Source organism: Sarcophilus harrisii, chromosome 2, assembly GCF_902635505.1.
Source record: "Sarcophilus harrisii chromosome 2, mSarHar1.11, whole genome shotgun sequence".
Classification (NCBI taxonomy): Eukaryota; Metazoa; Chordata; class Mammalia; order Dasyuromorphia; family Dasyuridae; genus Sarcophilus; species Sarcophilus harrisii.
In genome coordinates, this window is record NC_045427.1 from 515,537,436 (window position 1) to 515,597,985 (window position 60,550).

The 60,550-nt window shown below is 35.7% G+C and overlaps 3 protein-coding genes across 8 annotated transcripts; 1 reads left to right on the plus strand and 2 right to left on the minus strand.

Moving 5' to 3' along the window:
- The first annotated feature begins 3,773 nt into the window (after nt 1-3,773).
- LOC100926602 (60S acidic ribosomal protein P1) lies at nt 3,774-6,024 on the plus strand. The gene is made up of 4 exons (XM_003755689.4): nt 3,774-3,994; nt 5,062-5,136; nt 5,498-5,615; nt 5,905-6,024. Exons 1-4 carry the CDS (start codon nt 3,923-3,925, stop codon nt 5,982-5,984), a joined length of 345 nt encoding a protein of 114 aa, XP_003755737.1. The 5' UTR covers nt 3,774-3,922; the 3' UTR covers nt 5,985-6,024.
- Nucleotides 6,025-9,577: 3,553 nt separating this feature from the next.
- Nucleotides 9,578-12,784, minus strand: LOC100926338 (60S acidic ribosomal protein P1). The gene is made up of 4 exons (XM_031955303.1): nt 12,542-12,784; nt 10,631-10,705; nt 10,080-10,200; nt 9,578-9,701 (listed from the first exon to the last, which is right to left on the minus strand). Exons 1-4 carry the CDS (start codon nt 12,608-12,610, stop codon nt 9,619-9,621), a joined length of 348 nt encoding a protein of 115 aa, XP_031811163.1. The 5' UTR covers nt 12,611-12,784; the 3' UTR covers nt 9,578-9,618.
- A 2,794-nt stretch (nt 12,785-15,578) lies between these two features.
- Nucleotides 15,579-45,835, minus strand: KIF23 (kinesin family member 23). 6 transcript variants are annotated; one of them, XR_002769620.2, is made up of 25 exons: nt 45,632-45,835; nt 41,672-41,741; nt 38,330-38,458; nt 35,026-35,131; nt 34,447-34,583; nt 34,098-34,207; nt 33,695-33,865; nt 31,209-31,250; nt 30,524-30,636; nt 30,252-30,373; nt 29,601-29,703; nt 28,792-28,871; nt 28,576-28,695; nt 28,255-28,414; nt 27,756-27,914; nt 27,028-27,185; nt 25,697-25,870; nt 25,245-25,424; nt 24,192-24,503; nt 20,881-21,111; nt 19,859-19,941; nt 19,599-19,677; nt 18,665-18,735; nt 18,047-18,123; nt 15,579-16,349 (listed from the first exon to the last, which is right to left on the minus strand). XR_002769620.2 is itself a non-coding variant. In XM_023498349.2 (24 exons), exons 1-24 carry the CDS (start codon nt 45,640-45,642, stop codon nt 16,334-16,336), a joined length of 2,937 nt encoding a protein of 978 aa, XP_023354117.1. In that variant the 5' UTR covers nt 45,643-45,835; the 3' UTR covers nt 15,579-16,333. The 6 variants fall into 6 exon arrangements, 5 of the variants coding, with proteins under 5 accessions (XP_023354117.1, XP_012399064.1, XP_031811165.1 ...); XM_023498349.2 differs by lacking the exon at nt 18,047-18,123; XM_031955304.1 differs by lacking the exon at nt 15,579-16,349 and having other exon boundaries at nt 18,046-18,123.
- Nucleotides 45,836-60,550: the final 14,715 nt, after the last annotated feature.

The window sequence follows — 60,550 nt, forward strand, 5'->3', positions numbered from 1 at the left end:
AAATTGGGAGAGGACGGATGAATGAAATGGTATTTTAGCTTCATTCCAGCTCTAGATAAATGATCTCTGATAAATATTATCTCTAGTGCACCTTCAAAGAAGGAGAGCACAGTACCTCCAAAGATATGGCCATTATCCAGAGATTCTTTACTGCTCTTGTACCATGGACCCCTTTGGCAGTCTGGTAAAGTCTATGGACCCCTTCTCAGACTAATATTTTTAAAGGCATAAAATAAAATACATATAATCATGAAGGAAACAAATTATATTGAAATATAGTTGTCAAAATACTTATAAAAACAAGTTCATAAGACCTCAGGTTAAGAATATTTTTGTTAGGAAGTTTTCCCTGCATGTAGTTTAAACTTACCTCTCAGAGATTCCCCCTGTCCCCTTTCTCCTAATTCTGTCTCCTAGCAGCAAGCAGTTTTAATGAATTTCTCAACATAAAAGTGGCTTTAAAATTCCCATTATGAAATTCCCATTCTAAAAAAATAAAAATAAAATTCTCTTCCCTAATAGAAATTTTTTATTGCTGCTCTAGGTCCTCTGAAAATTCATGATAAAAATTTTCTTTCATTTAATACTTTTAAAAAGCTTTTAGTATATCATACAGTTTGAAGGAAACCATAAGGAAACTGCATGGTTTGTGTTAGACTTGTCTTAAGGTTTTTAAAATTTTCTTACCAAAGAGCTTCCAAGACGGAATTCAAAGGCTAACTTCATTGGGCTTTAGGGTTTTGAGTTAGATGATTTTTTTTTTAATTCTGAATTTAACAAACAATAAAATAAGCATTCCCATATATAAAATAGGATGAGAATAAAACCATGAATTTTAAATATGTATAGCTTGATTTTTTTCTCAGTATATAACAAATTCAAAATGTTACTTTCAAACCTACCATGCTTATGTCTATTTCTCTCTGAACTTCCTTCTATTTATTTCAGTTCATTTTAAATCTTTTTTAATAATGATAGTTAATGCTTTTCCCCAGCTCTTCCTACAAAGTGATAAACTGGTATATACACAAAAACCAGCTCATGTAATAAATATGCAATCAAGCAAAACAGATATATTTCATGATCAGACATTTTATTGATCAAATTTTTAAATGTCAAAGTTATTTCTCCTTACAATAATGTATCTTATAAATAGTTGTCATGATTCTTCTCACTTTCCTCTGTATCAAATAATTTTTTTTTATCTTAATATGTATGGTTTAATGTTTACCTTATAATGTTTATAGTTTAATGTTTTCCTTCCTAATTGATTTTCATTTAAGTATTTGGATTTTATGTCATTTGTTACATATGAGTTGATAATTATTTGTGGTGACACAATATTCTATCTTTGCTGACTAACATAATGTAGCTTCTCTGATTATCTCTTCAGAACATGTTTATTTTTATTGTTACTTTCTCTGAGATTGAAGAGGGGACCCCAAAACTCTGAAAATCCTTAAAGGAGAAAATTTCCTTTAACTCTGCCTCAGTGAGGGACCCCACCCTGAAGGACAAACAGTTCATCTTTGTTATCTGGGTGAGGTCAGCTCAGTCCTGAAACTCATTGAATTCAATTCAAATTCTAGCTCTAGCCAACGTGGGACTCCACCCATGGGCCCCCTTTAGCTGAAGCTCTCATTATAAAAAGAGCCAAACTAAAACTCTCTCTTTGCAGAGGTTCCACACATGCCAGCTATGCCATGCTTGGCATCCCAAGGAGCTTCTGTCCACTGTCCAGTGCTATCCTCTCTTTACCTTCACCTATTTCCCTAAACAGACTTTAACCTTACTTCCAGTCCCCATAATCTTTTATCAATCTAGGTTTTCGAGTCTGTAAACTCCTTTACAGAGGGCCTCCGCGCTGCTAGAAGGGAGTTGCCCAGAACTCCCTACCCGTGCACCAAATCCTAAGGGGTTGCAGGGGAGACAAGCCCCTCCATTCGATTCCCTGAACCCCGAATCTGCCACTAGACCTCATTTAACTCCCTGACCACCAGAAACCCTAATTTCATTTGGGTTCCCCAAATCTAAACCTCATCGATTACTACCTCTATTTGTTTGAGTTCACCTGAAGAATAATTTCTAACCCAGCCCATTATTTTAATTTTGGGAATCATGTTCCAAAAATGTTTCTCATAAACACCATATTGTGGGATTCTATTTTCTAATCCATTCTGCTATCCCATTCCATTTTATAGACAAATTCATCTCATTCACATTTATAATTAGGACCAAACATTTTCCTGTGGGGCCGGTCTAGTCTGTGGTCTTAAAAGAAGAATCTGTAGACTTCTTAGCTATTCTCCTAGGATTCCTCATTTTTAGGATTCTTTAAGTTCTATTTATAAATATATATATATATATATATATACATATATATATGTATGTATATACTTATATAAGAAATGAAATAGGGACTAAATCCATCGTATAATTGACAAAGGAACTCCCTTGATGAGGACACTCCCTCCATCAATGCTGGTCTGCACTTTCTCTGCAATTTGTTATCTTTTGTTCCCGAAGAGGACCATGACTTCAGGAAGCTGATGCTGGATTTGTGAGGGGGGCTGGGCAAGGCCCCCCTCCTCACTTTCTCCTCCGGAACCATCTGGGTCCAATGGCAAGACACAGATCGGGATGGTTGTCGACGGTCTTCTCTAACGTTTATAATCTTTGAGGCTTCTCGAGAGCACGTAGAGAGCTCCAAGTGGCTTGCGCAGCGTTAGGAATTAATTGTTAGTGAGGAATTGCCAGAAGCTAGGAGTCGCAAAGTAACCTCCCAGAAAATGATTCCAGCCCGGAGCCTGGCTGTGTGGCATTTACTCGGGCCGGGCGGGGCCTCGGCCGATTTCCCAAAGCCTCAGCCCCGAGAAAGCCTGGGGAGTTTCCTTTTGCACCTATCGGCCGCCCCACTCCAGCCCTTACAGCCGTGCCGCTTGCAGACAGTCACGGCGTGGCGGATCTTCCGAGCCCGCCTCGTACAGGTCCTTCCTTTTACAAAGAGACAGTGCGAGCGGGGGAAGGCGGGGGACGCGTCCCGAATGAGAGTAAGGGACCGGCCCGCGTTCGCCCGGGGGACAACTGCCAGGAGGAGTGTCCGAAGGCGGGCCTTCCGGTTCCAGATCTACACTACGCGGCGCAGCACCGCCCTTTGTGTGTGCCTATGTCAGTCTTTCCTCCCCCTCTCCTTTTGCTTCTGCCGCGATTTCCTCGTGCTACCCACAGGCCCCAAAGCTGGAGATTGGGGAGGTGACTGAAAAGTGACGGCAGCAGAGGAAGAGAGAGTCAGGGAGCTCCAGAGCTGGGCTCTGGGGAACTGGACAGGGCATTGCTAGCCCCTGGTGGGAAACGGGATTCTGGCTCGGGGGTCCCTGAAAGCTTCTCACCGAGGAGGAAGGCGATACCCGCCCGTTCTAGCTATGATTCTGTAACAGATTACACACGGACGGCGGACAGATAGCTGGACAAGGAGACTGTATGTCTGTCAGACGCGTACGACAGACAGGCAGAGAGATGAAGAGTTTTTCCAAAGGACCCCAACTAGTTGGGAAGACCGTCTACAGCAGAGGGAACCGCGCAGAGCAGGAAACGCTGGAGAACAGGGCCTCCTGGCGGCCGCACATGCGCAGTGCGAGACGAAGGTCGGCCGCTAAGACGGCGGCTTTCCGGCCTCGGAGCGCCTGGAGCCCTCGGGCGGCCCCGGTACCGCCCTTTCCGCCCGGGGCTGGGCGCTGATTGGCCGCGGGGCCAGCGACGCTGCCCTCTCGGCGGCGCCTCCGCGCAGGCGCCGCGCCGCTTCGCCCCGCCTCGCCGTTTGCCTGTAAGGTGCTGGGTCCTTCCCGGGAAGCCAAGGCTGCGTTGGGGTGAGACTCAGGCTCACTCCAGCCGGCGGCTAGCACCAGGCCAGGCAGCGCAGGAAATGGCCTCCGTCTCCGAGCTCGCCTGCATCTACTCGGCCCTCATCCTGCACGACGATGAGGTCACGGTCACGGTGAGCCGCGGGGTCGGGCCGGCCCTGAGCAGCCTCGGGGGGTGGGACGCCCTTCTCGCCCTCTGCCGACAAGGTCGCTGTAGGAGCGGGATGCAGCGCTTGAGACCCAAAGATTCGAATTCAAATTCTGACTGGTGCCCTCCAGCCCACCGTGACCCAGGACAGGTCACCTGCTTGGGCGCGTTTCCTTCGCTGTACGGGGGGAGGGGGCCCGGTGACCTCCAAATCCCAGGCTCTGGCTTTCGTTTGGGGTGACGCAGCACGGAAGAGTGCCGGCCCCGGGAACGGCGGGCAGAAAGGGTGGGGAAGCTCCTGCTGCCCGGGGGGCTTGCCTGCTGGCTCAGGTTTCCGGAGCAAACGCTCCCGTGGCCTCAGCGCGGCTTTCTTCAGCTAATGGAGGAACAATACAGCAGCGCTAGCGTTTATTTTTATGGCACCTAGTAGCCAAGGTTTTACCAGAGCCGCCATCGGCATCCTCATTGTTCCCATTTTACAGATGAGGAAACTTAAGCTTGGAATCCCACAGTCACTGTGTGGCCAGACTTGATTCCACAAGAGGAGTGAGGACCAAAGGGGATTCCAGATTACAAAGTTACTACAGGCAGCGGGCTAGTTGTAAAGTGTAGAGAATGCAACTCAAAAAAAAAAAAAAAAAACCCGAGTATAAGTCCAGCTTTTGTTTCTACTAGAAAAGTAAACTTAAGGCAAAGTCACCATGGATAAAGAAATGGCACCCATTTCACACGGTTGTGAAGATCCAACGAGTTTTTGCAGTCGATTGTTGACACCATATGAACACTAGCTATCATCAGATCCTTTGATTCCTGATCTTTCTTCTATAGCATGTGTTGGGGGCAAGGGCACTTATTAGTTTGGAGTTCCCCCAGCACCTAGCAGTTGTTATTAATCAATGACTAATACTTGCATTGCAGTGTGCTGCTCAGCTGGGAAATATTTTTTGAATGCTATTGTTTAACAGCATCTTTGGACCCAGTGGACACATACAAATTTTTATAGTACTGTAGTATAGTGCAACTTTTAAAAAGCATTTTATTGCTTTGTTACAGGAGGATAAAATCAATGCCCTCATTAAAGCAGCAGGTGTAAATGTTGAACCTTTCTGGCCTGGCTTATTTGCAAAGGTAAGAGCCTTAGTCTGGTAGATTATATAACAAATATCAACTCATACTACAATACTACATAGCACAATTCCAGTACTGCATATTGAAAAACAAACTTTTAAATGGCTCTCTGAATGTTCTGCATAAGTAAAACCAAGCAGGTAGACAATGTTGAAATTATTCTCCTTTCTAAGGAAGCTCTCACACTCAACACAGTATTTCACCCATCTTCTCTTTACCCTGTTTCTAGAACTCTTTTCTAGAAATCTTTTGAACTGTTTTGTCCTCCAAAATGAAGCGAGCTGACCTAAACAGCCCATAAAATAAATAATTCAAAATTAGCTGAAGAGCCAATATTTAAATGCTGGTTGTGTGGTTATAGGCCCTGGCCAACATTGACATCGGAAGTCTCATATGCAACATAGGAGTTGGTGGAGCCCCCCCGCCAGCTGGTGCTGCTCCTACAGGGGGTGCTGCCCCTGCTGCTGGTGCTGCTCCTGGTAAGCATCTTTGCTTTTATAAACTAAACCATAATGTACTTGCTTGCTTTGTTGAAGATCACAAGAATGTACAGATCACTCCTGAGATTGAGTGGATTATGTTATACCTAATCCTAAGTGATACTATTTTATTAGTGTAGGATAGAATAAGGCATAAGCAAAGACATTACTTTCACTGTGTGCCACAATGAATATTTGGAGATTTTAAAATATTTGAAATAGGATTCAAGAAAAATTGCCAAATTTAGTTCAACTCAAATATTCATACACCTATCTTGTTCCTTTCCAGCTGAAGAGAAGAAAGAGGAAGTTAAGAAAGAAGAATCTGAGGAATCAGATGATGACATGGGCTTTGGTCTCTTTGACTAGTTATCTCTTGTAATACAGCAAATAAATAGTTGAACTCTGACATGGTTGATCTGATAGCTCTTAATATTGCTCGAATGAAATCTTTTGAGGTTAAGTGACTTGCCTAGAGTCACAGAACCAGATAAGTATTAAGTGAGGCTGGGTTTGAATTCAGATCCTGACCAGTGCCAATATTCACCAGTCACCAATACATCTACTCACCATCTAGCTGCCCCATGAATTTTTTAAAAGCCTAACTTTACCAATCAACTGACTCCCAGTTAGTGGTATATTCAATGTATGCTTCACTCAACTCTACAGGTGAGTTCCATAAATATCTGTATTATTCTCTTTTGGAGTTGCCTGGGGGCCCACACAACTGGTAGCCAGGATTAAAACATCTGACAGGTCTAAATAGTTTTAAATCTTAAGTGGTTCCCATTGGTTTTTAGGGTAAGAAAAAATAGCACACAGGTATCTAGCTGGATTGTCCAGTAAAGCAGTAATAAAATACTATTTCCTGATGTGAACATTCCATGGCTCTCCACATCTGCTCATGCCTGTAATGTCTTTTCCCTCTTCCTCCAGCCCCCTTAGAAATCCCAGACTTCTTCAAGATAATACAACAGATGCCACCTGCTTTGCGAAGCCTTTCCTTCTCCTCCTGGCCTTACCGATTTCTTCCTTAAACCCTAATGTACCCTCACCACTACAGCTGTGACCAATAGGAGCTCCTTGAGAGGGATGACTTAAATCCTTATGTATGAATTACAAATTATCTCCGGACTACAAATAGGCATCCTGAATTTTTAAATTGGGATCAAAGTCAAACAAAAGCAAACATACATTGGGTTATTCTCCTTCCTTTTGGATCATAAATATATAAATGTAGGGGACCTCAGGAGTGATGTTTAAGCAAAACTGAAAGCTACTGCTTTTTCCTTGCACTAGGGAATTTATGCTTTATCTTTTCCCCTGAAAACAAAACTTAAAATACAGGCAAGGTTACCTGGTCCACAATCCTGATGTTTTCCAAATATTTCCTCAAAACTCTTATTCCTTATTTAAATCCTGGAAGAGAATGTTAGTTTATGCCAGTGGATACACATCTGTAATGTAGAAGGGAGCAAGATACATATTTATTATATACACACATTTTTTTCATTTGTTAAGATGTTGAAGATTTCTGCAATATCAATTCCCTCAGTTATCAACCAATTCTGACTTGCTTTATGTCTCATAACTATCCTAAGTCCTGTTCATTAGGTACTCACCAGTATTCATTTTAAACTGCTGCTTAGCTTCCTTTAAACTGCTAATGGGTCGAAGGTTGGTGTCCAAAGGATATTTTCTACTCTTCCCTAATGCTAACCAAGGTTTCTCCTTATACAGCAATGTCATTCCCAACTCTCAGCTATCTTGATGGCAAGCAAGAGCAGGTAGAAGGGATTCTTTTATTGCAGGCCATGTACCAGAAGAGTTCAAATTTATCCTAAGCTAAGGTGTTCGTGAGTTTGCTGAATTTGTTCTTACTACTTGTAATGAGAAAACTCACTTGTAATGAGAAAACTCATATTCTATCATTCCTAAACCCAGGTTCTCTGCTTATTTTTTCCTATATACATTTATGTATTATTTTGTGAACAATTCCCTAGCACAAGTTTAAAAAATTACATTGATATGACTACTTAACTTCTTAAAGATCTTTAAGTATAGCACATACAAATGCAGAAGTAAAATAAGGCACAAAAAGCAAATGAACAGATAATGTCCAATTAAGTTCCATTTCCTGACTTCATTTCTATTCACTAAACACTCAAAAGCACTCATTCAAACAAATCTGCACCTTGGGTGGGGTGGGAACCAACAAGAGACTTGAAACAGAAGCAGTTAAATTACAATAATCCAGTAAAAGGGATAAAAGTTCTGAACAAGGATAATGGGAGTTGAGTGGAGAAAGCAATCATTTTCATAAGTATTTTGAGATCTTAACAATCACTCAAGCAGTTGATTCAGTAATATCCAGCAATATAAAAGCAATATCCAACAGAAAGTTGGATTTAAAAGGGGAGATTATTGAAATTTAACATCAAATGGGGAAGATATAGGACACCCTGAGGGAATGATGGTGTAAAATGTTTGAGCAGAAAATGATGTTTATAAACCTATACTCAGATGAGTAAGTAGGCATAAGATTGAGAAATTGCCAATGAAACAAATCTTGAAAGACAAAAATCAAGCACACAAGCAGACTGATTACTTTGCTAAGAAAGCAACTAATCAAATATCAACCCCCCCAAAAAAAATTGGATACTGAGAAAATAAGAGACAAGTATAAGTAATTTCTGAAACGCTTATAAGTGATAGTAAGAGGAAGACCCAAGTAAATAGATAAAATATAGCAACTTTCGGAATTCAACTATACAACTAAAAATACTTATATATTTAAAGCTCACTTATTTGGATCACACAAAAGGGACAATGTCCAAGAACATTCCACAAGAACAAATTTTTTTTTAGTTGGTCTTTTTTGGGGGGAAGTTAGGTGGTTAGCCCAGAAAGGTTTTAATGCTGTTTTTTATGTATAATTACACTGTACATTGCGGATCCATTAAATATAAAATTATGTACACAGTGAAAGAGCGAAAATTCCTTTGCTCCTAAGCAACAGGAGGCTAGTGCTTGCATACTCCAGTATCCTGATAATAACTTCATTACCCAATACCCACCAAACCCTAGAATGTAACTGAGTAACAGTTTATGGTGATAACTGAAAATGATCATCATAAACTTATTGCAGCAGCAGCTGAAATTCTACTTTTCACTTATTTACTTCTGAAAGTTTTCCAAGCCGATTCAGTTTCCTTTCCCTTTCTAAGCTAGTCTCTCCAGGATAAAAGAATAAAGACACACAATTATCATTTAAGTTTAACAAGCAAGCCAATCCTTTGAATAGTACACTAGAGGCAAAGTCAAAGGTCACAATCATATATAGACAAAAATATCATTTACACAATAGAGGTTTTTGAATTTTGAAAAGCATTTTTTATATTGACTCAATTGATCTTCACATAACAATCTGTTGAGTTCAATTAACCTTACTATAATGTAATTACAGTACAATTAACCTTACCTCAGGAAGGGTCAGAACCAGTAAATAATTATCTGATGGGACTTGAACACAAATCTTCCCGACTCTCAAGTTCAGCTTTTATGTATAACTACTCTGACTCCACAAGGAAAATCTCCAGCCCAGTCCCATTCCCCAATCACTGTCCAGAAAAGCAAGCTATCCTGGGGAAAGCAAAGAATTCTCAAGTCTGAGAATCACATATCAGGTAAGCTATAATATTGAAATCGCCTCCCCTTAGATAACAATCCTGATGGTCAAGTCCAGGACACTCTGTGCCCAAAGAAAAGCAGCTACTAAAGGCCCAGAAAAACAAGTTCTTAGCAAAGCCATTTTCAAAGGTTCAAACAGAACTAAATATTTTAATCAATGGTAATGTATATACTTAAATAAATAAATGCTTTTTCACTCAGTGCTGTCTACCTTTCAAAAGCACTTGTGTGCTCATTGCTAAGGCCACTTAAAAATTGGTAAAATAACTGCATTTTAGTTGACAAACTTTTTATTTAATGTTACAAAAAATATTTAGTCAAACAGACCAAAGCCCATATCATCATCAGACTCCTCGGATTCTTCTTTTTTTGCTTCTTCTTTCTTCTTCTCCTCAGCTAAAAAGGAACAAGAGTCAAAATCATACACTTGAAAACTCAAATGACTTCAACTAGGGAAAAAACTAATTATAAGAATTTCTAAACACAGAAAAAACCCAACCTCAAAGAACAAGTCTATTATAATGATGCTCAATTAAATTATTTCTATTTTGCTCTTGATGTATATGATCCAATGGTTTTGCCCATTTACCAAAGTATGCCATAATAATCCTGAAGTAGACTATATCTTAGGGCAAAATATTCCACAAAGGTTAACAGGAACATTTCCTTTGAGCTAATGAAAGCAACAGTTTGTTGAATAGATTCCATGAACAAATCTAAAGTGGACCAAAAATATGACCTAACCCATTTTTTCAAACATGAAAGAATACTTACCTGGGGCAGCTGTGCTAGCAGGAGCAGCACCACCAGCAGGGGCAGCACCACCAGCTGCTGGGGCAGGTCCACCAACTCCTACATTGCAGATGAGACTTCCAATGTTTACATTATTCAGGGCCTGAAACCAATATTCAAATGCTCAATCAGTTAAATTTTCACTCTAATCCAATTCAAGTCAGAAGCAACATACCACGTAGAGATGGTAAATGAACAATTTGCACCAACTTGTTTGGTATTAAATGTCATATTGAAACCCAGTCTTGAATCCTGAGAAATCAGAAAGTTTACTTATAAGATCTAAGATTCGTTTCACTGGGATTTGGGACTGGAAGGTATTTAAAGTCCATCTAGTCTAAGCCTCCTCAAAATAACTCCTACAAAATAACTATGGCAAGTTATCCAGAGATCCAGTGACTTGCTCATGATCACACAAATAGTACTGATGACAGTGTTCAAACTCTGGTCTTGTCAGGCATCTGAACTCCTTCAGATACTGCTTCTGTGCAAAGGTTTTCAATGTTCATTAGAGACATGCCCAGTTTTCTTACCTTTGCAAATAATCCTGGCCAGAATGGTTCAACATTTACGCCTGCTGCTTTAATGAGGGCATTAATTTTATCCTCCTGAAAAATAGAAAAAAAATATTGATATCATCTTACAATGAAGATACATAAATTTCACATAGACTGCCCCAAAGCCTTGCTGGATAGGACTAGTTTTATACATATACTATTTTCATTCTTATTCCGATACCAATGGATTTGATTTCAAATATTAACTGCTGCCCTCTCAAATTTTCAGTAAGGGGAAATAAATCTACAAAGGATTTAAAAAATTTCAACTGATCATTATGAATTGGAGCTTATATCCAGAATAGATTATATCACAGCCTGAACTCTTCTACTTATCCATATCCACCACCCTTCTCCAAATATTGTTTGGTAGTACCCCCTTTGCTGTTAAACTAATCGCACCTTCAATATGACAATTTAATAGAGTTGTCCACTATTCCTGATAGTCTCTAATTCTAATTCAGGTTTTCATGAGAATATTCTCTTGGGGGATCTCACACATCTGATTAATTTGTGGACTTTTGGAACTTCTGACTTCCACCCATTCCCACAAAATTCATTAATAGGAAAATTTGTTCAGCAAATCCCATCAACCTGGGCACTCCACTTTTCATAACTTAGTCCCTCTTTGATTTAAAGGTGGAGTCAAATTTCCAAACCTCTATTTAAGGAGCTCAATTAACAAAGATCCCATTTCTCACTTAACTGGTTGAATGATCTCATCTTCCTACCCTCCCACACCCACCCCTAGCTTCCTTGTGTAGTTTCCCATTAGATGGATTAGCCCGAAGGGTTTAATTATCTCAATGAAGAGATCAGCCGTTCTTTTTTGGGATTTCTCAGAAGTTCAGTCCTAATGTTTTTTTATAAAGTATCTTTGAAAGCTCAATGATTAAATTTGTTTTTATAACAATTTTCTTTATAACAACTTTTATTTTAACAAGATGTAATGGCCTGTACACAGGCTATGCTGTACACAGAACAGTAGTCCACTTTTATCTACCTCAATTACTCTAATGGGGACTAGACAAATTTAGCACCAAAATCCCTGAATGATCTATATAAAAGCAATCCTTTTAGTCGCTAAGCAAAAGCTAATTCAAATTTTGAGCAAGCCTAAAAGTAGATCATAGATCACAATGATCTACAATAAGTATTTCAAAACTTTAATTAGCTTTAAACACGTTGTCTGTAAACTTGTTGCATTTAAATTTCTTTGGTTTTTAAAGCACTCCTTAATTTCTCGATTTTAAACGCGATGTCTTAAGAGACAATTCAACATTCTAAAACAAGTATTTCCACCTAGCCTTATCATCTTAACAATTTCTGTAATCCCTCCATTGTCCCCAACGCTCCACTTTGGCTATAAAAACCTCAGTTCCAAATGTTACTATTTCTACCTCTCCCGTTCCCATTTGGCTATTACTGCTAGGCAATCCAATGTAAAGGACATTAAATAAAGTGATTCGTATTTTGCATCTAGTCTTCTGGTACCGCTTCTTTTAAAAGTGGGAGGGAAAGGCACCTCGGGAGGCCGGCCACGTAACTCATAAACCTGTTGGCAATCCAACCGACGCTCCAAGTTCCGAAACACGGGCAGAATCCCCAGCTGGCGGGCGGGCGAGTGAAGGACCGACGGCTGCCACGTGCTGGAAGTTCTCCTCCCCCCCGTGCCCGGAGGCCGGAAACTGAGGCCTGCCGCGTGCTCCAGCCCCGGTTGGACCCGTGCGTCAGGCCGAATGGCAATTAGCCGCCTTCAGGCCGAGTCACTCTAGACCGAGACGGCCGAAAACGTGGCCTGGCCCTGCCATGGGCTTCGGCGGTGCAGCGCTGAGCATACAGTGCTACCCCTCCCTTAAAGGCTACTCCCGCACGCCCGGCACTCACCGTGACTGTAACCTCATCGTCGTGAAGGATGAGGGCAGAGTAGATGCAAGCAAGCTCGGAGACGGCCATTTTCCAGGAGATAATGGAGGAGAAACTTGTTTGTAGTGGTGCTAGCTGCCGGCTGAAGTGACGGTTCACCCCAACGCGGCCTTAGCTTCCGAAGAAGAACCGAGCACCTTCCAGACAAGTGAAGAGAAAGAGCCCAGGGCCCGCGCGGCGCTTTATATGTACGCCTCTTAGCCAATCCGCGTGTACGCTGAGCGGAAGCAGATGGACGGGGCTTTGACAGCATTAGAAATGTCTCATGATAGGGCGTTTCACTTCCGGTTCGTGCTTTGCGCGCATGACTAAACTCACTATTCGCTAGGGACTTTATTAGAACTTTGGGAAAAGTAGTTTGAGCTGCCAGTCGGGCGCGTACGGGAAACATTACGGCGAGGCGGTGTGTGAACGCAGCAATAGAGTCACGAATAGGATGGGCTGCTTGGAGATATCCCACCCTGGCCAGTGCAGCCGCTCGTTCTCCCGGGAGTCTAGGAGCCCTGCCCTCGTCCGCTTCGGAATGGCCCCTTCCCCCAAAGCCCAGTGCAAGATCCCCGCCCCGCCCCGTCTCAGCCACTGCCCATCCCTCCTGCAGTACGCGTCCCGCTCCCTGACTCGTTGAATCTTTGATTTGCGTGCCTATACTGACTCCGTTTCCTTCGTTAGAATATAAAACTCCTTAAGGGCAGTTTTTCACATAAAGGTGAATGGAAAAAACGCAGGATCTGGAGTCTGACGAGTTAAATCCTAGTTCTATGTGACTTCGGACAAATCAATCAACTAGGGAGCTTTTTCCTTCCGTTATATCTACGTTTAGATTAGATCTCGTGTACCCTAGCAGAGAACGCTGCTACAATCATGCCATATGCCTCTGAAAAACTGCATGCTCCTTAAGGGTAAAGACTACCCCTGGGACCGGAGGCACCCTGCTTGACAATTTTGAAGGAGATATGAGATTTTATGCACAAGATCGTCCCCTGAGCAAACTTCCTCTAAAATGCAGATCATTTTATCGTTCTGCACGTCACAAAGCTGCTATGAACACCAAAAGATTAAGTGACTTGCCTTCCATTATATGGTGCCGTCAAAGAGAGACAAACTTTAAAGCTTTCAAAAGCAATTTTTAGTTTAACTGATTAAAATGCAAAGCTCAAAGACCAATAGTTAAGGCATAAGTGGAGAAAATGTTACTAACTCAGGATGCAAAACTGAGGCAGTTTAACCTTATCCCAACCAAATTTTGTTTTGCTTCCTTTGCTGTGTTACTTTCAATAAATGCCCTCATTTTCTGAGAAAGCTAGTTTATTTGATTTAAGAAATTATTATGCACACTGTATTACAAGTGCTTGGATTATCCACGTCAAAACCATTACTAATGTAATAGCCACTTATTTCATAGTTCTAGTCACTTTCCTGTCTTCTAACCAGGTTTAATTTAAAACTTATTTGCATTCTTTTATCATCAGCCTGGAACAAACAAGAAAAAGGCAGAAATAAGACTTCTGGATTATGAATCCCACAACTTTTCTTGGATAGTATCATTAACTCTAAGAGCTGGTTCTAATATTTGTCAGATGATAACAACTAAAACATAATTCATGATGAGGACATTCAACTGCCAATTACAACTCCAAGTTTCAGCTTTGTTTAGAAAATGGCAAAACTTGCACTACTGCTTTTTTAACTGATATACCTACAACACAGAAAAACCAAAAACATTACTCTTCACAGATGAATAATGACTTTTTGACTTACACACACACACACACACACACACACAAACACATCATGTTAAATCCTTTGTTGCCCTTGGAGGATTATCATCCAGCAGTACTTCCCTGGCTTCTTACCCATAAGAGAAATATAGCCTGCTTTTCCTGAGACTTTTACACAGACACAAAAAGGCTACTCTTGGTATATAATTCAAGAGGCATAATAAAAAAAATTAGACAAGCAGTCAGACCCAGATCCTAGTATCAGGTCTAATTTGCTATAGCATTAAAGTCAATCTTTTCTAAACTTTAAATTCATCTGTAAAAATGAGCCCAAGGCCTATGGTCTTTTTTATAATAACACCATTAAGAATCTGCATAACAAAAGTTATCAAAGCCCAAACACAATTCAAGAGGACAAAATTCTTTTATAACACATTTATCAAAGCATGATTTCATTTAATCTTCAGGTCAATATAACAAAAAATTTCTTCATACTGAGGACTATCCAAAAATAAAATGGGCTACTTCATAGGGCAGTAAATTCCCTGTGACAAAGTCTTCAAGAGAGATCAAGCTGTAAATGATTTTGCTATTCTTGCTGAGTAGTACAAAGACTACTCTGAAGGACTTATGATGAAAAATTCTATCCATACCCAGAAAAGGAACTGACTGTGTCTGAACACAGATTGAAGTATTCTCTTTCTTCTTGACTAAATTTTTCTTGAGGGTTTTTATTTTTATTAGGGTGGGAGATCTTATGTTTTCTTTCATAGAAATGTTTTGCATAACTGAGGATAAGGGAGAGAACCTACAACTCAAAAATCTTAAAAACAAATGTTAAAAAATTTGTTTTGAATGTAAATGGAAGAAAATATTAATTTTTTTTTTTTTAAAGAGCAGTCAGATGACCACTCAAAGATTGTAGAAGGAATTCCAGTTCTAATATGCAGGCAAGATTAGCTAAAATTATAAACTCAATTCTGAGGTTGGGAGGGAATAAATAAGATTTTATATGTTTTTATATTTACATAACTTCCTATGTGCCATGCACTGTACTAAAAACACTACAAATATTATCTCACTTGCGGCCAAGAAATGTATTCTCATGTACTTACTTATATATATGCTAAAAATCATTTTTAAAAGAAATTCAAATTTATGGAAAGTAAATAGGGTCTGTTGTTATTAAGATTTGGAAAGACAAAGTGATACAAATATACTACAAATGTTTGCTAGTTATATTTTTTAAATTGTTCACAAAGATACATCATATACATCTATGTATGTTTATTAACGGGTAGTTCCACTTAATAAAATTCCCTACAATTTTTTCTAATTTGCATAATACAGTTGCGATATAAAACAAAAAATGTGTTTTCATATTATACACTTCATATTTTTAGTGCTTTTTATTCTAGGTCATTTGTCATAGTCAGATGCCAGAAAACTGATACATATATAGAACATGAAATTCAACATACACAATTCACTTTCCAACATGAATTCTGATAAGACAATGGCTGAATTCACTGTGTTGGGAAAGTTTGTATTGTCAATAAAATGTGTCTAAAGTGCATTTTTGTAGCTAAATAAATAGCAGCATGTGTTTTATTTTCAATCTAAAAATCATGAGACTCAAGGTGGAAAAAGTTACACTCTAAGTGAACACATGAGCCAAATACACCACCCTCTTTCCCCAAGGCAAAGCCTTGCATGATTATCTATGAGTATACACAAAATATACACAAAATAGCATAATCAAAAGTTAATATACAAATAAGGAAAGAGTTCTCTTTCTGAAATTCATAATAAGTATAGCAAGATTTATGGAGAATTTGAATAGATGTCTTTGGAGATAAGGGGGGGAAGTGCTGTTCTCTTTGCCAGTGTATAGCATAGCTAATGCTATGAGGTATGCAATGTTAAATAAAGCAAGTTTTTTGTTTTTTGTTTTTACAAAATAGCACTGCCGTTTGATTCAAAAGAAATCAATAACCAAAAAAAAAAAATTCCTTTATCACAAGAGAAGCTCAATTCATGGCTTTCTGCGCCTGAAAAATAAGAGCAACATTAGTTTGAATGTAATTATACAATATGCACGATTAAGTTTTAAAAATAAAAAAAATTCACTGACATACCCATATCAATATATTTAGATAAAAGGGAATTTTAATATCTCTTTCTATCATATCATACCAGAACTTTTACACATGTTGAAGTACATGATATTTATAACTATGCCAACTCCATTACTGTACTAAGAAAGAAATGCTTCCCCAATGTTTATTCTAAGGTAGTTTCAAAACTGGCCACAACAGACTGTCAAGAGGAGGAAGGGAAGTGGAGATGAAATTTTGAAATACTGTTCAATTACAATAATAGAAAAAGAAGCATAAAAAGGAAACTCTAGTAGGAGGAAAGAGTCTCAGATTAGATGTATAATATCTGAAGTTTCATGAGTTAATAAGGGTAAAAATACCTGGAGAGGAATGTACTTAGGACTACTTTCTGTATATTTGAATAACTGGCCAACTCCAATTTGTAACACATTGCTAATATATATTTCGAGCACTGCTATTTCTCAACATGTTGGTTGAAAAACACTGTAACAAAGTACTTATCTATATCAAGAATTAGAAGACGGGGAAAAAAAGAAAAAGCAATTACAACTTTTTTTTGTCTAATATGCCCTAAATAATATGCTATCATTGCATTAGCATCGCATTTAGGGTTAAATTACTGTTTCAGGAGAGAGACAGACAGAGACAGAAAGAGAAACAGACAGTCAAAGAAAGAGAGACAGAGGGACAGACACAGTCGGACGGACAAAAACAGATGAAGAGAGAGAGAAGGGAGAGGGGAAAGAGAAGAGAGCATTCAATATATATAAATATATATTCTCAATTTAGATATAACTATATAGCTTTATCTCAATCTAGATAAGCAAGAAATGTATATAAACACACATCATGTCACAAATCCATCCACAAATAATACTAAATTTTGGCACACTAAAATAGAAGTCCAAATCTTAGGATTAAAGGTTATTAGGATAAAATTTTTAATGCTGCAATTAAATTATATAGTGGAAGCCTGATGAAGTGGAAAGACCACTGAACTAGAAATGCTACAGAACCCTAGCTTCTAATCCAAAGTAATGACTACTGACTGACTTTAGCCATGAAACTTAATTTGAGTCTGTTTCCTTCAAGGTAAAACAGGAATAATGATTCCTAATCTATCTAGCTGACAGATTCTCATGAAAATTACTTGCCAAATTCAACACTGATCATTCCCATATCATCCTTCCTTATAGATATACTCTTCTGAGCTTTCCTGAGACCATATTCAATTCTCTGCTGACTTCCCTGTCATTACTCAGATTCGTTTTGACATTTCATGCTCTTGGTGCCCTCTTCACATAGGCATCACTAACGAGTCTAGATTTTGTCCTTTCCTCTTTCTCAATTCTCTCTTCATGACCGTATTCATCCCAGTAACTTCAATTATTACCATTACACCAGAAATCATTATTTCTGGTCTTCTTCGGGGACCTCTGTTCAGAGTTCCACATCAAAAACTAGAACTCAGAGCCTGAAATTCCTAACATAGTGCTCTTTCCACCAGCCCATAATTTTGGGGGAATTTTAGTACAACATTCACAAATTCACTTCTAAGCCAAAGAAATAAGTATCATAACAGTCTTAACCTTCATTACATGAAACAATATTTAGCTTATTTCACTCACAATTACATACTATGCAGGGTGTCCCATATAAACGAAAGCATTTTTATTCTTGAATATTTCTATTCTTTCAATAAATCCTGAAATAAAAAATATGTATATGTATATTATTTATTTCATGTGATTTTATTTATATAGGACACCTTACATTTTAACAATTATTAAGTTTCCCTAACTAACATAGTATTGTTGAGATAACTAACATTTTTGGACAAAATCTCATTATAATATTGTAAAATCTTGCTATAATATTATTCAACTGACTGACCATTAGTAATTTGTTCAGTCATATCTTATTCTCTGTGACCTCATTTGGCATTTTCTTGACAAAGACACTCTGGAATGGTTTGCCATTTCCTTTTCCAGTATATTTGACAAGAGAGGAAACTGAGGCAAAGAGGGTAAAGTGACTTGCCTGGGGCCACACAGCTAGATGTTTGAGGCCAGATTTGAACTCAGATAAATCTTCCTGACTCCAGGACTGGCACTCCATTTACTACACCACCTATAGAACCTCCCTATAGAACCAAACAACCCTAAAACATAATTTTACCTAAAATTGTGCTTTTGAAAAACTAATCAAGTCAGGGAGTTTGTCAATTAAATTGTAAAATAACTTACTTAGGTTGTGCATGATGCTGATATCCAGGTCCAAGTTGAGACCCTGCTCTCATTTCCACAGCTACAGAACACTAATATGAAAAATAAAAATAAGCGTTCAAAAACCTCAAAAGTTTCCACTAGTCACAGATATCACAAATAAGTATGCAATATACTTTTATGTAAATAGCAGAATCAGGCACATTGCTTCTTGGTCCCTTCCAAGCAATAAGATGACATTTAGTTAAGAGGCTGTCACAAAAGAAATCTTTGCAATTACTTCTGATACAAGTCATAAAATTTAAAAACAGTAAAGAAACAGATCTTAAAGATCAAGATTCTCATTTTACCACCAAAAAAAAAAAAAAAAAAAAAAAAAAAAACCTGAGATCTAAAGAAGTTAAAAGCAGTTTGCCTAAGGCAAATAGAAGTAGAACTAAAACATAGGCTCCTCACCACCATGTGTAGCACTTCTACCACATGCTGCCAAAAGCTCATTTACAAATCCTCTTGGGTTATATTGGGAAAAACTATCATTTTTCTTTAGATTCCCCTCATTTCAGAATGACTTTTTTATATTCCCAATTCTGGAAGCCCATCCTAGCATCCTGTGCACAGAATATAGGATCTATACAAGGTCTGATGGGATACATTAAGATCAGAAGGTAGAAATATAAAATATTCTTTTTAAGTTTGAATATAACATCTATTTCGTATAAACTACACAAGTAGGACATGAGATTATCACATTTCAAATTAATTAGAACATATATCAACATATAACAGACAGCAGGTTTACATACAATTAGAACATCAAGAAAGTAAAGATCAGAAGCTTCTAATTACATTTATTTATTCTTTTCTTATTAAGTAACTCTTTTACTGCTATCTTTTTATTTACAATACCCAAATTATTATTAAAATATTTCAGTATTGGTTATTTCTTAAAGCTTACCCGAGTTTCCACATCTGTCCACTCAGACTCTGTAGCAACTTCTTGTGTTGGGACACTGGTGGAAGACCTTCGTTTCCGACTGCAAAGGAAAAATGTAGAATAAAAATGTAGAATCACTGTAAATATCTCAAAATAACATGTTAGAGTATAAAAGTCACCAAAATTTCACAAATTATTTGACATTGTGCCCCATCCTTATAAAGTAATGCTACAAAAAGAACACTTCTTCTAAATAGCATCTCTGGTGATCATTCACTCACCCAGTTGGTGATTCTTGCTTTAAAGTCTCAATATCTGTGAACTGTACAGATTGCCCACCACCTCTTGTTTTAAAAACATCACCCTGAAACAAAGGAAAAAACATAACTATTACACAAACTAATCAATGGAATCGGAAAATTCACATTTGCTACATTTCCAATCACCTATTTTCATGTTGTCCAATTTCATTCAAATTCATTTCCACAAAACAAAAATCATACTCAGAGTACCCATGAATCCAAAGATTTGAAGCTATTTGAAAAACTATTTAAGGTACTTCAAACTAAGATGCTAAACTTATTTCTCACAATTTTTCCCTCAAACCCTGTCGTACTCTGATGCTGAAGTCTGCTTAACCTGCAATTAATTCAGAAGCTAAGCAGTGCTAAGGATCAGCAAAACTTTTTAGGGTTTCAGATCTAAAATACATTTTACTTTATTCTTTATTATGTGATCACCATATTAAATTATAGTATAATCTGAGTTTATAGTTGTAACTAATGTGAATCATCCTACTAGTTAACCCTATTTTCTTTCTTCATTGATTACTTATCTTTCTTCAACAACCAAAGAAAAACTCTTTCAAAATTATAGAAACATTTTGGACCTTAAGACTCAAAAAGACCCAAAATAGCAACCAAAAGAAATCTCAAATATTTTAAATTTTTTATTGTGCCTTTTAACTTAAATTTGCAGAGAAGGAAACAGGCAAGTTTTTTCTATTGTGATTCCCCCCCCCCCCTTAAAAATAGAAACTAAAAGCAGCAATTAAAGTAGAAATTAAAACAACATTCCAGATTTGAGTAAGGATTGATTGACTAAGTGGAAAACCTAGTGAAAAACAGCAGACCTTAGTCCTTACTTGCAATCTACACAGCTAGGTCAGTATTTTTACTTGGACACCTTGTGTTTAGATCACACTGTGTTATATGTGTCAAAGCAACAGTAGGAAAAAGTGGGGGGGGAAGGGGGTTATAGACATTTTTAAATCATTTTTCCCCTGTGTAAATTCATTCTTTACCTTAATTAGTTTAGTTTCAATCTCCCCATCGGAGGCTAGTTCCTGGTGGGTCAGCATGTACTTCTCACACTTAGCTAGTGCTTTTTCATTTGCAACAGCTACTGTGATGGCATGGGGGACATGTGGCTGCATGACTGTTTCAGTTAGCACATTAGAGGCAGGCTTATGATCTACCCATCTGTCCCCTGCAGAGCGTGATCGTCTATGTCGGAGACGAATTGGTGGTACATTCTGATCAGATTGAAAGAGGAATCAAGAAACAATCATAACCCAGAATTAATTTCATTAAGGGTATTATTAGAAGTGCAGCAGTCTAGGTTATAGTAACTGAAGATACAATGTGAAAATTAAAGTTCAAAATCATTTGAAAGCCACAAGTGATATTAAACTAATTTTAAATGTTTTCTTTGCATTTAAATAAAATAACTACACAAATTATTATAAGACCTTTTCTATCAGTGAACTTAAATTTCACAACCAGACAAGAGAAAGAATTCTGAGTAATATTGCTAAGGTTCTCTTCATTTCAAAGGACTTATTTTCTATTTTGATACTGGCTTTTATCCCATATACTAGCACACTTCAAGTCATACACAAAAGACACTAATTTATAAAAGACTATCCTCAAAGCAAAAGGGGCAGAGAAATTATACAAAAGCCCTAAAATTCAAGAATTGTAAAAAAAAAAAAAAAAAGAATAATTGATGTAAAAACTACTTTACTCAAACTGAATGTAACAAGTTTGAATAGTTTTAGTCAAAGATCACATTTCAAAACAAAAAAATAAGATAAAATGTTGTGGCTAGACAAACTAAATAACTTTTGTTTGTTCAACAATCCATTTATTCCACAAACTAAATATGAAAATGGCACGCACGCGCGCACACACACACACACCACACACACATTCAACTTGCATACTTCCTATGATCTCACCTCTGAACTCTGAAGTTATTCAATCTAGCAAGAACTTTTTAAGTATATTCCTTAAAGAAAGAATGTAATTTATGTTTTAGGAGTTTAAATGTTTTCATTTTAAGTTCACTTGTGTCCAATTCAGTCCACAATATTATATAGATCTGAAAACTTCTAGATAATACATCCTAATGTCATCTGACTCAATACAATTCTCTCACTGGGCAGGTAGGTGGTGTGCCACTGATTAGAGTGTGTCAGGCCTGGAGTCAGGAAGACTCTTCTTTTTGAGGTCAAATACGACCTCAGACACTTCCTAGCTTGTGACCCTGTGCAAGTCACTTAACCCTTTTTGTCTCAATTTCTTCTTCTGTAAGATGAGCTGAAGAAAAAAATGGCAAACCATTTCAATATCTTTGTGAAGAAAACACTAAATGGGGTTCAAAAGAATCAGAAATGACTGGAACAACAATAATTCACCTTAACATGGTTCCCAAATTAGAAAAAATAGTTTTGTCATACTTGCAGGATTTTACTTCTATAGATTCAGAAAAATGCCACAACAAAAGCTAAACCTAAAGGTCATTTCTACCAGCAAGAAAATGATTCATCATCTACTGAGTGACAAACTTGTCTCTGAATGGCTGTTTCTTAGATGAGTCACCAGAAACCACCTAAAAAAGTTACATACTTCTCAAAAAATTAACCTGGAGAATTTTAAAGATTGTCCCTTTATATTTCCAGCTATAACAGAAAGAAAAAAAACCAAGTCCTGAGTAAACTATAATCGACAGGCAAGCTAGAACTTCTGGCTTCACTTTCCCTTTCTCAGAGCTTGAGGAAAGTTACTGGGAGACAAGCACCCAATATTTAGTTAAAAAAAAAAAAAACCCATCCATGAAGAAATATTATAAAGGATGTATTATGTAGTAATGTAATGAATGTTCTGATTATCTGGGAAAATAGGGGCAAAATGTATCCAGAAATTCAGCAAATGAATATATTCCTAAATAGCCTTTGCAGACAATAGCCTTTACAATCTACTTTATTTATATTAAGCAGCTACAAAATGAATGTGCTTTCTCTTCACAATTCAAATATAAATTCATTCAACTTAAAGATGTAAAACCTGTCTAAAAAACCCTGAACCACATAACGGCTTTTTATTAACTGTTTTTAACTATTCTGCTGCACTTCTAAGTCTTTAAAATTCTGGTTTTAGTAAGGAAAATATAAAAATTTTTCACATCCTCTTAAATGTCTCTCAGTCAAGTAGAATTTCAATAGATTAAAAATTATTTATAAATATTGAAAAGCCATAATTTCAGGCCTTGCAAATAGCTTTAGGGTTTTAACAGTTGATTAGAAAGAGACTATACACCAACTTTGCTACAAAAAAGGATTAAGATAAAATTTTTAAAAGCAAATGTTCTCAACGCTAAAAAATCAATTATTTTAAATACATGAGATTTGTTTTTAAAAGAACAAAAAGCTAAAATGTCTACCCTTTATTAATGCTGGGGAATTCAGAATAATTACTGAATAAGCTAAATTTTACTAATTTTAAATAAATAACAAGTAAATATAGAATTCATTTCAATTAAAAAGAAAGTTATTTACCTTAATCCTTCTTATGAGCAAAAAGTATGAAAAAATTTGCACCACTCTCATGCACACAATTTTTAAGTAAATTTTTTAGGACAAAACATAATATTGAATTAGCAGTCAAAATTATAATGCCAACCAACACAATCCTGTAATCTCTAGCAAAAATAGTTTTTGTCTTTGAGGGGGAGAAGTGGGGAAACTGAAGAGGCAAATAGAGATACTGTACATGAAGATGAAAACTAAAATTTAAACTTTGTTCTCAACATTCATAGTCATAGTTTGTGCAGTGCTCATTAAATACTTTAAGATGATAGTTCAAAAAAGTCTGGTTCAAAAATATAAATGATGGTCATAGATACCTGGGTGCCTAGGAGATTCAAATTGAGGAAAGTATATTTTAGGTTTGATGGAATATCATAATTTTAACGTAATATAATTAAGTGGTAATGAAATTAAAAGCAGAGATTTGGCTTTTTTTACATTGTTAAAATTCTATGCTTAACCAATGAACTTCTAAATCAGGGGTTCTTAACCTAGAGTCCATGAACTTGTATGAGGGAGAAAAAAATTACATTTTTATTTAAATATAATTTATTCCTTTTGTAATCTTATGTAATTTACTTTATGCATTTGTAAACATTATTCTGAGACCCCTTGTCCATTGGCTTCACCAGACTTCCAAAGGGGTCCATGAAACACAAAAAAGGTTAAGAACCCCTGTTCTAAATCAAGTTTATAAAAAAAAAAAAAAAACTACAACTACAATACTTTAAAATATTGGCACTAACCCTGCAGCACTGCTCCTCTTCTATTGCTATCTCATTTTTATATGAAGGAACCACCTCCCTGCCTCCAGGCCAGTATATCCCTCGCCTTCTGTCTGATACGATACAATTTTTACTGTGTCCTGGCTCCTGTTGCCTACGCCTTGCGAGAGATGTGACATTGAGAGGTGTGTTGTACGGAGGAATTTTCTGCTCCCATTCCGAAACACAGGAAGCTACAGAAATACTGCTGCAAGAATTAGAACGCCTATGAAGCTGTGGCTGGCTCATGAGTTGTTGGCCGTTGGAAATCTGAGCAATATAGTTAGTAGAAAGCTAGAAAAATTGAAGAAAAATTAATGAACAACACAATGGATAGAAATGCAATGAACTAACAATTATGTAATGTTATTCTATATATGTTCTAAATTTACTAATCTCTTAGTAAATAAGTGCATTAATTTACTTCTCATTTTGTCTTTGAGGGAGAGAAGTGGGGAAAATGAAGAGGCAAATAGAGAATACTGTACATGAAGATGAAAACTAAAATTCAAACCTTGTTCTCAACATTCATAGTCATAGTTTGTGCGGTGCTCATTAAATACTTTAACATGATAGTTCAAAAATATGAATGACCAGGTCATAGATACCTGGTGTCTAGGAGATCCAAATTGAGGAAAGTATATTTTAGGTTTGATGGAATGAATATCAGACCTAAAATTGAGAGTCTAAGAGGCTGAGTAGAAAAATCCAGCCTTGGAATAGAGTACAACTGGCTTTGATGAATACTAGCAACATGATCACAGATAAGTCAATAAACATTCCAGTGTCCCCATAAGTTAAAGAGAAATTGTCAATCTATATAAATAGAAATTTTTTTCACACTGGCAGTTCCCCCAGTGTCAAGAGATCAAAAGAAAAAAAAATGCAAATAATTTGAGAAAGTTAGTAGATCATTCCTTAAGGGAGGGAAGTAGAAAAATAAGTAATAATATTCTAATAGAAAATTAGATCAAACAATGGAATTACATATTATATTCTTTAGTATTTGTTATCATCAAACTACCAATAACCTACAGGTATTGGAGATGGAGAAACTGATCTTTGAAAAACTTTTTCTCGATCTCGTTCCCGTGATGGTCTTTCTGGTTTATCATTCTTTGGTTCAGTAACAATAGCCTTGAGTTGCTTCAGTTTCTCATCTTTGACCCAGAGTTTATTCTGCATCTCTAGTTGTTTGGCAGCCACACGGCGTTCCTAAAGATTGGAAATACAAATTTATATTTAGATTCAAAAATAATAAAAATTAAACTGTTATTCAGTCAATTTACTAAGTGACTTTTCCCTGTTTACCCTATGCAATTAAACTTACCTAGCTGACATCTTGTCAATTTGTTAATTAACTTTGCATTTTGTTGTAGTGGGGAAATAAGAAAAAGATTTATTTAACTCTAGTCAGAACCTAACTCTACCCAAATGTAACATAAAACTCAACTTATCAAACTCTGAAAATGTAGCCTATTACGTACACATTCTTTCTCCCACTTCATGGTAGTCTCTGTCACCATGCCTTGCAACCTAGCCTCCAGTCTGCGTTTGTCAGAAAACTGGCGCTGAAGTTTTTGGCTCTGGTTTTCAAGTTCCTGCTGTAAATTGCGCTTGTCTTCCTCATAGATTGTAGTAGTTTTCTCTAAAATCTCAATCTGTAAAGGCAAATTATTATTCTTCAATATGTTTGGAATATAAACAATTTATGTAGCTGAGAAATAAACTCTTCTTCCCTAATGTGTACCAGGGAAAACTAAAAGAAAAGTTACTTTTCCTTTAAAACATTTAATATACTTATTATATTTATCCAGATCTGGAAATGAGAAAACCAATCAAATCCTTCTCCTTAGGTCAAGCTGTTTGCTTTTAGGAGAGAACTGCTCTTCCCCTAAGACAAAAGACTACAGTGATAACTGGAAGCTATTCTAGGAATGGTAGAGAAGTACATTAGTAAGAGAGAGCTTTTCTCCCAGAAGCATGACACAGATCTAGGAATTTCCATAAGACTTGAGGAAGAAAACACACCTTTGAGAATGGTGCATAAACAATAGAATGAGAGGAATAGTAGATTTTATAAGATGCATTATATAGCAGCTAATGGGAGTCCTGTTGCTAATTCAAAATGCTAACTATATAAAAAATAATAGCAGCTCATTTCTGAAACCCATAGGTTTGAAGAGTTTTGCTCAAAATCATGGCCTAAGCCAAGTAATTCAAGTATTTATTAGCCTCATTTTAGAGATAAGGAAACTAATGCCTGAAGACCTTCACCCATCCTTAGATTACTGCTAAGTACCAGTTATTAGCTGAACCCAGGTCTTGGGATTCCAGAATAATGAGTTTTCATTTCGATCACGATGCTTCTGGTCTTGTTTCAATTTATTTCTTTAAGTTTTCTCTATTTCCCTTCCTTTTTATACAAAGAGATATGAGAAAATAATATCCATGGGATCATAGGATTTAGAACTAGAAAAGAGTTCCTTATTTAGGAATGAGTTTCATCCATATGTTAACCTCTATTTCTGATATGTCTGAAATTTCACCACCTTGCAGACCTAGCCTGGGAATCATTAAGACCTATCTCTAACACATACATAAGAGCTATGTAACTGGGGGCAAATCATTTAACCTCTTGGCACCCTCCAAGAAATTCTCTATAAAACAAAATTTGCAGCACAGTTGCTAAGTTGCAATGGTTGAGATCCTTCACCAAAATTTCCTACACCAAAGAAAAAAACAACAGCTCTATAACACATGCCCCTCTCACCCCTGCCCAAAATCTTAATACCCATAAAGTAATTCAATAGCAAACCTTATATTCCAAAGTTTTAGTTTTCTTTTCCAGTCGATCTATTTCAGCTTTCTGCCCTGAAATCACTTTTTCCTTCTCATTTAGTTTTCCTTGAATATAGTTTTCCTTATTTAAAACAGCATTATCAAAGTCTTGCAGCATAGCTCTAAAAGCAATCACTGTAACAGAAAAGTTTTGTGAGTAATTTTTATACCAAAGCCCAAATATTTCAACTTTTTTCAATCAAAACCATGAATATAATTGCTATTACACAAATATTACCTCAAACAATAGCTGAAAAATACTATTATTAAAATTTCAGGCAGAAATTCATGCTGAAGGCTTGAAATTTTTAATTCTAAAATGTTTCAAAAACGGGCCCTTGGGAAGTCATGATACCTAAAATTATCATAGATTTTCAATACAAAAATTATTTCTAGAGCTAATTTTTCTAAGCCTTCTTCATTTTGAGTAATTCCGTGGCTCCAGAACAGCACTCAATACTGTAAAGAGTATGGACATGGTTTCCTTGGGCTTCTATTAAAATATTTGTGTGATTAAGTATTGTATCAAACAATTTCCTTCTTCTTGACAGAACATATTTCTAATATTAATAAGTGAATGATGAACACCACCTAGGAAAAATACTATTCCTTGACTATTACAAAGTGGATAATGAAATCCATTCCAGCTCAAGATTATATTCTACTACAAATCTCATATCAATTAAACAATTCAATTGAAATTACCTTGTTTATTAAATTCTTCTGTCATCATTTGTCGAACATGATGGCGTTTCTCTAAGACTTCAATCAACCTTGGAAGTGTCTGTTCATCATTGACATCTAGAATTTCACATGATGGTAAAGGTGGGAAACTCTGCAGAAGTATCTCTGTAACTGATTGTTCTGAAACAATGAATTTAAATAAAACACAAAAAGTTACATAAAAAAGATAGGTACTTATTCAAATTTCAGAATCACATTTCAAAGCTTTAGAATACAACCAGCTAATTTCCAAAGGAAACACATCTTCTAGAAAATGTAAAGAGCTCCTAGGATAAGGGAAACAACTAAATTTATCTTTAGCTTCAAATTTTTGTTTACTTAATCACTAATTTAAGCAAAATTTTGACTGATATCTAATTTGAATTCCATATTCTTTATTTTAAGTTAGAAAGATATGGTATTACATGGATTTAGTATAAATTTTAAAGATAAGGATAATAGGTATAATTAATTATCATACCATTACCAATTGGACCTCCTCGAAGTTCAAGGCGGCGTGTAAGTTCTTCCCGAAAGGCCTGATTTCTATAACGTCGGCCTGGAGTTAAACCACATATTGCCTTGTCTACTGGTCTTGCTACTTCAACTTCTTGGGTCACTTCTGCAAATCGCATCACTTGCTATGATATAAACCAAATAAGAAATGAAATATTTGCTGCCTTAGAAATTATTAAATAAAGTAGCATTTCACAAAAGACTTTTTTAATCAAATAAGAATTTTAATTTTATGTTTTTCTGTAGAAATCCAGAAACTTCTTAAGAATATATCAATTAAAATTACCAAGCTTTCCTCATAATCTTCAGCCTTTGGGTTCACACATACGATCATACGCACTTTGCCTTCTCCATCAAAATAGTTCTTGAATAGATGGGTTAACTTTGAGTCTCGATACGGAACCATCTATAATACATTAAATGCCAAACTGATTTATCTAACAAATCAAAATAAATCACACAAGTAAAACTACACAACTTCTTGAAAAAATCTTTTATTCACCTTATTAGTCCCATACGTTTGATTTTCTCGAAGGACTTCCATGCATGTTCTTAGTGTCATTAGTGATTGATTAATGTTACCTAGGAGAACACATAAATTTCATAGCTCAAGCATATTATGACAATATAAGACCTCTAACTCACTTAAATAAAAACATTAAGTGAAAGTTACAAAGCAGATTTTGTTCAATAAAAGGAAATGATTAATAAAAAGAGGTATTCAGCTGTAGTATATATCATCTAACATACTACCTAGCTGGTGCAGGACCATCTATAAAGAAAGATGCAGAAAAGATTCCTTCCTGAATAAGAGGTTAGTTTAGATGATCACTAAGGTCCTTTTTGACTACAAATTCCTTGAGTTTATGAAATAAATTTTCAAACAAAGCCTACATTAATTTTTAAAGTAATGAGAAATTTAAGTTATTTATAAAAGCATATTTCCATTTGAAAAATCCATTATGACTGAAACTCTCCCATCTCATCTTATTTTTATTCTAATCAAAATTTAAACAATTCAAGCCCAACAATTTCCAACCCAACAAATACTACAATGACTTTTGGTATTCCTCATTCCATAAGGGTTCCAAAGATTACATATTATTATATTCAAATTAGCTGATTCTGAAAGAAATAATGTCTCTATAATGGATTGAGGCAAAGAAATAATATATTATTAATATTAATTTTTCAGTTTCTTGATATGATTTGAGCAATTTGAAAACAATTATATTTAAGTTAAAAACATTTTAAGAGACTCTTCTAAACATGTACTTCTCAAAAATGGCATAGCAAGTAAACTTGGCTTACCAGCTTCACGTAATCTATTCCCTTCTGCTTTTGTCCTATTGGTTCTTTCACTTCCAGCAAGATCAACTAATGACAATTGGCTTAAAGTGATTTGTTCTTTTTCCTGAAAGAAAAAAGTATGGATTCAAATTTATCAAATTATTTTATTATTGGTTTATGATGACCTCTGTTTTAAACAAAGACAACAGATCAATAAGCAAGCCACAAAGCCTAGTGACTAATGTAATGCATAAGAGGCAGAAGGTTAAATATGTATGAAAATTCATGCTAAAAGCCTACAATCAATATGTAAAACATTTCTTAATTTTTAAGTTGGCATCTGGAAGAATCACATTGTCATATTATGGTATGCCTAATCTAATAACAGACCCAAAATAGTTTATACTGACTAGATCATAGGTATGAGTATTCATATCATATCATATGAATAGCTAGATGCCGCCCTCCAAAATATTTAAGATGAACAATAATTTTTTCCAATATTAAATGTACTAAAAGATCTGTAAAAAAAATTTCCAAGTTAAAATGCTGAAATTTAAAATGAATCAACTCTCAAAAAAATCGCCACCTTATAAATTCTACATTTGGTGGACCCCAAAGGACAAGGGCCCTGGAATCATATAAGCAGTGACACCAAAAAAGTAGTTTCACCTGTAATACATTATCTCCATCTGCATCCAATGGAGCTTGAGCTAGTTTAATGATGAACACACTATGCGACCTACTTGATTCACGATTCAATTGAGTATTGGCTATGCGTCTCTTCTTCTGACCTGTAATAGAAAAGTCAATCACTAATTCTGAAATGGAAGTCTTTGGTCTTCATTTCATAGTATTTCTGCTAAATTAAGAATTATTTAATGTTAAAAACTGAACAGCACTTTTAGTACGGTATATTACATTAAATTCTGAATAATTATTACCTCTCCAGAAAACTTCAAAAGCTTCTTCAGTTGATTTTACTTCTACTTCTGTGCATCCTGCAACATACATGTTGTGATTCTTATCCTCACGCAGCATTTTAGATTGTGGAGGTCTACAATAAGGAAAGTTATGAGATTAACTCATAAGACTTCAAAACCTCTAATGGTAAAAATTTCTTATATAGAAATGAATAAGAAAAAAAATTAACCATAATATGGTTAATATTAAAAAAATCTGTTCTAACCCATAATCTACATTTTATATGTAAGTAAGCAAACACACAGCTATGTCACATGCAAAAGCTAAGCATCATTATCTAGTATTTCTCTAATTTTATTAGCACTAAGCAGTTAGAGATAAGCTTTGAACTTTGCAGCACTAGCAAAAGAAATTCAGCATAGGAATCTATATATAATACACCAGAAATAGGTAACCTTACAAAAGTGATATCCAAATCTAAGACTCCTTTACAGGCATGCCAAAGGTATGGAAGGCCAGATTGTGACAAAGATAAGCACACTCTCCCAATCAGATGGCAGAGAAAAGGGAAAACAGTAATAACTGACTTTCATATTTATGAAAATTGGCCCAGGTATTATCTTTGGCATACATGCAGCAGATTATTGATCCCTAAAATATAAATTGCACCATCTCCTTAAGAATAGGGACGGCACAGTCACGTACATAAAATCTGTGTTCCGCACAGGAGTGTTGCAACTGTTCCACCTACCAAAGGAATAAGGTATAAATTACTGTTTCTATAGAAGCCATCCCACACTAATATTTTTCAGCATTCTAATATGTATGATGGGATACTGAATTCTTTGAAATAAATTTATGACATCATTCACAAAGACTTTGGATCATAAAAATATTCGTGTGCAATTTTTCACCAGACCTAGAAAAGCTGAACATATTCACTTTCATTAAAAAACAAAACTTGTTTTGCAAGGGTAAATGTTGAAAACTATCTTTGCATATATTTTGGAAATAAAAAGCTATTATTAAAAAAAAAAAGTCTCAAAACTTATACCTAAAACTAAAGTCACAAATATGGTTTTTCTGAATTTCATCTTGAAAAACAGAACTCAAAAGAAAAGTTTAGTATACTGAAATAAGTATTCCTTGAAACAAGTAGAGCTGGGAAAATGATGGATATTTGGCATCTAAAGAAAGTTGGATTTTATAACATTTCAAATCTTTCACTTATTTTTCTTTACAAGTACTTATTTTTCTTAATTCAAAGAAAAATAATAGTGACATGCACCTCGAAAAACAATTCAGAGTGAATTGAGCATAACCAGAGAACATTGTACATAGTAACAGAATTATGTAAGTTGGGATAGAAATGCCAATCACATCCAGAGAGAAAATTATGGAGACTTAATGTGGATTGAAGCAAAGTATTTTCACATTTTTGTTTATTTGCTTTTTTTTTTCCTCATGGTGTTTTTTCCCTTTTGGTCTGATTTTTCTTGCACAACATGATACATATGGAAATATGTTTAAAAAGATTGCACATATTTAACCAAATTAGACTGCTTGCTATCTTGAGGAGGGAGGTAAAACAAAGTCTTACAAAAATGAATGTTAAAAACTATTAAAAAATAAATTCATATGTAAGAATTCTAGTCTGAAAGACTATATTAAAAATTAAATACAGTAAGCAAAAGAAAAGAGATATCCTTAAAACAATTATTTCCCAACCCTCAAAAGGGGAACATTTGGGTATATTATTAATATTTAAAGAAATGAGCTAACATATTTTAAGCTTTAAAACATAAGTGGCAAGCACAGAGAAAGTTTGTTTCTGAGGATATGTCACAGTTAAATTCTATAAACCACTTAATTATAAAAAGATGAAAAACTTAGCATAATGGATTATAGTGATATTATTGTTCTAAACCTAATGATTTATCCAACTAGTAACTGGTACCTGCAATAAAGGTTTTCTGGTATCAAAACAGTATTTAAAATAAAAAATAAAGACTACAACAATACAAATGGAAAATTAGGGGAAAAAAAATCAAAACTGGACGTTGGCAGAGTGAGAAAATTCACCTTCTTTCCTTCTTTTTTAAGGTAAGAGATTTAAAGTATAAAACACTGCGTACAGTCAGATTCAAATAATATGATGCATAGTTTTGCTGAAATGCTTTCTTTCCCATTTTAAGAAATATATTTGAAAACAAAAAGCATTTTTTTTACAAAGATCAATTTTTTAAAAACTGAGAAAAGATTAAATATAAGCATAATTTATATTTTTTAATATTCTAAGTAGTCCTAATCAAGACAGCCATTAATGAAAAACAATAAGTTGATTTATCGATAAGTACTACCAATTGGTAGAGATTAGGCTGGTATTATAACTGAAGTACCCAAATAATCAATTTGTTTCATATACATATAAAGTATATATAAATATATTTGCATTGCACTAATCAAATCCAACTGTCTTGTATATGTTATTAATGTTACTACCTGAAAATAATATGGATTAGGACTAATTCTCTTCTACTTCCTAGGTGGACAACTACTTTTTAAGTAGTTTCTGTTCTCTCATTTTGTAAGTGAGTACATACTAATCCTGCTTATAGCTCACAGGGTAGTTGTGAAGACAAAAAGAAAACACTAAACATAAACCTATATATCTTGGAGCTATTATTACTCTGTAGAGGATCCTTAAATTTTAGCCAAGTTGAACAAAAATACAAGCAGCCATAAAACTGATAATAACAAGATCAGATTCTTCCAAAGTATAGCCAGAGTTCACGTATAACTTCTGCTGAAAATTGTTCAAGACAATGTTTGCTGAGAAATATAGCCTGGAGTCAAATTTGTGTTTTCAAGAGTAATACAGATAGGAACTGGAACTATGATTTCATTGATATAAGGAATTTTCAAGTGTAGTAACTTGGCTTGATAGAACAAGGTAGCATCTTCTCTCTAACTAGGAAACTTTTAAGTGTTTCCAAGAGCAATGACTTGAGTATCTTGCCTAGGTCTTCTTAGATTCAAAGATGGCTCTCTAGCCACCACACTATGCTGTAATAGTTTAACAACTGTGTTTCTTGAATGAAATATCCCACCTGCATATTGTTAGTACATTGTATTATGAAATACACTAATACAACTATATATCTAGGTAAAAAACTAAGAAAGTTACTTACTTTGGCTTTATAGGATCAAATGGTACCTCCTCTAATAAATCGTATATGTAGTTATTATAAATTTCAATATAAGAGACAAAGACACCATAGACACTGTCTTCATCAATTTCTTCTGCTTTGCAAAATTCTTGAACATTTATCATATCTGCAAATTCTGGATCAATCTGTTTTCTATAAAAATAAAGATAACAATAAGTCCAATTCTTTAAGTCAAAAACAGGTGAGTTTTTCTGGATCAGAGGATAGGGCACATTTGATCAAATATATGAACAAGAAATTTTCTACTTTAGTCCCACTAGAACAAACACATACTAATTTTCACATCTAGGATGGAATAAATTGTGTTTAATGTCTGAGATAAGAATTTGATCTGACTGCAAATTTTATGCAGAAATTTACTTACTTGCTAGAAGGAGTCTTTGGAGCTGGCAGAGCTTCTCTTTTCTGCCGTTCTAATAAGGCATCAACTTCACACTGGATATCCATACTATTCCTATCATTGGACTTAAAAACCTGAAAATGACACATTAAGGTGAAACTTGAGCTAAACAACAGGACACACATCTCTAAGCAGACTTAAAACTTAAGATTTTAAAAAATGGTCAAGTAATTTAGTTTTTATAAATAAATCATCCATTAACTAACCATTAGGGGTCTACTGGGTGCAAAGTGTTGTGTGTGAATAATGTTGCAACCATTTTATCAATTGAGTCAAATATGTTTTAGCCACAACAAGAAAAAAAATCACTTACATATCGCTTGGCTTGAAATGATCCTATACTATTAAATATCATATCCAAACAACGAGGAAGAAGACCCCCATCACCAGGAGAACCAGTCATCGTGTGGGTTTTTCCACTTCCTGTAACACCATATGTGAAAAGGAGTCCTATAATATGAAAAGTCACAAATATTAAGCATGTAAAATATAATTCCCTGTGCAGAATTGTTTTATAAATTCATAGAAAATAATAAAAATGGAGAAGCAGCATGAGAAAAGAAAGTCAGCAACATCTGGTTTCAAATCCTGTTTACTACATACTACCTCCAAGATTCTAAGCAAGTCACTTAACCGCTTGGTGTCCCTAGGAAAATCATTAAGACTAGAAGCTGCAAAGATACTCAGTTTACACTAGCAGGGGAAGTTATACACTGAGAATTCCCTACAATGAAACCATAGGTTTTGGGGGAGGGAGGGGGGGGGAAGGGGAGGGGGAGAAAAAAGAAAAACGAGCTTCAATTGAAAAAACAAAAGCTAATATATATAATGTAACATAATGAATTTGAAGTTTCCATGCAAATTTAACCAGGGAAAATTCCAAATACCCTACCATTTTTGCCATGAATAAGGTCATCTACCAAAGGGTTAGCAACAACATCAAAGAGTTCCTTCTGAGTGGTGAGAGTGCCAAAGACTTGTTTAAAGGAATACTGTGTCTATAAAGGAAGAGAAAAAATTGCATATCCTTAAGAATAATCAAGTTACCAGGTGAGTAGACTAATAAATTTCAACAAAGTCTGAAACATTTTTTGCACTTAATTTCTATAAAGAGCCAAAGAAAAACTCAAATCCTTTAATTTTAGAAAAAAAAAACATTGTTAATTCACTTAAAATAAAAGGCAGAATCACACTATAACAATACAATAAAAAGTGAATTTTTCATCAAAGCAACAAAAATCTGAAAAACATTTTTAATAAAAATAAATCTCCACTAGAAACAGGCTCACATTTTCATAATAAAACGAGAAAGTATGAACCATTTCACAGAATCAGATTTGCATAATTTTCAACAAAAGAAACCTTTAATGTGTTGTCTTCAGCTTTTCTTTCATTCTATTTAGAGCTCAAAAGAACCAATTAATGATAACATGACACAACCCCAATGTTTTGATTCATTTCAAGGACAGAGATGGATGGATGAATGAATGAATAAAACAAGACAGATTCTGATCTCAAAGAGCTGACATTTTATAGGAGAAAAAATACATATTGAAGTTTTCAGCATCAAGACCAAAGATTCCATGATTCTTTGAGTACAGTAGCAAACCAGATGGTCATATATCACTTCTTTAATGCTATTTCCACCAATAAAATCATATCAGTTTCTGATATAGACTTATTTGACAATGTCAAGACTTAGGTGACAAGAACTCTTCAAAAGATGTGCCTACAGGATCTGTAAAAATAGTTACCAGGCTCCATCTTCATAGGAGTTTCCTTCCCAAAAGGACATTTGTGGACACTAGATTAGAAGCATATTCTAAAGACTTTTGAGTTCAGGGTTCTAGGTTACTTCCATCAAGGTGTGGGAGGAGATAGTGTTCTATCCTTCAGACTGCTTTTAGGTAGGCTGGTTTGCCTACTATGTGAGTGGCAATTGATTGGCAACTAGTAGGGAAAACTAATGCCTTCTATATAAAAATTGTTTCCCTGAAGATGACTACAAGGGTTGGGCTGGAAGCAAAACCAGTAATACAGACTCAAATAGTTCCTGTGCATATCAACCTATTATTTGGCAGCAAGTAGTCAGCAATTGTTGCACATAATACTAAAGAAGGGCTGGGTCCCTTCTCCATTAATTTCTCCTTTCAATGATGGAGAGCCTAAGCTATTAGAAGCAAGTCTGTGTATGTGCACGAATGTTTGTGGCAGCCCTCTTTGTAGTGGCTAGAAACTGGAAACTGAGTGGATGCCCATCAGTTGGAGAATCGCTGAATAAATTGTGGTATATGAATATTATAGAATATTATTGTTCTGTAAGAAATGACCAACAGGATGATTTCAGAAAGTCCTAGAGAGACTTACACGAACTGATGCTGAGTGAAATGAGCAGGACCAGGAGATCATTATATACTTCAACAACAATACTATATGATGGCCAATTCTGATGGACGTGGCCATCCTCAGCAATGAGATCAACCAAATCATTTCCAATGGAGCAGTAATGAACTGAACCAGCTACACCCAGAGAAAGAACTCTGGGAGATGACTAAAAACCATTACCTTGAATTCCCAATCCCTATATCTATGCCCACCTGCATTTTTGATTTCCTTCACAAGGTAATTGTACAATATTTCAGAGTCTGATTCTTTTTGTACAGTAAAATAACAGTTTGATCATGTATACTTATTATGTATCTAATTTATATTTTAATATATTTAACATCTACTGGTCATCCTGCCATCTTTGGGGGGGAGGGGTAAGAGGTGAAAAATTGGAACAAGTGGTTTGGCAATTGTTAATGCTGTAAAGTTACCCATACATATAACCTGTAAATAAAAGGCTATTAAATAAAAAATAAAAGAAGCAAGTCTGATAGTTTCAGAAATACTTTAATTCCCAACACATCTGGGTTCAGAATTCAAGGCTTTCTTCATAAAGATTTGAGGAGACATATTTGTCAATATAGTGATAGTAATTTGAGTTGCCTGGTACATCCTATCTCCCGTCTCTCATGGTGCTTTTCAACAAGTTATACTCACTTGTAGGCCCAATTAAAAATATTTATAAAAATGAAATTTTTTTAAACAACAGCTATACTAATAAAGCAAAGATAAACCAGTATTTTACTAATTTTATAGGCCTATTAACAATCCTTTTTCTCTCTCATAGTTAAAGTCTAGTAACTATTCCCCTAAGCTTAATTTTGGGAATTACAGAAACATATAAGGGCACTACAATTTTCTTTTTATGAAAAATTTGCAGAACTACATCTATTAAATCAACTACTAATCCAAGTCTTAGGCAAATCCTAAAGTGACTTCCAAGACACATAGAGGGTTAGTTTTATCTTAATTAAAATTCATTCAAAAGAATAATTCAACTAAATGATATTTCATTCATATTATTCTATTCATATCACTATAATAAGTATTATTATAATTTTATTCACATTACTATAATACTCTGTAGTTTATAGACTGATTGCCTTAGTACTGTGAGGTAAGCATTATTACTCTTTTATAGATAATGAAACTGAGTCTCAGAGAGTTTAAGTAACTAACCCAAATTTACTCAACTAGCATCTAACGCAAAATTAAACCTAGGTTTTTCCTAGGTCCAGTACTTTTTTCCCCACACCATTATCTTTCTCGTAATGCAGAATATCTAGAATAAAGATTCAAATGTTCAATTTCAAAATATAAAGCAGTAAAACTAATCAAGGAGAATGATAGGATTACAGATTTGGAGTTGGAAGGGATTTTAAAGTCTTAGTTCAAACACCTCACTTTGCAGAGGAGGAACTAAAGATGGGAAAGGTAAAGTGATTGAAATGAAATGTCCAAGGTCATACAATTAGTGTTTAGGAGAACCAGAGTTTAAAACCATCTCCTCTGACTTCAAATGAAGTACTTCCTCCATTCCACTGTACCACACTGCATCCATATGATTCCACAATAATTTATGTCTGTATTTATATATAATATATACATATTCCAAAAACTTCTATAAACTTACACATAAGGCTAAGTGAGTTTTAATAATAACATCAAAGATAAAAGGATTGGTTGCTGGCTGTAGCCAAAAAAGGATAGGGTAGAGAGGAATCAAAAGCAATTCATAAAACTTTTTAAAAAAAGCCAACTATCTAAAAGTTCCTTCAGGTTTCCTTTTCATGAATACAAACCCATACCTCCTTATAATCTCCATTTCTATTTATTCTGTATCCTTCAGGAGTATGAAGTTGAACTGTAGTGTCACTGATCACTTCAATGCAACACTCCTGATCTGGAAAACTCAGTGGACGAACCCTGCAGTATACCTAAAATTAAAAAAAAAAAAAAAAAAAATACCCAAATTGTTATTTATTCAAAAGTAATCAAAACCACCTTAAAGAATGAAGAGTTAATTTTTTATGAGCTGATAATTTTTCACTTATAGACTCACCAATTTTTTTAATTTTTAAAACCGTGAAATGACAATGCAAACAACATCACTTAGAATGGCAAAATTAGAACAACTTAATACTTTTCAAACCTTCACATGTCTAAAGTTAAATCAAAACAAAATAAAAACTTAATATGATATAATAATGCTAATAAAAACAATAAAATGACAAATAGTAATCAAACCTGGAGTTTGCTTTTTCAATTAAATTTTCAAACAATTATTAAAGTAAGGCTTAATATTTAGTTTCAAATACTGGTAAAAGTTATGTTCAAAGTACCTTTGCTCAACTTATGAATATAACTCTGAAGTACAACAGTCTGTCTGACATAAACTTCCATCAACTGATCACTATATGCAGAAATCAACTTTAAACTCATAAGCTTATATTTGTAACTAGAAAAGCATTTGAGGTCTAGCAAGTACTGCTATGAAAGGAATCACTAAATATATCTCCTGATGAATTTCAATTAGAATTTAAGAATTAAGACTTTTTGTCAGTCAATAAATATTAAGCATTTATTATGTCAGGCACTGAACTAAGGGCTGAGATATAAAGAAAGACAAAAACAAAGTTCCTGATCTCAAGAATTTCTTATTCTACTGGAGGGCAGAACATGCAAAAACAAAAACAATGTTCACATAAGATACATGCAACAGTTGTGTCAAATTCAAATAAAAACAGAGGCCACTGAATCAAGCATAAGGATCCCTGTAGACTAAATACTGACAACTTTAAAAATGTAATTGTTTTATAATTTAAGATATAATTACCTCTATTTTACTGTATTTTTATTTATTTTGTTAAATATTTCCCAATTACATTTTAATTAGGTTGTGTTATAAGTACTTTGACACCTCAGATCTGGAGCGTAAATATGAGATGAAAGGCACTGGAGCCTGTGAGAGTTGTTCTTGGCTCCAGGGAATAGAACTGATGGCAATAAGAAGTTGTAGAGAAGCAGATTGAGAAACCAAGCAAAAAAAACCTTCTAACAATTTTAATTATCCAAAAGCGGAATAGGCTACTGAAGGGTAAAGCTTATTATTAGGTCTTCAAATGTGATAGAAATAGATGGTCTCTGAGGTTTCTTCTCATTCAGATTCTCCAATTCTGGCATTTTTAAAAATTGTTTTATTTTTTTCTGGTTGTACATGTACATTAAATTTTTTTTTAATATACATTTCTTTATGAATCATATTGGGAACAAAAAAATCAGGACAAAAAGAAAAAACATGAAAGGAAAAAAAACAGAAAAGAAAAAAGTGAACAAAGCATGCGTTGTTTTCAGTCTCCATAGTTCTCTATCTGAATGAAGATGGCATTTTCTATACAAAGTTTATTACAATTGTTGTATCACTGAAACACTGCGAAGAACAAAATCTTTCATAGTTGATCATCATATAATCTTGCCATTACTGTGTACTATGCTCGTCATCAGTCAGCATCAGCCGTCACTCAGCATCAGCCAATGTAAATTTTTCCAGGTCAAAATCATAAAATTCTAAAATCTAAATTCTAAAATCATCTTGTTCATCCTTTTTTAAAGGACAATAATATTCCATTACTTTCATATACCTTAACTTATTCAGCCATTCCCCACTTGATGAGCATCTACTGATTTTCCAATTCTTTGCCACCCCAAAAAGAGCTGCTACCAACATTTTTGCACATGTAGGTTCTTCCCCCTCCTTTCTAATTTCCTTGGGATATAGACTCTGATATTTTTTTTTAAATAAGCATAAAGTCAAAACTTTTCTTTTAAATTAATCATTGTACTATATTTAGAAAGTGGGGTGGACTGATTCTGAAATGTAAAAGAGATTCCTCTTACCCTCTGATATTGTAGATTTATAAACCCGAGATAAAGAATATCTTTTAAGAAATGACAAGTAGGATGAATACAGAGAAGCTTGGAGAATCTTACATGAACTGATGCTAAGTGAAATGAGTAGAACCAGAAGATCATTATACACTTCAGCAACAAAACTATATGAGGATCAATTCTGATGGAAGTGCCTATCTTCAACAATGAGAGGATCCAAATCAGTTCCAATTGATCAGTAATGAACAGAACCAGCTACACCCAGCAAAACACTGTGAAATGAGTGTGGACCACAACATAGCATTTACACTCTTTCTGTTATTGTTTGCTTGCATTTGTTTTTCTTCCCAGGTTATTTTTACCTTCTTTCTAAATCCGATTTTTCTTGTGTAGCAAAACAACTGTATAAATATGTGTATATATATATTGTATTTAACATATATTTTAACATATTTAACATGTATGAGACTACCTCCTCTTCTAGGGGAGGGGGTAGAGGTAAGGAGGGGAAAAGTTGGAACAGAAGTTTTTGCAAGGGTCAATGTTGAAAAATTATACATGCATGTCAACAAAAAGCTGTAATTTAAAAAAAAAAAAAGAATATCTTTTCAATGAAGCACTATTTTGAATACAAAGACAATGAAGATAGCAATGGAACCATGCTTCAATTAATAATTAGGATTTAGTACAGTTAATTCTTATATTCTTTCCCATTCATTCCTTTTTCTTGTATACAAACAGAATAAGATTTCCATCTGATGTCTTTATTTACAGAACTGCATTTGATCACGATCACTTTCTGTGATGTAGGTTCTACAAGTAACAATAGTCTCATTTTACAGATAGAGAAATTTGAATCATAGGAAAAATAAAATGATTTCTTCAATGTTATACTTTTATTAAGTTATTGAGGAGTGTTTAAACCCAGATCTTTTCTGACTCCAAATAATGTCCTTTTCACTATACTACATGATCATGGGTTGGTTATAACCCTGGGTTATACCAGATCATACCAATGGAGCACAAGCTTTGGCATGATTTACCAAACTAAAGGGCTCCAAAAACCTGGAGACAAACTGTACCTACTATCTTAAGAGTTGATCTAGTTAAATCTCACTACCAACAGGTTTGGCTACAAAATGATGAATTCTTTGGCAACAGAAGCTCTTATTACTTTTATTTTTTTTTTTTCATAATCCCTTAAGTAGTAAAATACAGCAGAAAAGAGCAAAGCTAAAAGTAATTAAACAAAGCAGTCTTACCCCAACTGGATCTTTGAGGCTCGCTTGGGTTCCTTTCTTTAGAAATGGCTTCCTAGGTGTTTTACTTTTCCTGGTCATAGAAGAAATTAAAATTTTAGTGCAAAGTTAACATACAAAACCAAATTCTTCCTTTTAATTTTCCTATTTTTATGCAGTTCTTTCTTATTAGTAATTTTTAAGAAAATAAGCAGCGATAATAAATTTTCATTTTTCAATCCATACATAATGGAAAATAAGATATTATGATTGTCGAGACTATTATTAGCTACGTGGTTTCTATTCTATGGCACCTTTTGCCTCTTTCAGGATAATCTGATCACCAGAAACATTACCACTGCATACATACTGACTCACTTTTTGGTACTCAATATCTTTTTAACTCCCTCAGTTTCCTAACACCTCTGATTGGAGAACTGGAACGTTTAACAAAGGCTCGGAATTTTCCAGGTAAACATTTTTCATCAGTGGCTCTGCTGTGTTTCAACTCCACAAAACATAATTTCTTCTGAGTATTTATTACAAAGTTACTTTTTTTAAAACAGTATAAAATGAAAATTTATCATTTTACTTTTAATTTTCTCATATGTTGTACTGTGAACAGACATGTTCTCCATTTTGGTCTTTTTGTATTTAAGTTCAAAATGAATAAAAAATTTTTAAAAAGGAAAAATGTAAAACTTCCAAACATACTTTTAAGTTTCCTCGTCTGTATGGTTTTTCTTAATCATAAATTGCTTGAGAATGGAAACTGTATTTCTTTTTCTTAAATAATTGTGTTCCTAGTGCTTAAGAAAATGACTTATATATAGTAAGTGCTTAATGAACTGAACGTATGTTAATTATCACTACTCAGTTCAAAAGAAGTTTTTAAAAATTTACAACTTAATATTAAAATTAGCTTGCTTGAGGCTGACATAAAATTTGCAGAGAATAATCAAAACTGAAAATATACATATAAGTAAGAACTGAAGGTTTTAAACTTCATCTTTACTCTCATCTGCAAAGAACCTCAAATAACAGGAAAACTATGTTCAATGTTATCAAGTCAAGTCAATGTCCAAACAAAATATCCCCAAAGAATTAGGATAGTTTTTTTGACTAAAGAAATGCTGTTTAGTATTTCAAGAAAAAAAAAAAGATTTTTTTCATTATTGTCTGTTAAAATCAGATTCATCCTTCAATACCTTTGTTAACTGTCATGAAATCATTCCTGAGCAACTTCTTTAATGAAAAATCAAGGTCTCCTTCCTCCAAATTCTATCTTTGTATCTCTTTTATGCATATTTCACAGGTGTGTGTGTGTGTGTGTGTGTAATCCTATTTCCCCTAAATTTTCTTTCCTTGAAAGGAAAAAATTCAATTAATTCATCTATGTGTCCCTCAAAATAATATCACAATGTCATAGGTGCATAGGTGCTCACAAAATTTAACAAGTATTTAAGTTGCTCCTATATGTAAATCTATTTGTTATCACTAAGATACACAGTTCATACAAAACAAGGTCCCTGCCCTCATGAAGCATACAGTCTTAGGGATAAAACATCAAAACAGCAAATCATCATACACAATGTTATATTCAAGTACAGAAGATTTATGAAGCAAAGTATTATGAGAGGTCCAAAAGAACTGTTATTATAAAGAGAGAAGAGTTTTCAAAGATGGTTATGAAGGAACTGCCATCTGAGTTGTATTTTTAAAAGATGGGTAGAAATCCCACAGTTAAATAGGGTGTAGGAGGTCATTCTTGAAGAAACAGAATGAATACAACAGGAGAATGTAGGTAGTACCCAGGAATCAGAGAACTAAGTACACAGAAGCAATATGAGAAAAGGCTGAAAAAGTAAGGTGGCACTTGGCTGTGAGCAGCCCTTGAATGTCAGGCAAAGGAAACATCTTTATTTACTAAGCAATAAGAACAAGTAAAGGTTATTGGAAAAATTATTTTGGTTATGATACAATGGTTTGATTGGAAGAAGTAAAGTGAAAGCATAAAGCCATTTAAGAAGGCTATTATTTCAATAGTGTAGGTAAATGGTAGGATTTTTTGTTCAAGTCAAATTTCAGTTATGTACGACTCCTCATAACCCTTTTTGGAGTTTTTTTTTGGCAAAGATCCTGGAGTGATCTTCCATTTCCTTCTTCAGATCATTTTACAAATGAGGAAACTAAGGCAAACAAGGTTAAATGACTTGCTCAAGACCACAGTTAGTAAGATTTGAACTCGGGAAGATGAATCTAAATCTAGGAACACCTAGCTGACAAACTTTTAAGTTAAGAGTCTCTATTAGTGGGGGCAGTGGAAATAGAAGACATAAGAGGTAGAACAGAGGATTATGTATGAAAAGTGAGTGAGAAAATAAAAAAATAAGATTCCAAATATAGGAAACTGGGTAGAAGGAATTATTAATGATTCCTTACTTTCCCTCTCCTCATATTCAATCCTCTTGGCATCTGACCCCTTCTTCTCTCTACACCCACAGCTAACTTGGTTCTGGCCTTTATCACCTCTTGTCTGTTACCTTAAAGATCACTTCTTGGTTTTCCTGCCTTTAGTCTCTCCCCAATCCAAGATACCCAGGATTCTTACTCCATCTGCAGTACCTCTCTATTTCTTCCAGGATCAGAGAATTCCTTTACTTTCCTGATCCCAACTGATCTTCTTTTCCAAAATACTTATACTGAACAGACTGACTCTATCTATACTTGTTTCATGTTAAGACTACAAGCACCATCTGAGTAAGAATTACAAATATGTTGAAAAGTATAGATAATATTTGAAGTGTTCAGCATGGTGTCACCCTTATCACATAAGTGTTATCAGTAGGGCTTGACCTTCTATCTTCAAGGATCTGTCATTTTAATGGTGTGGGTGTTCATCCATTGATGCAGATCACAAACTTTTTACCTCTTAATAAAGAATTTTCAAAGTTGTCTCAGTTTCGGAAAAAGTCACCCTATAAATGAGCTTCCCTAGCCTTGGATACTCATTTTCAGACAATAAATGGACAGTATATCATTTAACAGTATTCAATAGCCCCTCACATCTAGCACTTTAAAGGCCTGTCTCAGAGCAACATTTTGAGGAGTATTGCTGAGGAGCGGTAAAAGTAACACCGTTTTTCAGAAGGGGAAACTTAAGAAGGTGTACTGAGCTTAAATTATACAATATGCGGCAAAGACGGGTCTTAAAACCCAGGTTCGGTTCTTTCTCCGTTGCAGCAAACTACATCGCAAAGCAGCATCAGGACTATCCTTTCAAAGACAAGACCCACCAGCAACACAAGTACGGGAGCCTCTTTGCCCGGTGGATGGGTGGGAGGGATCGGGCGGGGGGAACCACCAGTGTGACATAACAGGGTGTCCCACGAACCTCGGTAGTTTAACACTGTATTGCAAATGCCATCGGGAAAGGTTGGTTGGCTTGAACTGCCCCCCTTCCCGTTTTTAAAAAGGGATAGATGGCTCATAGGGGAGAGAGAAGTTCATAAACCAAAAGTAATGAGTAAAAATGGGAGATTAAATGGGAAAGCAATCGGTCCGTGCCTGCTCCTTATAAGGGCGCGGGGCAGGCCGCGGAGGGGCAGCAGGGTCTCCATCACCTCTCAGGTATGTCAGGGAGGGGAGGGGAGAGGCGGGGCAAACCAAGGGGAAGGGCTTCTGCCTCACCGAGGTCCGGGCTGGTCGGGAGAGGATGGGGGAGGGGAAACGTTCCCCAGTCTTAGCCCTGAGGGCAGAGCCACGGCCACAAGCACCCGAAGGCTTCCCCGGCCCCTTTCCAGGCTGGGATGCTGGCGGGAGCCGACAGTGGCGCTCGTGGGGATCGCCGCGCCGGGACGAGAACAAGGACAGCGAGGCCAGCCTCGCCTCGCCCAGGGGTCCCGCACCAGCCCTCCCCCTCAGCCCCCCTCCCCCATTCCCAGCCCAGCGCCCAAGCCCCGCTCCCCCGCGCTGGACACTCACGCTGGCTTCATGGCCACAGAGGGGGGCGCTCTATCGGCGGCAGACAGCAGGGAGAGTTCGGGGCGAGCTGGCGGGAACACTGCGGGACCGTGGCCGCCGCGCTCGGGTCCCCGAGAGCTCCCCGGCGCACAATCCGAACGGCTGCTCACTTCCCGCAGCCCGGCGAGGCAACCAGGGTCAAGGCGGGTGCGCGCCCCGGCGCATTTCAAACGGACCAATCAGCGTCCACGGTCACCTCCGCGTGCTCCGGGGCCAGCCAAGGGGCGGGGCTTGAGAGGCGCGGGAGCGACGCCTCGAGGCCGGAAATTAGACTCGTTTCCATAGAAACCGACAGCTGGGGGGGAAAACTTTCCTTGGAAGGGAAACGGCGAACCCAGTACTCACGCCCTAAAACACCCCTCGCCTCTTGCTCTGGGTGGGCCACCTCGTCTGCCTATTTTCTTATGAAACAATACTGAGACGTGCCGCAACTCACCTCAGGTATCTCCCCCCACATCCATCCGCCCTCCGAACCGTCACGGTCAAAATGGCAAACCTGAAACGCCTCCTACGTTCGAGGCGCGGGGCTCGGCGCGGGGCAGAGCAGGAAAAGCCAGGCCAGAGCCCCGGACTAAGGGGGGCAACGTGCAAGCCGCGGACTGATAGAACGCAGACGGCGCAGATCGGGGCACACTGACAGAGGCCCTAGCATTACAGGGGGTGGGAAAAGCTTATTGGGCAAGTGGGGTCGGAGGAAGCCGAGAAGCCGAGACGCTCTTTCCTCCCTCGGAGAGAGCGTTCTAGCCCTGGGGGAAAGTTAGAGAAAACGCCCAGAGCCAAAGGTAGGGGGCGTGTGGGAGCCGGTGTCCGATCAGATTAGCGGGGCCAGGGAAGGGTAGGTTTCAGAGAGCGTGTTATGCAGGACTCGGAACGCCGCCGGGAGGTTTGGTAGCGGCTCCTGGGCTCCTGGCGTCACGGAGAGACCCGCGTTTCAGGGAAGCACTGATACTGCCCAACGGGGAGCAACTGGAGCGGGGAGAGCCCCCTAGCGGGCTACGGCTATAACGCGGGAGCGAAGAGGGCGCGGCAGCGTCGCGGCAAAGAAAAGCGCTTGAGGCGACCCCCGGGTTTCCGGGCTGGGTGACTGGCGTGTGGGCAGTGATAGGGGAGCCGAGAAGAGGGCAGGATTTGGGGGCGAAGCTGATTTTGGACAAGTTAGATTAAGCTGCCTGTGGCTCATTCAGTGAGACCGGTAAGCAGTTGGAGGTGAGAATAAATATCTGATATCGTCAGTATAGAGAAGGTGATTAAATCCACGGGAGCTAATGGGATCGCCGAGTGAGGTAGCGTGGAGCAAAGCTTCTTAGACTGCGGGTGCAAACTACCCATGGGGCCGCATCATTGAATGCGGAAGCCAAGAAAATGAACTCAGAATCAACACGCAACGAACCCGAGTTATTTGTGGCAGCTTTCGCGTGTGTTGCTTCACCACGCCCTCGGTTCTGAACATCTAAACGCTTTGCGCTGCTCGTGCACAAATGCTTCACTCAGATTCAAGATGGGGTCGCTTAAATTTTTCTCAGCGAAAAGGAGTCGAGGTGAAAAAAGTGTAAAGAGCCCTGGTTTAGGGAGGAGAAAGAAAAGAGGCCAGGATAGAGCCCTAGGCCCACTCAAGAAGAATAACAGGAGTGAGCCCGATAAAGATCAAGTAATGGAGATTGAAAAGGAGATCAGATAGGAGAACCAGGAGAGGGCGGTGCCACAAGCACCCAAAGAGAAGAAAATGACTCTTAATGTCACAGGACTGAGAAGTTTTAAATTGATTAAGAACCATTCTAATTGGCAATTAAGAACTCATTGGTCACTTTAGAGACCGGTCTACAGAGAATTAAGGAAATTGGTCAATAACACTAAATATTAAGTGTCTACTGTGTGCCAAGTACAGTGCTAGGTCCTACGGATAGATAATCCCTGCTCTCAAGGAGCTGATAATTTATTAGTGGAGGATTATACATAAAAAGGGGAAGGAGAGGCAGCAAGATGGAGCCATAGATAGAGCGCTGATGCTGGTCAGGAGAATCTGGGTTCAAATCTGGGATCAGGCACTTAATATTTCCCAACACTGGCCCCGAGCAAGTCAATTAACCCCAATTACCTCAGAAAAAAAAAGGGGGAAATGGAAGGAAATGATAAATTGACTGCCTCGGGTACTCCCTTCAAATAGAGACTCTGAGAAGAGCTCTCTAATATCTACTCTCTAATTTTTTCCATTCAGTGGCTGTGTGGAGCCCCAGGGGCAGGGGGCCTGAGGAGATGGAGGCTCCAGAATTGATGTGATCTTTCAGGATAATGAATTTCTGGAAACCAAGTCCAGGAAAGCAGACTAGTATAGTCAGGTAGGAAATGATGAAATGGATGCCCTGGGGAGCCTTGAATGGTCCCCATGGATTGCTTAAGCAAAGACTTTTTGAAGATAAGGAAGACTAGAGCATGTTTGATGCTAGGAGGGAAGCAGCCAATAGAAAGAGACTGAAGACAATAAAAAGGGTTAATCTGCTGGAGAAGATGGGGTGGAATGGGGTTACTTGTTCACATAAAAGGGCTAATCTTGGCAAGGATAAAGGCCAACTTTTCATATGAAATGTGAAAGTGATTGAAGACTTTTTAGTGATATGAGATGGAGAGGAGCAAGTAGCTCACTACTAATGGCTTAAACTTTTTCAATAAAGTAGGAGGTAAGATTCTCAGCCAAGAGAGTGAGGGACTAGAGAGCCATGGAAGGTTTGAGAAGCTATGAAAAAGCTTGGAAGAGCCATCCTTTGTGGTGAGAGGGATAGTAAATTAGTTAAGATGCTTTTATACCTTCTAAACCTTGAGGCAGTGAGGGCCAAGTTGGGATGGTTTAACCTAAATTTGTTGTAGTTCCAGCTTTCTGATTTACTATCCTTGTGACTTTGGGCAAGTTCCTTAATCTCTATAGGCCTCAGTTTCCTAATCTATAAAATGAAGAGATTATAAAAATGAGCATGCTGAGATTTAAGAAGCCCTGATTTAGAGGAAAAGAAGAGGGCCAGGACAGAGACCTGGAGACCACCCATGAGTAGCAGGAAGAACCTGAATAAAGATCCAATAAAAGAGATTAAGAAGGAAATGTCAGAGAAGAGGAGAATCAGGAGATAATGCTACCCCAAAAACCCAGGGAGAAGAGGGTATCAAGGAGAAAAGAGAGATTGACAGTTTCACAGAATTGAGAGGTGTTTTATAGAAGGGAGAGTGTTTCACATGAATGTACATAATGTCTGAGTGAGGACCAGACTTTGTCATGAAAGGTACATTCCCAGGCACATTTTCTACTTTCTATTACATTTTCAAATCATTTAATATCTGAATGTCAGTTAACTCATCTATGTAATGGAGATAGTATTGTCCCTAGTACCTCTTGCTTATGATTGTTATAAGGAAGATAATGAGGGGCTACAGCAGGTAAAATACTGCCCTTCAAAACAGAAAGGCCTGAGGCCAAATCTTGTCCTAGACATTTAATAACTGGAATCTTGAGCAAGTGACATAACTTTTCTTAGCTTCAATTTTCTCAGCTATTAAATGGGAACAGTAGTAGCTACTTCACAAAGTTGTGAGATTCAAATGATGGAATAGCTATATAAATGCTAGCAAATATTTATGCAGAGCCTGGAATGGGGTATTGAAATTAGACAAGATATGCTTTTGGATATTGACAATCTTACAGAGGAGAAAGATCAAAATGTAAGTATACAGATACATCTTTATGGTATAGAGAAGGTAAAAGAGCATCAGATTGGGAATCAGGTTCTAGTTCTGCCTCAGTTTTATATATATATATATATATATATATATATATATATATATAAACTTTGAACAAATTATTAAATCTCTGGGACCAAGGGTTCTTCAGCCCCCTATGGGTGAATTTCTCAAAACTTCTCCTGGCCTTCTCTCTCTACTCTCTTCTTGCAATATGATGCAAATGGGAAAAATATCAGATTGAGACTCAGAGTCTAGGTTCAGAAACAAGTTCTGTATGCCCTTAAATATTCTTTCTGCAGCTCTTTACGTCCTCTGAGATCCCTTCAAGCTCCAACACTTATGATCTGTCTCAATTCAGTAAGTATTATCAATCACCTTCTATGTACAAGGAACTGGGAAGTTCTTGGTGGTCCAGATTTGTGATTTCTTTGGTGTAGGAAATCTCCATTGAAAACTTCCTCCACTGATGTAGATGTCTAGCTGTATTACTTAAGAGAGTATCTAAGAAGTTGCCTAAGAGGTTAATTTAAGTAGTATCAGACACAGTATGTGAATGTAGCTCTCCTTAACACCAAAGGAAAGCCATTATTTTATGCTGATAATATATGGAACAAAACTGACAGTTTCTGTCTTCAAAGAGATGTACAGAGAGTTTTGAAGGCACAGTAGAGACCTAAAGTTCCAAGAAAATTTGAGGAAGGACATATAAACTATACATAAATGAAAGTCATCTTCATTCCTAACATCTTTTATGTTAGGGTCATTTTGTCCTACTAGAACAGAAGCTCTAGTTTTTAAATGTGTGTGAATGTGTGTGTGTGTGTGTGTGTGTGTGTGTGTGTATAGTATTGTAAAAGAAAAAATTGTATTGAAATAGATTTTTTTTTAAGTTTATAAATCCCAGGTTAATAAAACCACAATCTGTATTAAACTGGGAGTGTATCTTTAAACTTTGTATGTCACCCACAACTACCATATTCTCCACATTATAGATTTCATAAATGTTCAATGAATAGAAATGAGTTATAACAGCCTTGAAACTCCCTTGTTTTCTATAATTGCAGCATTTTAATTTTCCTTTCTCTTTAAAACCATCTCCTCATCCTCTGGTCTTTTCTCCAAATCACAAATTTTCCATCTCCCAGCTTGGACCTGACCTCTAGATAGGTATTTCTGCAAAGGTAGTAAGGAAGGAACAGTTTCTTCTTTGCCACCTAATTGTCCATAGCAACATTTAAGTTCTTTATCCAGAGCCTGGAACTGGGTATTCAAATTAGACAAGATATGCTTTGGGATACTGACAGTCTTATAGAGGAGAAAGATCAAAATGGAAGTATACAGATACATCTTTATGGTATAGAGAAGGTAAAAGAGCATCAGATTGGGAATCAGGTTCTAGTTCTGCCTCAGCTTTTATATATAAACTTTGAACAAATTATTAAATCTCTGGGACCAAGGGTTCTTCAGCCCTACTATGGGTGAATATCTCAAAACTTCTCCTGGCCTTCTCTCTCTACTTTCTCTTCTTGATCTCATCTACTCCCATCATTTTAATTCCTAAGGGTTCAATAGTAATAGTATAATGAAACTAAAGGAGCACTGAATCAAGAGCCCTACAACCTGAGTTCAACCCCTACCCTGCTACTTAATGGTGATTTGGGATATATTCAGAAGTGGACTTCAGTCTATGTGGAAAATGAGGGGGTTGGATTACATGACTTCTAAAGTGTGTTCTAGATTTAGAGCTTTGAACTCTCTGTGTACTTTTTCACTTCTATTCAATCTGCAAACATTTATTAAGTGATTAATTAATACACGCTAAGACATTAGGAATACTAATGAGATAGTGTGTTCCAAGTAGAATGTCAGTTCTTATTAAAAACGCAGTATATTCAAGGATGTCACCCATTGATAAGGATTAGGTACTAAAAACTGGGAGATCAAGACAGAGTTTTTGAGGGAGGTAAAAAGGTCATACATGAACTATTTTTTTTTAATTATTAAAGCATTTAATTTTCAAAACATATACATGGATAATTTTTCAACAATGACCCTTGTAAAACAAATTTTCTTCTCTTCCTGTCATCCCTTCCCCTAGTTGGCAAGTAATCCAATATATGTTAAAACATAGTAAAAAATATATATTAAATCCAATATATGTATATATATTTATATAATTTATCTTGCTGCAAAAGAAAAAATCAGATCAAAAAGACAAAAAGATAAGAAAACAAAATGCAAGCAAACAACAAAAAAGAGTGAAAATGCAATGCTGTGATCCATACTCAGTTCCCAACAGTCCTCTCTCTGGGTGTAGATGACTCTCTTCACAAGATCATTGGAACTGACCTCAGTCATCTCATTGTTAAAAAGAGTCACATCTATCAGAATTGATCATCATATAATCTTGTTGTTGCTGTGTACAATGATCTCCTGGTTCTGCTCATTTCACTTAGCATCAGTTCATGTAAGTTTGAGTTGAATTTCAAAGGGAATTGTGGAGCGTGGTGAAAAAAAAAAAAAAAGGCAGGCAACAAAGACAGCCAGTGCCTAAATGCCATATACCACAAAGGGAATAACAAGGAGTCCAATTTGGCTGGAACATAAAGTACATGGGGGAAATGTATAATTTTACTGGGAAAATAGGCTGGATCCAGATTAGATTGTTAAGGGCTTTAAATGCCAGTATTGGAGTTCACATTTTAATCTAAGGCTGCCAGGGAAACTTTTTGAGTGAAGAATGACACCCAGGCAGGGGAAGAGTATCCTCAAGGAAGGGTGGGTCAACAGAGTTAAAGGCTGCAGAAAAGTCAAGAAAGATAAGGACTGAGAAAAGGTTATTGAAGTCAACAGAAAAGAGCAGTTGCCAAACTGAAAGAAGCTGAGAGAGTTTGTTTCTTTTTTCCTCTAGTGTCTATCTGTATATTCACCTCTGGTCTTTCTCCTAAATTCTAGACCTACATATCTATTTGGACGTCCCATTAGTATCTCAAATACTATATTTCCAAAATAGACATCACCTTTCCCTCTAAATTCAAACATCCTCCAATTTCCTATTTCTTTTGAGGGCATCAAGATTTACAATTTCAGGGTAATTTTTTATTCTTTTCTCTTCCTTCCTCCAACATCCAGTAAGTTGTAAAGTCTACTTCTGGAACACCTCTAACATCTGACTCTCATTGTCCAATCACAATATATCCATTCATGCTTTGTAATTGGTCTACTTTTAGCCTCTCCTTTTTTCAATTCATCCTTCACATAAGAAGGTGTCAGATTGACAAAAGTTACTTCCTAGCTCTCTAAAAATTGTTTCCAGACTAAAAAGTAGCTAACTGAAAGAACTAAATGTGAAGCAGGTTTTTTTTTTTTTTTTTGTCTTTTTAGATCTTAATTTAAACATCAAAAAAAGAAAAAAAAATTAAGAATGGCAGAACACAAAAAGGATTCTACATAAAATCATGGATTCCTATATTTCATACAGCTTCTTGTATGTGTGTGTGTATGTGTATATATATATATATATATATATATATATATATATATATATATAAATTCTACATATTACTTAAAACTATCCTGCTTGTCCATGTCTGAACTTCCTTCTGTTCTATTTATTTTTTTAAATGCCGAGGGGGGGCATAGATCTTATTTGGGAATTACTAATTTTTTTTTTTTTGTCTACCAACTCTCTATAACTTCTCTCCCCCTTTGAAAAACAGGAAGGAAAAAAAATCTGTGTGACAAAGCATGGCAAAACAAAATAAATTCACAGTACCTTGTCCAAAAATATGTCTTTTTGCACCCCTGTCCTGAAGAGGAAAAAGTTTCTTCATAGATCCTTTGGACATGTGGTTGATCATTGCTTTGATCAGACTTAAGTCTTTTAAGTCTTTCGACTTTTTTTTTTAACACAATGTTGTTACTCCTATATAAACTGGTGGTCTGATATTTCTCACAGGATTCTCTGTTATCTCTTTCACAATCTCTTAAGGCACAATATTTCATTACATTATCAGTTTGTTTGGCCATTCCCTAATTGTCCATCTTAAAGACCATCTTAAAACACCCTCTTATATTGTTCTTTGCTTTCCTTCTTCATTTCAGGATCAAGAATTTTGTTTTGCTTAAGACTGTTCACATCTTGATGTTATTTTCCCTCTTAAACTTCACTCCCCCATCCCCAGCCCTATATTCTATACTAAATTTGGTTTATATGTACACATTATGTATTCTGCCTTCTTTTGTTCATTTCAGATAAGCGTGCCTATGGCTCCCAACTCTTCTTCCATGCTTGCATATTCTTTTCATGTTCCCCCATTATAAGTCATTTCATGCCCTTCTTCATCCTTTCCACATTAGTAATATCTCCTTTTTTAAAAAACCATCTCTTTCCTTATTCAAACTCTCAGAATAGAAGCAATTCATGTTCTATCCTAACCACTCTATCTTCACATCCACTTTTCTCCCTCATACCTTCTAAAAAGATTAAGATTATAGAGGGACATTTGCTTCTTTGTTTCCACCTTAGTATCATCATTCAGCTCCTTCTGGTTGCTCAAATAAATTGACCTTTCCAGATTTCTCTGAACTGTTAGTACTTCAAAGTTCTTAATCAGCTCATTCAACTCTGGGCTTTTTCATCAAAAATACTTGAAAATTTTCTGTTTTGTTGCAGGTTCTTTTTTTTTTCATAAGATTATATTCTCAGATTTACAAAGTAATTTATTTTTGTTTGCAAACCTGGATTGTTTGCCTTTTGGAACATTGTATTCCAAGGTCTCTTCTATGTATAGTAAAAGTTGCAAGGTCTTATGTGATCTTGACTGTAGTTTCTCATTACTTGAATTATTTGTAGAACCTTGTATTTTTTTTTTCTTTTCCTGGGAACTTTTGTATTTTAACTGAGACTTAATTTTGGAATTTCTTTCAGGAGATGATTAGGAGGTTTTATTTTTATTTTGGCCTCAGAACTGGATAGTTTTCATTTATAATTTTTTAAAGCATAGTATTCAGAATTGAATAAATAAGTATAGGCAATGAGGAAACAAAATAATCACTTTTTGTACATATGATAGTTTACCTAGAGAAAACTAGAAAGTAAACTAAAAAAATAATCAAAACAATTAACAATTTCATCAAAGTTTTAGGATCTAAAATAAAACCAATACAAATCATTAACATTTCTATATATTACCAACAAAATCCTGAAGTAGAGAAATAAATACAGAAATTCTATTTAAAATAACAGACACTATAAAATACTTGAGAGTCTACCTGCCAAGATGACATAGAACAACTATATAAAAATACAGTTTTAAAAGATTATTCACACAAATATAGACCAGAGAAATATTGATTGTTCATGAATAGACTAAATCAGTATAAAAATGACAATATTATCTAAATTAATTTATTCAGTGTTATAATCATTAAACTACCAAAGAAATACTTTATAAAACTAGAAAAAAATAATAAAATTCATCTGGAAGAACAAAAAAGTCAAGAATATAAAGGGAATCGAAAAAAATGGCAAAAAGTACTACATATCAATTATATTGTAAAGCTGTAATTATCAGAACGTTAGATACCAGGGTAAGAAATAGAGAGGTTCATTGGTGAAACAGATTAGATATACAATATCCAGAAGAAAATGAACATGGTAACATTGTGTCTGATAAACCCAAAGATCCCAGTTATTAGAGATAAGAATTTACTATTTGACAAAAACTTTTGGAAAAACAGGAAAGTAGTCTAGCAGAAAACTGGCATAGTGTAATATACCCAAGATATTGGGATATGAATGCATAATTTGGAAATAAAGGATGCTAGCATGAGCAAATTGGCATACCAGGGAAGAAATTTCCTGTGAGATCTATGAATAGGGGAAAGATTCATGACCAAAGAAGAAATAGAGAGGTTGTTCACAGGAGGTAAAATAGATAATTTTGAATATCTGAAATGTAAGTTTTGCCCAAATAAAAGTAATGCAGCCATAATTAGAAGTAAAACACGCAATTGGGGAAAATATTTGCAGCAAGTTTCTCTGTCAAAGATCTCATGTCTAAAGTACATAGGGAATTGAATTAAATGTACAATAGTAGAAGCCATTCCCCAGTTGCTAAATGGTTAAAGGATATGAATAGGCAGTGTTCTAAATCACTAATAGAAATATTCAAATTAAAACATCTCTGAGGTATCACACTTTCTTATGGGCCAGAACTTGAAATGAGGTGCTAAGTCGCTGGAATTGATAGAGACAATACTTATGTACTGAGTTCATACCTTTAGAGTTCACACCTTTAAGAGAGTTCACACATTAGAGTTCACATCTTTCATAGAGCATATATAAGGAGGAGCCCACTAAAGGACAAGCCTACTAGAGATTTTGGAAGATTCACAAGTCAGAAACCCACAAGCCCACTCTCTGGGAGTCGCAGTCAATTCATTCCATATTCCGCCTTTCTGCTGGCTGGAGGCTTTGGATTCAGAGAGAGCTAGAGGCTGAAGCTGGAAGAGACAAAGGACAAGCAGCAAGAGCTCTCAGAATCAAAGAGAGACATAGGCCTCTAAGAAAGCTAACCAGGCTATTTTTTTTTTTTAATTTTTTTTTTTTTTTATTTAATAGCCTTTAATTTACAGGATATATACATGGGTAACTTTACAGCATTAACAATTGCCAAACCTCTTGTTCCAATTTTTCACCTCTTACCCCCCCACCCCCTCCCCTAAATGGCAGGATGACCAGTAGATGTTAAATATATTAAAATATAACTTAGATACACAATAAGTATACATGACCAAAACATTATTTTGCTGTACAAAAAGAATCAGACTCTGAATTATTGTACAATTAGCTTGTGAAGGAAATCAAAGATGCAGGTGTGCATAAATATAGGGACTGGGAATTCAATGTAATGGTTTTTAGTCATCTCCCAGAGTTCTTTTTCTGGGTATAGCTAGTTCAGTTCATTACTGCTCCATTAGAAATGATTTTAACCAGGCTATTTTGAAGGAGATAATAAAGGATCTGGACTTTAACTTCTGGCTGCATGTGAAGTGATTATTATTTTGAACTGAAATTAAGACTGCCTCCAGAAACAAAAAAAGGAGAAGAAGAAATCTGCTCCCAGAGAACAATTATATTTTAGAGAAGAGAACATTACAACACTTCATACCCATTATTTTGGTTAAGATGAGAAAAAGGGAAAAAATTCAATTAGTTAAATTTTGAAGCAGTCTAACCATTCTGGAAAGCAATTGAGAATTGTACCTAAAAGGCTTATAAACTGCATATCCTTTGATCCAACAGTACCACTACTAAGTCTATATGTCAAAGAGATCAAAGAGGACATATATATATATATATATATATATATATATATATATATATAGTATCTCTTTTTGTGGTGGGCAAAGAATTGAAAACTGAAGTGTTACCCTTTGGGGAATGGCTGAAAAAGTTATGTATGTGATGAATACTATTGAACTATAACAAATGATTACAGGAATGGTTTCAAAACCTTTATGAAATAATACAAAATGAAGTGGTACCAAGAGAACAGTCCACACAGTAACAACAATATTATAAAGATAATTATCTTAGTAACTCTGATCAAAACATTAACAATCTATCATTATTCCGAAGGAATCATCCTGTCCACCTCCAGAGAGAATACTGATGGACTCAGAGTGCATTTTTTTCTTGCTTTTCAGTGGGAAAGGAAGGGAGGCATGGCTAATGTATAATTTTGTTTTGCATGACTACATATATATGTAATAGGTTTTATTTTTCATGCCTTCTTGTTAGGTGAGAGAGGGGAGAAAAAGAATTCAGAAGTAAAAAAAAAATTGTTTTTGTACTTAAAAAAAACTATAGTGTTTTAGGATTTTATTTTTAAGAATGTGGTTTTCATTAAGTCCAATAATTCTTAAATTATCTCCCCTAGACCTATTTTCCAGATCAGTCGGTATTATCAAATATCTTAATTTTTAAAAACATTTTGATTTTGTTTTAATATTTCTTAACATCTCATGGAGTCACTGAATTATTTTTGGTTTATTCTAGCTTCCATTTTTTGGATAAAGTTTATCACATTCTCTTCTAAGCTATTTAACATCCTTTTGATTTTTTTGCTCCAGAGATTTTTATTTCAATTTTTTTAATGTTTTCCTTCATTTTTTCTATGTATTTATAAAATCCCTGTAGAAAAATCAATTTATTTTCCTTGGTGTCTCTACTTGCAGGTGTTAGAATTACTTATTTCTTCATTTGCGGAGATCTCTAGATCTACAATAATTTTTGATACTGATTCATGTTTTCTTTGATTTACTCATTTCTCCAGCTTTAATTACTGAATTGACTGGGGGAGGAGAGGAAGTGGGGATGGGACTCCAGTGACACTCTCTATTCTATAAAATGCTTTTATGTACAGTGATTGGCCCTCTTTGGTCTTGTCCTTGGTTATTTGTATTCTAGTAGTAATCTTCACTTCCCGGGATTAAGAACTCCTGATCTTTGAAGTCCTGAGCACTGGATCTTTAGGGCCCTCTCTGGCATCTCATAACGGTATGTTAGGGGCCTCTGTGCTTTGGTCTCTGATTGCACTGACTCCTGATGCCTAAGCTTTCCATCCCTGGGCCTTTCTGTAACCACTCTGAGGCTGTATAAGGGGAGACCTTTGCTCTGGACACAGAGCCTTCTGGAATACATTATCCTTAGCCCATCTCTGGAGAACCTAGCAAATGCTGATCTGTTTGCATTAAGTTTATGCTAATGTAGCTGGTAAGACCCCTTATTGCCCAGGTTTTTCCTGTTGACTTCTTGTATTATTTTCAGTTGGAAGAATTACAGTAGTTTCTCATTTTATTTCCTGACCAGGAACATAAATATTTTAAAGGAGTAGATACGCCTAAACAAGGTTTGCAAAAAGGGGAAGGATGTTTGATATAGAAAAGATGGATAACCATTCCAAATTGGAACAGTGGCATATGTATCTAAATTGAAATAATAGACAAAAAAAAAAAAAAGTCTTCTTTTTTTGTCGGAAAGCACTTACAAGTAGTTGAATAAAGCTTATCCAAATTCATGCCAGATTGACACAGTAAGGCTGTATTGGCATTTTTTTTCTCTCTAGGAAGAACTTTGATATGACATTTCTAAAAGGAAAACCACCAAGTTGGGTGACTATCATCAATTTTCTTAAATAAATGTACTAAGTGATATTAATCTGTACAGTAACCTATTTTAAGTACATGTATGAAGTAATTACAAATAACCAAAATCATGGGGAAAATGAATTTGTTATAATAAATAAATTTTATTTTACATGTTAAGAATAAGCACATATAATGAGCACAATTTGAAAAAAAAACATTTCTTATTTAGAAAGGAGGCTCAATTGATTTTATCTTCATTAAAAATCTATCTTTGGTAAGAAACTTCAACATTCAACTAATTCATGCTTATGGTTCTCTCATCAGTAAGTCAAATATTATTCATAAAATTTTTGTAGTCACATAGTCATTTTAGGTTCTCCAAATTATAATATATCAGTAACCATCAATTCATTTATTCAGAAAAGAGATGTTACATAGCTACTGGAAATATTTATAGTCCCTTTCCAGATACAGATCTAAAGTGATCTGTATGATTTCACCATAAGTTGACTTCTTCCAAATGTATTTTATCTTAATTGCAATGTTAGAAAAATTGAATTTAACAATATTCAACATATGCAACAATAACAACATATATTGGATATAATATCAGTGAACTACTTGATATCCCTTCAACTTCCCACCAGTACCTAACTATAACGGCACATTTTATACATATATATGTTACTTATCCTACTTTTTTTATCTCCTCTACTACTTCTCTTCAAAAAAGGTATGTGGGAGGGAATAAAAACAAGAGGGGGAGAGGTGGGGGGAAGAATCACTGTGACTATAGATAGCTAGCTGGCCCCCAAATCGGCAAGTCTATGTTCAGGTCCTGTTTCTCACGTCTATTGAATTTATGACCCCACACAAGTCATTTAACCTTTCAAAACTCTGCTTGTTAGCAAATATGATGATAAATTGCAGAGAACAAATGATCCTTTACTTGTAGAAAGTCCCCTCATCTATAAATACTCTATATTAGTGAATTCACAGGTCTAGTCTTTTTCCCTAGTGAAAAGTAACTGATATTTCTGGAATGTAAGTAATTCTTAATTCACTTTAGAAGAAATTTTCTAAAATTCATGTCTTGTAAGTTATCTTATATCTTTGATCATAAACTTTATGGAAAAGTTTATATATTATACCTCTACAAGATATAATATACCCAAGCTTAGAAAGTTTTGAAAAATTTGATAGTTTATTCTGTCCATTTTAATAAGGCCACGTGCAAGATGAAAGATAAATCCCATACATCTATAACATAAAAATTTAATAATTATCCTCATTAATCATTTCTTATCCAATTCTTAAGCAAATTATCACTACTATGCAACCATATTTAATAAAAATAACATTGCAATCATCATGATGTCTTTTGCATAACTAGAAAAAAGCATTTCAAATTTGCATCATTGAACAGTTTCATCATAGATTTAAAATTACAGTAATAGTGTATTGAGCTAACAAAGGTCTAATATCTCGAATGTTACAAATATTCCAATATCACATTCTCCAATGTAGTCTATAATAAAGTACCAAAAGCTTATCAACCCATATGATTTTATTTTGCTAGTCTACCCTTATTCATAGGAAGTAAGCTGTTAATATGCTGAAATTACATTTCTTGACTATGTTTCTATAATAAATTATCTGAATGAATAGATAAAAAATTATTCTGGGATCTTGACTAGTTTCATTTCAAAAGCAGTATTTAGGACGTTCATGAATGAGAAAAAGTTATACTATAATGTGATCTGAAATAAGAGTTTATAAGTGGTCTATTGTAAATTATCTCACCATTTCTACAGTTTCTGCAAATACAAGGTAATCCTATAAAAGCAATTATATTAGAACAGATAGTGAATGCCAGCACTTTTAACCCTATTTAGAAATGGAAACCATCTGAACCAAGATGGGAAAATCCTTAAAAACTGAAATGTTGACTAAACTGATATTAAGATACTCCCTATGGGCAGATCCTTCATATATTCT

Excerpts from the sequence above, each read along its gene's own strand:
- LOC100926602 (XM_003755689.4), top strand. The coding sequence starts at position 3,923 with ATGGCCTCCGTCTCCGAGCTCGCCTGCATCTACTCGGCCCTCATCCTG. Across the intron at positions 3,995-5,061 it reads ACGATGAGGTCACGGTCACG|GAGGATAAAATCAATGCCCT; the intron begins GTGAGCCGCGGG and ends GCTTTGTTACAG. Across the intron at positions 5,616-5,904 it reads TGCTGCTGGTGCTGCTCCTG|CTGAAGAGAAGAAAGAGGAA; the intron begins GTAAGCATCTTT and ends GTTCCTTTCCAG.
- LOC100926338 (XM_031955303.1), bottom strand. The coding sequence starts at position 12,610 with ATGGCCGTCTCCGAGCTTGCTTGCATCTACTCTGCCCTCATCCTTCAC. Across the intron at positions 10,706-12,541 it reads ACGATGAGGTTACAGTCACG|GAGGATAAAATTAATGCCCT; the intron begins GTGAGTGCCGGG and ends TCTATTTTTCAG. Across the intron at positions 10,201-10,630 it reads GGCCAGGATTATTTGCAAAG|GCCCTGAATAATGTAAACAT; the intron begins GTAAGAAAACTG and ends TATTGGTTTCAG.
- KIF23 (XM_023498349.2), bottom strand. Across the intron at positions 30,374-30,523 it reads TTTTGAAGTTTTCTGGAGAG|GTCAGAAGAAGAGACGCATA; the intron begins GTAATAATTATT and ends TTTCTATTACAG. Across the intron at positions 28,415-28,575 it reads AAGATTATGAGGAAAGCTTG|CAAGTGATGCGATTTGCAGA; the intron begins GTAATTTTAATT and ends TTTATATCATAG.